Source organism: Tasmannia lanceolata, unplaced genomic scaffold, assembly GCF_043159265.1.
Source record: "Tasmannia lanceolata isolate RefF3 unplaced genomic scaffold, GAP_Taslan_0.1 ptg000018l, whole genome shotgun sequence".
Lineage (NCBI taxonomy): Eukaryota > Viridiplantae > Streptophyta > Magnoliopsida > Canellales > Winteraceae > Tasmannia > Tasmannia lanceolata.
This window is the reverse complement of record NW_027518695.1, coordinates 21,391,617-21,448,371: the sequence shown is the minus strand read 5'-3', so window position 1 is coordinate 21,448,371 and position 56,755 is coordinate 21,391,617. Positions and strand designations below refer to the sequence as shown.

Sequence of the window (56,755 nt, the reverse complement as noted above, 5' to 3'; positions counted from 1 at the left end):
CGGTTGGGAAAGTTATACTTTGTTTATTTAGAAAGTAAGTAACAGTAGGGTTCAGTTTCCTTTTTCTTATAAATAAGAATGTAGAAACGTGAATAGAGTTAGAGGGAGGAAAATTTCTGAAATACAGAAGAGTTAGAGAGAGGAAAATTTGTGAAATAGAGAAGAGACCAAATACACTGAAGCGTCAATAACTTGAGTGCTTGTGAGTGCTTGTGGAAAGGGGAAAAAATGCTAGTGCATGTATTGTTTTGTGGGTTGAATAAAATATTCATAGATCTCTCTCTCTCTCTCCATCTCCTATTTTGTCCTTTGTGAGTGGGTTTTGCTTCTTGTTGTGTTATTTTTGTGAACAAGTGTATCAAAGCTTTAGGTGCTTTGATCCTTAATTTTCTACAAGTGGTATCAGAGCCACCGGTCTCGGATCAGTGTACGGACATTGAATTCATCCGTCAGGTACGGTGAACGGTCGTAGAAGAAGTCACTAGTTAGGGACTAGTGAAAGAAAGCCAAAGGAAGAAGATCAAGCCTCTAGAGATGAGATCTGACACGTCTGCGCTCAGGGATTAGACATAGAAGTAGTAGATCCGGGATCCGACTTCAAGTTTGTCATTCGTCAAAAGCTTTAATCAAAGAGATGGATTTTGCCAATTTCGCCAACAGAATTGAAAAGTTGAATAATTCAAATTATTCATATTGAAAATCTTGCATAAAGTCGTATCTCCAAGGGCAAGATTTATGGGAAATTGTGAACGGTGCAGAAACCACCTCTCCCAGTGGAGGTGTCGAAAATGTAAACGGTGCAGAAACCACTTCTTCGAGTGGAGGTGTCGAAAACTCAGATGCTTTGAGAAAGTGGAAGTTCAAAGCTGGTAAAGCTATGTTCGTGTTGAAGGCAACCATCCAGAGGGATTTTCTCGATTATATTCGAGATGCCATGACGCCAAAAGAAGCATGGGATATCTTTGTCACTTTGTTTTCAAAAACAAATGACGCAAGACTACATATGCTTGAGAACGAGATAGGCTTCGTACCTCAAGGGAATATGATGATTCCCGAGTATTTCATGAAGGTGAAGAAGATCTGTCATGAAATATCGCAACTCGACGAAGTGTCAAGAATTTCGGAGACACGGATGTGGAGGATTATTATCTGAGGATTGAAATCTGAGTATAGTGGTTTTATCACAACAATCCAAGGATGGACAACTCAACAAATTCTAGTGGAATTGGAGAGTCTCTTGGCAAATCAAGAGAATTTAGCCAAGCAAATGGTTGGATCTACGATAAAGGAGAACGGGGAGGTTCTCTTCGCTGCGCAAGAAAGAAAGTCTCAGAATTTTAAGAATCAGAAAAGTAAGCTGAAGAGCAGATCAGATCAAAGAGAAGAAACATATGATCAAGGGGGGCCTCAAGCAGTTGTGGTTCTGAGAAGCCGCCTCGGAACTAAGGACAAAGATGGACATGCTACAATTGTGGTAAGTGGGTCACTTTGTCATGAATTGCTATATACCAAAGAAGAAGAACGAGGTAGGTAACGTTGCAACATCGGAAGGTCCACGAAGGGAAAATAGCGATGAAGAATGGAGTTATTTTCTATCCATCAAAGAAGAACATGATTATTCCTGTCAAGCTGCTCCGACGATTACAGAGGTAGTGGATGTCGCTAGCTTGGTGGACATGAGCAATTGTGACGTGACAGTCGTTCCGTTCGACGACAGCTTTAGCGGAGGTAATGCCGAATCAACAGAACCTCTGAAGAAGGTGATGTTCAGAGATGAAAGCTCGAAAAGTCCAAAGTCTACAGATGTGGCATGTGTAGTGACATCAGTTGAGGAAGTCAGTATTTTCGAACCAACATCTTTTGAAGATGCCCAAGGTGTTCCTGAATGAGAGAAAGCAATGGAAGGGGAGATCCTAGCCCTGAAGAAGAATGAAACATGGGATCTGGTTCCACTTCATGGTGGAGTGTCACCTATTTTGTGTAAGTGGGTGTACAAGGTAAAGACCAAAGCGGATGGGTCGGTTGAAAGGTTCAAGGCGAAACTTGTTGCTCGAGGATTCTCTTAGAAGTACAGGCTTTACTATGATGAGAAGTTCAGTCCTGTAGACAAAATCACAACGGTACGTGTGCTCATCGCCCTTGCTGCTTGTAAAGGGTGGAAGTTATGGCAGATGGACGTGAAGAAAGCATTCTTGCATGGTGAATTGGATCGAGAAATTTTCATGGAGCAACCCAAGGGGTTTGAGAGTACCAAGAATCCGCAATACGTGTGCAAATTGCGGAAGGCTTTATATGGTCTGAAGCAGGCTCCGAGAGCGTGGTATGGTAAGATAGAAGAGTTTCTCATTGCTATTGGTTATTCGATGGCCTTGTCAGATTCTAGGTTATTTGAGAAGTTCACAGACAATAAAATTCTAGTGTTGCTTGTGTATGTTAATGATACAATCGTTATTGGAGACGATTTGGAGGAGATCATAAGAATCCGAGTCAATCTTGGAACACGCTTTCAGATGAAGGAGCTTGTGAGAGCTCAGTCACTTTCTTGGTCTTGAGATGAATCGAACAAAGAAAATGATAAGTCAACGGAAATATGTCAGAGATCTACTCAAACGGTTCGGGATGGCCGAGTGCAATCCAATTGCGACTCCGATGGAGATTATTGCAAAGCTTCGAGTAGAGGAAGGGGAAGAACTTGAAAGTCAGAGTATGTATCACCAGCTAGTGGGCAGTCTTATTTATCTAACTCTCACTAGATCCAATATAGCACAATCAGTCAGTATCGCAAGCCGTTTCATGCAAAAACCGAGAAAACCACATCTTGATGTAGTTCGTCGAATACTGGGGTATGTAAAAGACAGAATGGATTTCGGTATTTTCTATGAAAAAGGTGGTGAATGTGAAGTTGTGGGATTTTGTGATTTCTTATGGGTATTGCTTCTTGCTTTTGATCTTGTTCTACAAGTGGGTATCAAAGCCTTGCTTTGATCCATATTTTTCTACAAGTGGTATCAGAGAACCCGAAAGAACGAGACTGCGGATTTATGGCACACGATATTGGCGCATGTTGGGTACTCAAATGTGAAGGTGATGATGAAAAAGCAATCGGTGAAGGTACTTTCTGATTTAGAGGTTTGGCATGACACGGTGTGTGCAGGGTGTCAATATGGAAAGACACATCAACTTCCATACACCAATTCAACGTTTCAAGCGAAGAAGTCACTCGAGCTAGTGCACTCTGGCGTTTTTGGGAAAGTGAGAATACCATCAATTGGAGGTATGCGTTATTTATTGACATTCATTGTTGATTTCTCGCAGTTTGTGTGGGTTTATTTTTTGAAAGAAAAATCAGAAGTTTTTGAAAAGTTCAAAGAGTTCCAAGAACAGGTAGAGAGTGATATTGGCTGCAAGATCAAGTGCCTGAGAACCGATAACGGTGGCGAGTACACTTCGAACGAATTCTCGATTTACATACGTAATCATGAGATTCGTAGGCAGCTCATGTGTCCTGACCATGGTTTTAAATTTCGACCGAAATTCTCGGATTTTCTGTGTCCTGACCATGGTTTTAAATTTCGACCGAAATTCTCTGATTTTCGGTGGAGACCGACACCGAAATCGCTATTACCCGAAATGGTATTTTATTTCGGCAGAAATTTCGGAATTTCAGCCGAAATTTCATTTTTCCCCAAATTTCACCCAAAAACCCTATTTTTTTTAATTATTTAAATATTTTACCGAAATTTTGATCGGAATTACGCGGTAATTTTGGCCAAAATTTTATATCAAATAAAATACTCTTTTTTCTTGTTTCGCCGGATTTTTGCCGAAATTTCAAAATTTCGGTCGAAATTTCATTTTTGGTGGGGTCCGAAACCGGTATCGAAACCAAAATTTAAAACCATGGTCCTGACACACCTCAACAGAATGGGGTGACCGAGAGAAAGAATCAGCACTTGTCGGAAGTTTCGCGAAATATGATGCATGCGAAGAATGTACCATCTTGGTTTTGAGCCGAGTGTATGAGAACAACCGCTTATATGATGAATCGTCTTCCACAGCCGAAGCTTGGGTTTATCTCACCCTATGAGAATTTGTACGGTACTAGACCCACTGTAAGTCATTTCAAAGTTTTTGGTTCAGTTTGTTATGTGTTTTTACCTGACCATCTATGAAGCAAGTTTGATAAAAAGGCACTTCGGTATGTCTTTACCGGGTACAACTCTGAAAGAAATGGTTGGAGATGTGTGGACCCAAAAACCGGATGTGTGTACGTTTCAAGAAACATGGTGTTTGACGAGGCTTCATTGCGGTGGCCTTCTGATCGAGTTATTCTTCCGGATAGTCCATAGCTAGAGACTAATCTGCAAGAGAAGTTAAAAGCGGACGTTCCAAGTGAAGATGGTGTTGAATCGACGAAACCTCTGGAGGAGGTAGAGCCTAGACAAGAGAGCTTTAAAAGTCCAAAGCAACGAAGTCCATAGAAAACTGGTGTTCGTGAGACAAAAATAACTGAAGAAATGAGACCGTCTTAGCTGGAGGAATCTGATGTTGAAGTGATCAAGCCTAGAAGATCCTTGCGAATATGGAAGCCAAATCCAAAGTTTGTGATGCGGATTATGCTGTAGATCTTTCTACACAGAGATCTACTATAGGGTATGTTTTTAGCTTTGGATCGGGAGTCGTTTCATGGTGTAGTAAACGACAACCGACTGTTTCTTTATCCACAACTGAAGCAGAGTATCGTGCTGCGACAATGGTGTCACAGGAGAGTGTGTGGTTAATGATGTTGATGGAAGACCTACACCAAGATACCGAATATACAGTGGGATTATAGTTGACAATGAGAGTGCGATCAAGCTAGCAGAAAATCCAGTGTTTCATGTTAGAATGAAGCACGTGTAAGTACATCATCACTTCGTCAGAGAAAAGGTGTTTCGTGGAGAAATTTCTCTCATGTCAGCTCGTTCAAATGATCTAGTTGCCGATATATTGACCAAAGGGTTGAACCAAGAAGTTTGTGAAGTTTCAAAATGAACTTGGCGTGACCAGTAGAGAGTCGGTGCTGAGGGGGAGTGTTGAGAGTAATTGTTGACTCCCCCACGGTGCTGGAGGGGCCGGGCCGGCACAATGCGGGCCCACATGGGCGTTGTTAAATCCTAGTCCGATTAGAACTTGTCTAATGCTACAGGCTAAGTTTCTAATATAGGTTGTTTTGGAGTTTCTAAATTATAATGAGTTAGTCTTGGTCTAGGAGAGTGCACGGTTGGGAAAGTTAGTCTTTGTTTATTTAGAAAGTATAGTAACAGTAGGATTCAATTTCCTTTTTCTTATAAATAAGGTTGTAGAAACGTGAATAGTAGGGCTGCAACTCGAGCCGGGTAAAACCCGACCTGCATCGACCCGACCCGAAAATAACCTGGGTCGAGTTCAGGTTTCATGGGTTTCGGGTCGAGCCGGGTTCAGCATTCAAAAGCCCGCATGAATCTCGGGTCGAGCCGGGTTTGAAGGGGCCCGACCTGACCCGACCGAGTTACATAAGTTATAGTATGTACATTTTTTTTCTATTGTTAGTTAAAAGTTAAAGGGATAATTACATTTACACCCCCTCTAGTTTCTGAAACATTCACTTCCACCCCTATAGTTTAAAACGTGACAAATACACCCTTGTAGTTTCAATTTGTTTAAGGTAGGCCCCTTCAGCTGAAGGTTCGTCCATAGATTGAAGGGTTAGGATGATCCGATGGAGCTGATTTTTTGGGCACACCCTAACTATGTCAGGACCCATCAAATGAACGCTTTGGATCATCCAAACAATTTTTTGGTGGTTGTTTGGGATAGAGGATATGGTGGAAATTGGAAGCTTGGTGGCCAGCAATGGAGGGCGGTGGTGGCTGTGAAGATGGTGGCCGTGGAGGAGGAGATGAAGGTAATGGAGGTGGCAGTTGAGATGGGCAAGAGAATATGTTACATGCATAGATGGGTCCCACTTGGATTAAATAAATTAGTTTAGATTTTGCTGCTTTGGTAGTTTGCTTTCTTAGTTGTTTGGTTTGGGTAGGTTTCCTAGTCTAGATTAGGGTTTTTCTTTAAACTAGTTGCAGACCCGTGCGATTGACAAAAGATAGAAAGTTTTAGAAATTAAAAAAAAAAGAGATAGAAAAGAGAAATTTGAGACCTCCTATAATTTGTTTTTTTGGCTTAATAATCAGATTGAAGAAATTGATTCAAATATTTCAACCCATCAGTCAAGAAATTGAATCAGTTAAAGGGAGTGAGGACCCTGGAAAATTGTTGTTGAGTTATTATTAGAGACTATAGTATGATGCAGCTCATGCATGGAGAGAGAGAGGCGTTTGAAATTATAGATGTAGGGAGAAAATCACTTGGTATTAAGGCCTAAAAATATCAACGGTTAAGATTTGTTATATGAACCTGAAGTGAGCATTAATGGATCAAAGGCTAAGATCTTTTGATCCAGATGGGTCCGAGCTCATGCTTGTTGATTGGCATAACAGACCCAATTGTAAGAAATTGAAGACACGTAGGTCATCTTGGGGACTACAAATTGGAGGGTTGTTTCACGGGGTTTGCCCATTTTATTTTAATCGTCTGTTTATCGGCAACAATCCAACGGTTACGATCATTCAGTTGATGTATTTTTGGATTGGCTATTGCCTGTTGAGTGGATCCCTACATGTTTAATGATTTGGATCGTGCCATCTGTACCCTCCTGTAATCGGTAAAATTGTCGTTTCACCATTTCTACCACACACCCTTCTTATGTGGAAAATCTTTTTTTACATGAAAAATGAATTCCACGGTCTAGTAGGGTTGCAATTTCTAGAAAATGTGGACTTTTTCAACTTTGGAAAAAGTTTTCCATGAAAAATGTTGGCTTTTTAGGATGCATGGTCTAAGGCGAAGGTTTCAATTTTCCAAGAAAATGGGAGAAATTTTAGTTTTTGGGTAAAAATTTCCACAAAATATTTTCCACAGAAAATATTTGATATTTACACTTAGAGCTGTCAATGGTAATTACGGCTCGCAAAAAAGCTTCCACTTATTAGAACATGGTTGTGCTGATATCATTTACCAAATTGAATTTTCTACAGTTTAGTAAACTCATTTTTTATGGAATTGTTTTTCCGAAATAATTTTTTGCTCGTTTCAAGGAAAATTCCAAACCGATCTAAGACACTAATGGTGGAAAACTATTTCCAATAAAAAATTCCCCCGCCGCATCCGAACCGCCTCTAAATTTATTTGGAAAGAGTTTGATGGATAAGGGAACTGCTGTATTGATAAGAAGTTTTTTAGAAGAACCGGGATAATTTCTAATGGTAAAGTTGCTTTTTCTAATGGCTTCTTTGAGTGGGTTGAGGTAGAAGAAGAGTATCCTATTCTTTGAGTGGGTTGAGGTAGAAGAACAGTATCCTATTCTTTGAGTCGGCTTAGGTAGAAGAACAGTATCCTAGTGGGTTGAGGAGAATACCCTAATGAGTTTTTTTAAGGGTTAGTTGGAGAGAGAGAGAGAGAGAGAGAGAGAGAGAGAGAGAGAGAATTATTGGGTTTTACTAACGAGTGTTGGAAAATTTGTTGAGGGTACTGTTGATGATAGAAAACAGAAACTTGTTGCTTCAAGGCGTGATATCACTTTCCTTAAGACAAGATTCGCCCCCACTAGTAGTGTGCAAAGGGGATCCGCGAATTGCCTCCAAGATACAATGAAGCCTAGTAGGGAAGCCCTACTAATGTTTGATGACGCGTAGCACTAGCGGAATCAAACCCGAAATGCCCTTCCGAAATTTCAAGCCTTAGAGAAATCTCTAGATTCTGTTTCTGCAGAAAAACAGTATCTAGAACAGTAAACAAAAGAAAAACAGTATGTAGAAATACTTGGGGATTTTAGTAGGAGTGTAGAAGAGAGTGTAAAGTCAGTCAGAATTGCCAATTCGATTTCTATTTGAAATGACTGAAGTTTGCACATTTTTATAGACCATCTGGTGTCTTTTCAGTGTGAAAAACACCTCTACAGGGCACCTTTCCAGAATGTTTGAAATCTGACCGTTAGATCGCACCCATTGATATTGAACGGTCCTGATCGATCCTAGATGTGACTGTTGGCTTGAGTAAAATCCTCTTTCCAACCCAGTCATCGTTAGATCAATCATCTATGGTGTGGATCGCACCCCCTTGGCACATGACCGTTGGGGAAAGGGACACAACCCATTTGATCACACCCTTTGACCGTTGGAGTCATGGGCCCGTTGGGCCGACCGTTAGGCCCGAACCGAAACGGGCCCACCGTTAGGCCCGAACCGAAGCCCAACCCAACTGAACCATTCGGCTTGATGGGCCTGCGAACCATTTGACCCACCCATCCGACCGGTCCATCTTCATCTTGATCCAACGGTGCAGATCAAATCTGGAAAAGTTAAAGGCTCCAATCGCTCCTCGCGACGTTGCGTACGTGCGAAGTGCAAAGTGCGCCTAAAAAAGCGCCAATAAAGCGCCACTATGCGCCCTATAGCCCATTGCCCACGCCGCGCGCGCGCGTGCGCGTGCGCGTGTGCGAACGGTGCGTTGCACCGTCCCGCGGGTCCAACCATGGGTTCAACCCAATGTGCAATCAACAAGAGTTAGAAAAGGTAGTGCTTTATAAGCCCTTCTCTTTCTTTTCTCTCATCCGATGTGGAACTATCTTTTTCAACTACACTTCTACATCCTTTTGTAAAAGCAAATATTTCCAAGAAAACTTTTTCTTTTTCCCAAACGCTTTTGATAAAACATTTTCCAAAACACTAAAACATGTAATATACATGATTTTGAAAATGCAAAATCATTAACAATCCCCCACCATTTTCAAAATCAAAGAAAATTTTCTCATCAGGCTTGGAAATCTTATGCATAGATGAAGGTATCTCTCGATTTGAACCTTCACTTAGTGAGGACATATCAAAGTTAACCAGAATTGCATAGTAGACGTATCTTTGAACTAGCTATTCTATTTGGTTAACCGGATACGTCTCACACACAAGATTTCACCTCTTTGGGCAATTTCTAAAACCGACACATGTACTGGCCTTGTGTCTATATCTTGGTTTCATGAGCGCTCTAGAGACTAGCCAGGTCTCATAGGAAGCGGCACCACTTCCACACTCACATAGGTAGGCTTATCAAGAGTGCCCCTGTAACTAAAACACTCCAACACTATGTTATAAGCCTATTAAGAGTTTAAATACTCAGCCTTCTCCTTTTAAACATTACAGGTACCAAGCACTTTACCTTGGGATGGCAAATAATACAGATTATAGTGCTTGCAGTCACTCCATATGATGTACTTGGACTCATTGAACTCAAGACTTGATGTTTATTCAAGTGTTGAGTTGATGTTCCATCATTGGTGACTATTGGTTAATGGCTTTAACCCCATCCCTAATGATGTTTTACACACCAGATCTCTTGCAAGAGCTTTAGTGAATGGATCGGCCAAGTTTTGGCTCGATCTCACAAAATCAATAGTTACTACTCCATTAGTAAGTAACTCTCTTATAGCACTATGTCTAAGTCCTATATGTCTGGACTTACCATTATAAACATGATTATATGCCCTTGATAGTGTGGCCTGACTATCACAATGGACATAAATCGATGGCATTGGTTTAGACCATAACGGAATTTCCAATAACAAATTCCGAAGCCATTCCGCCTCTTTACAGCATGCTGCCAGAGCTATAAACTCTGCTTCCATAGTTGAAGTTGTTATGCATGTCTGTTTCTTAGAGGCCCAGGAGACTGCTCCCCCACCAAGGGTGAAAATCCACCCACTGGTTGATAAATGGTCTATACGCTCAGTTATCCAACTAGCATCAGAGTATCCTTCTATTACAGTTGGATACCCACTATAACATAAACCATAGTCTATAGTTTTCTTTAAATATTTTAAAACTCTATAGACTGCATTCCAATGAGAAAAACTAGGATTACTGGTAAACCTACTAAGTTTACCTACAGCATATGCTATGTCTGGCCTAGTACAAGTCATAGCATACATAAGACTACCAATTACACTAGCATACCCTAGTTGAGAGATAGTCCTACCAGTATTAAGATACAACTTTATATTTGGGTCAAAAGGTGTTGAAATGGGTGAACATTCAAAATGGTTAAACTTTTTGAGAACTTTCTCAATATAATGTGATTGTGTTAGAATAAGACCATTATTCTGTCTTATGATTCTAATACCCAAAATCACATCAGCTTCACCCATATCTTTCATATCAAAGTTTTGAGAAAGATATGATTTAGTACTTTGAATGCTTTCAATATCGGTACTAAAAATTAACATGTCATCAACATATAAACAAATAACAACACCTTTGCCACCCTTAAATTTACTGTATATACATTTATCTGACTCATGTATCTTATAACCATTTGACACTAAGACTTTATCAAATCTTTCATGCCATTGTTTAGGGGCTTGCTTAAGCCCATACAAAGATTTGATAAGCTTACATACTTTATGCTCTTGGCCTGGCAGAATAAATCCCTCAGGTTGTTCCATATACACTTCTTCATCAAGTTCACCATTTAAGAATGCGGTTTTAACATCCATCTGGTGAATGTGAAGTTTGTATATGGAAGCAAGGGCAATCAACACTCTAATGGTAGAAATCCTAGCAACAGGTGCATATGTGTCAAAGAAATCAATACCGGGTTTTTGAGTAAACCCTTTGGCAACTAACCTTGCCTTAAACTTTTCTATGGTCCCATCTACTTTGATCTTCTTCTTGAAGATCCATTTACATCCTATAGGTTTAGACCCAGGTGGTAGATCAACCAAAATCCAAGTTTTATTACCCATGATAGAATCCATTTCGTCATTAATTGCTTCTTTCCAAAAAGCAGCATCTTGTGACTTTATGGCTTCTCCATAGGTTTGAGGGTCACTTTCTATGCTAAAGTTTAACAAGATAGAACCTTGGAGTTTTTCCCTTGTCCCTTCTACCAGGTAGGTTACAAAGTCAGGGCCAAAACTCCTATCCCTTCTATCTCTTGAGCTTCTTCTTATTTTACTAGGTTGTACACTAGGTTCACCAACTTCTGTTTGTGATTCTAAATGATGATCTACAGAAGTTGTAGGTTCAATTTCTTTAGGAATTGAAGTGAACCTATTTTCATAGAAAAAGGCATCTCTAGATTCAATTATGGTATTGACATCTATAAAATCATTGGGTTCTATAACTAAGAACCTATAGGCCTTACTGTGACTAGCATATCCCAAAAAGATACACTCAATACCCTTTTCACCTAATTTCCTTAACTTAGGTTTAGGGACTTTAACTATAGATCTACAACCCCAAACTTTAAGGTAACTTAAGTTTGGTTTCCTTTTCTTCCACAATTCATAAGGGGTTATATCAGATTTCTTACTTGGTACCCTATTCAAAATGTGACAAGCTGTAAGTAAGGCTTCACCCCAAAAACTTTTATTTAAACCAGAATTAACAAGCATAGCATTAATCATTTCAGTAAGTGTCCTATTCTTCCTTTCTGCTACACCATTTTGTTGTGGTGTATAAGGGGCAGAAGTTTCATGGACTATGCCTACTGATTCACAGAAATGAGGAAAGTGATATTCACCACCTCTATCTGATCTGAGACATTTAATGCTTGTTATACATTGGTTTTCTACTTCAGTTTTATAAATCTTAAATTTTTCTAAAACCTCATCTTTATGACTAAGTAGATAAACATAACAGTACTTAGAATAATCATCAATAAATGTAACAAAGTACTTTTTACCTCCCTTTGTGTGAACACTATGAATGTCACATACATCACTATGAATTAAATCTAACAAGTTAGAAGTTCTATCTACTTTAGGAAATGACTTAGTAATTATCTTGGTTTGCATGCATGTTTTACATCTATCTACTAAGTCATTTTCATATTTAGGAATTAAGGTTAACTTAACCATATCATTCATTTTCCTAGTATTTACATGTCCTAAACGATTATGCCATAAAGATAAAGAAGAATCCAAAACATAAGCAAAGACATTCACTTTATTGATATTAAGTTTGAACATCCCTTCATACATATATCCCTTCCCAACAAAAGTACCCCCCTTAGAAAGAATGAACTTGTCAGATTCAAATACAAGTTTGAAGCCATTCTTGTTGAGAATGCTTCCAGACACTAAGTTCTTTCTAACTTCTGGTACATGGTAGACACCGGTTAGAGTGAGTCGCTTGCCGGATGTGAACTCAAGTTCCACCTTGCCCTTCCCTTTGACTTCTGCTGTCGACGAATTTCCCATGTATAACACGCTTCCATCTTCAACTGTTTCATAAGTTGAAAACAGGTTCCTGTCTTTACAGACATGCATCGTCGCACCAGAGTCAATCCACCAATCATTGCCATCTTCAAGCATATTTGCCTCTGAAATCATGGCGACAAACTTTTCTTTGTCTGTTGGTGCACCCGACTTCTTATCCTTAAGAAGTCGGCACTCACTCTTGTAATGGCCTGGTTTGCCACAGTTGAAACAAGCACCCTTTCTTTTCTTATTCTTATTAGTATTCTTTTCAGGGTGTTTGTTTCTCTTCCAATTGCCTTTTCTTTGTTGGTTCGAATTCTTGACATTTTCCACCAAATGGATCTTAGAGGATACAGTTTCATTTTCTTTCTTGTCTCTGATTCTTGACTCTTCCTCAATCCTGAGGCATTGAGCCAAGTCTTCAATAGACATTTCCTCTTTCTTGTGTTTTAGACTTTTTCTAAAGTCTTTCCAATTTGGTGGAAGTTTGTCAATAATTGATGGGACAATGAAGGAATCATCAAGAAGGATGCCTTGCAAATGAATTTGATTAATTACATGTTGTATTTCATGTAATTGATCAATAACAGACTTATCATCTACCATTTTAAAATTTAAAAATTGACTTACAGTGAATTTCTTGCTACTAGCGTCTTCCGCCAAGTATTTGGCTTCAAGTGCATTCCAGATTTCACTTGCTGATCCCATGCCTTGATATATGTCAAATAGTGTATCTGACATAGCATTTAGGATGTGCCCTTTGCAGATGTAGTCATCCTGTTCCCACTTCATCCTTGCACGAGCCTCCGCCAAAGTTTCATTTTCATTTGCTGACGGCTTTAGAGTTGTGAGAACATGGACCACTTTGAGTGATGTCAAAATGAAGTGCAGCTTCTTCTGCCAGCGCTTGAAATTTCCTTTGTCGAAACGTTCGAGTTTGACAAAGTCTTGGGTCATTTGACGAACTGAATAAAGTGCCATTGAAACAACAGTAGAAAATCTTGTCTTAAGATTGTTGGAAAATTTGTTGAGGGTACTGTTGATGATAGAAAACAGAAACTTGTTGCTTCAAGGCGTGATATCACTTTCCTTAAGACAAGATTCGCCCCCACTAGTAGTGTGCAAAGGGGATCCGCGAATTGCCTCCAAGATACAATGAAGCCTAGTAGGGAAGCCCTACTAATGTTTGATGACGCGTAGCACTAGCGGAATCAAACCCGAAATGCCCTTCCGAAATTTCAAGCCTTAGAGAAATCTCTAGATTCTGTTTCTGCAGAAAAACAGTATCTAGAACAGTAAACAAAAGAAAAACAGTATGTAGAAATACTTGGGGATTTTAGTAGGAGTGTAGAAGAGAGTGTAAAGTCAGTCAGAATTGCCAATTCGATTTCTATTTGAAATGACTGAAGTTTGCACATTTTTATAGACCATCTGGTGTCTTTTCAGTGTGAAAAACACCTCTACAGGGCACCTTTCCAGAATGTTTGAAATCTGACCGTTAGATCGCACCCATTGATATTGAACGGTCCTGATCGATCCTAGATGTGACTGTTGGCTTGAGTAAAATCCTCTTTCCAACCCAGTCATCGTTAGATCAATCATCTATGGTGTGGATCGCACCCCCTTGGCACATGACCGTTGGGGAAAGGGACACAACCCATTTGATCACACCCTTTGACCGTTGGAGTCATGGGCCCGTTGGGCCGACCGTTAGGCCCGAACCGAAACGGGCCCACCGTTAGGCCCGAACCGAAGCCCAACCCAACTGAACCATTCGGCTTGATGGGCCTGCGAACCATTTGACCCACCCATCCGACCGGTCCATCTTCATCTTGATCCAACGGTGCAGATCAAATCTGGAAAAGTTAAAGGCTCCAATCGCTCCTCGCGACGTTGCGTACGTGCGAAGTGCAAAGTGCGCCTAAAAAAGCGCCAATAAAGCGCCACTATGCGCCCTATAGCCCATTGCCCACGCCGCGCGCGCGCGTGCGCGTGCGCGTGTGCGAACGGTGCGTTGCACCGTCCCGCGGGTCCAACCATGGGTTCAACCCAATGTGCAATCAACAAGAGTTAGAAAAGGTAGTGCTTTATAAGCCCTTCTCTTTCTTTTCTCTCATCCGATGTGGAACTATCTTTTTCAACTACACTTCTACATCCTTTTGTAAAAGCAAATATTTCCAAGAAAACTTTTTCTTTTTCCCAAACGCTTTTGATAAAACATTTTCCAAAACACTAAAACATGTAATATACATGATTTTGAAAATGCAAAATCATTAACAACGAGTGCCCTGAGTTGGGATAAGCTTTCACCTTATCTTGTGGCTTCAGCCGGTACCCTACTTGCGTTGCTGTTGGCGTAAACAAACATTACTCTGTCAAAAGGGCTGAATATGGGTTCTCTTTATGCCTCGCAACCAAACCTCGTTATTGCTCATGGCTTGTCAGTTTTAGAGCTATCCCTTTTTAAACCATATTTCGAACATACCTCGTTAATGCCACAAGAAAAGTCCGATCCTTTTCCGAACGACGACTCCATGCAGTCCAAGTACCGAAGCCCATTCGGTACCTACATGTGGCTCTAAGTTCGTATCATCATCTATATTGATAACATCTCTTGAAGGAGAATGCTCTAAATTCAAATCATCATGGTCTAATCTAGTGACAATATCCTCTCCTGAGCTAGATCCAGCCATCTTTTACTGTGATCCAAAACAAGGTGAACTGAAGTTGAACCTATGGACAAAAGCAATACCCAATATAAAATGTAATAGCTTCTGAAAGTAATACATACTATCCAGCTAAGAACTAAAGCATCAGACAACTAGTCTTTCAATAATAGGCAATTGACAGAAATGCATGATAGCCACCAACCAAGTGATATGGAATCTCTGCATGTTTATAGTTTGTTTCATAGTGCTAAAAGCACAGGCTTAGTGTAAAAGAAGACAGAGAACTTGCGAAAGGGAGTCAGTCCTTATCATAGATGATTGCAAAGGCTTTTGTGAGTGTGGTCACATGGAGGAAGCAGAAAAGGGCCGAGGATGTTGACAAATAAAGCACCTTTTGGACATCTTATTTTTCAAAGAAAACATAGCTCTTTTAGAATCGATTTTGACTCCAACACTGACTATTGGACTCAAAATTAAGTGCAAAGTTGATCGTAATAATCAGTTTTGCACCCAAAATCGATTCTCAAAATCTAAAACGAACTGGGCCTAAGTTATTAACCACTACTTGCTTTTACCATGATGCCATCATATTTTAATTTTTTTTGCAGGACATGGCAAACACACTGGACATTATAATCGAGAGTGCTTCCAGAGATCAACCATTGATCCATACGTGTCACTACTAAAGACTAATGGGGTTTCTAGTCTTAATTAGATTTTAAGTAAAATTAGAGTCAGTCCTGCAAGCGTCAATATGGGTACCTACATAACTCCTGTAACCCTCTCTCTCTTCCAGAGAAAATGAAACCCCTAATCGTATGCTTTTATGTTTTCCCCCTTCTTCTGTGGTTCTTTATTTTTTTCGTTTTTACCAGTTTTTTCACTTTTGAAATCTGCACTTCTGTGGTTTTTTATTTTATTTTTTGGATCCTTTTTCCTATAATTTTTGTGTGTTTAATATTTTACCACGGATTCTTGTTTGATCTAGGGTTTTCAAGGTTTTCTTTACCATTAACCATTTGAATTTCTGTTCACAGGAATTTCCATTTTTATATTATTAAGCTTCAAACTATAGCACCAATAACGATCGATTTTTTAATGCCCAAAAGAACTATAGCAGCAATAACAATCGATTCCCCCTCTTTAGAAATCTAACCAATAAACAATGCCTTCTCGAAAGAAGAGAATGCCTTGATTCATCCATGCAGTGCCATTCCAATCTGCATGGGAATTGAAATTAGTCATACTCAACCAGAACTTCCAATTTAGTGCGGAAACGAAAGCCATTCAATGGGTGGAGCTTGAGGATACAAAGAGGCCAGAATCCATTTCCAAACTATTGAATAGGGGCAGCAACAAGGTGATGGCGTCGGAATCCGGGTCTGCGATCGCGCGGTGGGTAAAGAGCCTCCGCGGGGTCTGCAATCACAAACAAAGTGGTCAGGGGGGTCCGGGGTGGGTCCCGGACAACCACTTCGACACCCAAGTCAGATTCTTGACCAATCAATATAAAGAACAACGAGAAGAGGCGAGGGTTTGGTCAGGTTTACCAAGGCCAAGGCACGGGTTCTTTTCTTGGGGTATGGGTGGATGGGTCGGAGGGGACTAACAGGGAGAGTGAGATTAAGCTCCCAACCTCCTCTGTTGTTGCCTTGCCTCTTTCTTTCTTTTCCGGTTGTCTTGAGGGATATTCAAAGATCTGTCTTCTTCTTCCCTTCTCTCCCTTTTAAGGGGTGGCGTGTGGACCTTTTCATCATTATGGAGAGAAAACCTTCCTTTGCAGGATTGGGTCGTTCTCCTGTTTTGACAGCGCGCGTGGTTTCACTGGATAATCCCTTCCATAATTTGTGATGATGAGGCTTGGACGGCGAGAAGGTGACACGTGTCGTAATCGTATGGTCTTGCCGTTTATCAAAACCTTTCTTCATGATGGTTAGGCTCCATTGGTGCATGGACGACACATGGCGAGATTTAGGAGTAGCACCGTATTTATGTCCCATCATAATACCCCCTTACTCCTTTGGTCTATTGAATGGGCCAAGGGAGTAATGTCTGGTCAAACGATGCCATGGTGAGGGCATTTATGGGGGCCCCGGAGTACGAGGGGACGTGCCGTTTTATCCCGCGGTTATCTCCCGGGAAATGGTAGCGTCATTATGTGGCTTCCGGTCGGTCACCCGATAGGGAGGAGACACGTGTCGGGTGGGTTGCCTTGTTTTGAGACACAAGGGTTTCTCCCTCGAGCTTATAAAAGGAAGATCATCCCGGCATTTCGTCATTGCTTTCTTTTTTCTAATCTTAAAGTTGCTTTTAGTGTTGGCGATGAATTCTCCCCCAATCAAACCCATATTCACCGTCCCGGGAGACGAAAAGACTGGAGAAGAACCGCAGAACCGCGATAATTTCTAATCGTAAAGTTGCTTTTTCTAATGGCTTCTTTGAGTGGGTTGAGGTAGAAGAACAGTATCCTATTCTTTGAGTCGGTTGAGGTAGAGGAACAGTATCCTATTCTTTGAGTCTGCTGAGGTAGAAGAACAGTATCCTAGTGGGTTGAGGAGAATACCCTAATGAGTTTTTTTAAGGGTTAGTTGGAGAGAGAGAGAGAGAGAGAGAGAGAGAGAGAGAGAGAGAGAGAGAGAGAGAGAGAGACTACATGTGGCTCTAAGTTCATATCATCATCTATATTGATAACATCTCTTGAAGGAGAATGCTTTAAATTCAAATCATCATTGTCTAATCTAGTGACAATATCCTCTCCATCTTTTAATGTGATCTAAAACAAGGTGAACTGAAGTTGAACCTATGGACAAAAGCAATACCCAATATAAAATGTAATAGCTTCTGAAAGTAATGCATACTATCCAGCTAAGAACTGAAGCATAGGCTTAGTGTAAAAGAAGACAGAGAACTTGCGAAAGGGAGTCAGTCCTTATCATAGATGATTGCAAAGGCTTTTGTGAGTTGATCGTAATAATCAGTTTTGGACCCAAAATCGATTCTCAAAATCTAAAACGAACTGGGCCTAAGCTATTAACCACTACTTGCTTTTACCATGATGCCATCATATTTTAATTTTTTTTGCAGGACATGGCAAACACACTGGACATTATAATCGAGAGTGCTTCCAGAGATCAACCATTGATCCATACGTGTCACTACTAAAGACTAATGGGGTTTCTAGTCTTAATTAGATTTTAAGTAAAATTAGAGTCAGTCCTGCAAGCGTCAATATGGGTACCTACATAACTCCTGTAACCCTCTCTCTCTTCCAGAGAAAATGAAACCCCTAATCGTATGCTTTTATGTTTTCCCCCTTCTTCTATGGTTCTTTATTTTTTTCGTTTTTACCAGTTTTTTCACTTTTGAAATCTGCACTTCTGTGGTTTTTTATTTTATTTTTTGGATCCTTTTTCCTATAATTTTTGTGTGTTTAATATTTTACCATGGATTCTTGTTTGATCTAGGGATTTCAAGGTTTTCTTTACCATTAACCATTTGAATTTCTGTTCACAGGAATTTCCATTTTTATATTATTAAGCTTCAAACTATAGCACCAATAACAATCGATCTTTTAATGCCCAAAAGATCTATAGCAGCAATAACAATCGATTCCCCCTCTTTAGAAATCTAACCAATAAACAATGCCTTCTCGAAAGAAGAGAATGCCTTGATTCATCCATGCAGTGTCATTCCAATCTGCATGGGAATTGAAATTAGTCATACTCAACCAGAACTTCCAATTTAGTGCGGAAACGAAAGTCATTCGATGGGTGGAGCTTGAGGATACAAAGAGGCCAGAATCCATTTCCACACTATTGAATAGGGGCAGCAACAAGGTCCATGGAAACAACAATCTCACCCTTCAACAGTGTATATTGGATTCCATAGGGTCAACAAATTATGATTCCAAACCCCCCATCACAAATCATCTACAATAGAAATCCATGTTCCATCAAATTAAAGACAGAAAGGATGCATACATTTCTATATTTGACAAATTATGATGCCAACCACATCACAAACCTTCCACGATAGAAACCCATGTTCCATCAAATTACAGACAAAGAAGAGGCATATGGTTCTTTCAAACTATTAAAAAACTCCACTGAAGTAACACTGTGGGGCTGGGTGGATACCCACTTCATAGGGAAGTTCTTGATTATTACCTTAGGCCCAGTTTTGATTGGGTGTGGTGGGTGGATTGGGTGCTTATTTATTATTAGTATGGAATGCGAGGACTGCATACAAGGTCTGAATCACAGTAAGGACAAGAAGGAAAGCTGCAGCCAAACGCCACTCACGAACTCTTGTGCTCCACTTCCTCAGGCTATTCTCATTCTCTTTTCTGATCTTGTATTCGTACAACGCATCTCTCACTTGGCCAAGAGGACTATAAGGATCAAAGTATATGTCCCTTGCAATCTCTTGAGTTAGATCGGCAATGGCTTTGTCACTGTCAAGCGTGCTACGTACAAACTCAAGCGAACGGAGCAAGTGAGCATCCTTCTCAGACTTGATTAAACCATACATAAAGGCAACGAAGGAACTCACTTCGTGGCCTGCACGGTGGTGAAGCCGCTCGAAGGCGAGGACATTTAGGTAGAAGGATTTCGCTCCACCTCCGACCGTGAAAACTGGCAGACTAAGGATGCCATTACTGAATGTTATATCTCTCATGCTTTGTGTTTCGCTCCGCTTTAACTTAACTCTGACATCAAACAGGTCTGAGAACGACGGCATGATGGCACTGGATAAATGACTGCGGGTGTTTGCTGGTGGGTCTATGGATGATTGACTGCTGGTGTTTGCTGGTGGGCTAAAAATAATGAGCTTTCGGACTATGTCCAACATGTGTAGGCCGTCCCTTATGTCTGGGTCTGGTTTCATTGCAGGCATAAAGAACCTAACCACAAGAATGTTCAAGATTGTGTAATGCTGCGTAAAATTAAAGAGATAATGTTAGCTCTCTTTCTCGAGTGGAAGATGCTAAAAAGATTTTCTTTCTAATGATTTTGTATTGACGGAACGTAGGTATAGCAGGAGAGGAATGGCCCCAAAGTGAGCTACTATAGTAAAAATAAGGGATTTGCTAAAAAGATTTTCTTTCTAATGGCTTGTTGCATGTGAGAGCAGCCACCTCATGGATGAAGACAAACTCTGCTAAAAAGTGAGCCCCTAATGAAGGGCTTAGTGAACTGCTCCGATCAGTCAAAAGGGAACGACTGAAAAGTCCAATTAAAGTGGGTGGAATTGCAGGCTAATTTTGCAGCCATTTTTAGGAAAAGGGGTTGGAAATAACATTTCTAAACCAGAAATTGGATGGATGATGGGTTTTTGGAAAAGACTCACCTCTTCTCCCTCCATAGTATGCCATTCAACAGCAATTATCTTCTGAAGAACCAGCAGAGGCAACTGGTTTTCAACCATTAAAAGGTCCGATACTATATACGGAAGGATATTGACAGATCCATCAAAGCTAAAAACTGGGTCTTTGATATCATAATCGGAAACGATTATGATATCGTCGAGCAAGGAAAAAGTTACGTCGTTGAAATCTTCGATATCGTTGAGCCAGAAATAAGAGCACAAGAGCTCGAGCAAAAAGAAGCCGTCGAGGAGCATAAGGTCTAAGAACTTGTTTTGATCGCGCCATTCATCATCGAGCTGCTCATAAGAATCCATCACATCTTGCACAACCGCATCCAACATCATCTTATAATCATCGATGGTTTTGTTGAATCGTTCGAGACGGTGATCACGAGCCCTATGTTTATGTGCTTCCATGGATTTCAATTGGGCTTTGCCGTGATGGTAAGGGCCAATAGAGACGACTTGAGGTTCGTATGCAGTTTTGTTGGTATTGAATATGTAAGGGGGGACTTTGTAAATGGAGTGTTTGGTCAAGCCCTCATTCGATTTAAACTCCGTGCGCATGATCATGTTGAGTACACCGATCGGCCGCCCAGGACTCCGACGCCGCCGACGCCGCCGAGGACTGGTCAGCCGCCGAGGACTCCGAGGACCAAGCGGTTCACCCATGGCCAAGTTATTTTGCAGTAGAGAAAGAGGATGCTAGAAGCCGTGCACCTCTGCTCCTGGATTTATACAGCAATTCATGTGCACTCTTTCCTCCAATTTAAACACGAAAAATCAAAAAGGATGTTTCTCCGAACGGCCCGATTTGAACCGAATCAAAAGCACATGGGGGTGATATACCGACGAAAGTAGGGGGATTTCATCTGTTATGGGATATCATTTACCTTTTTTTATTTCTTACGGTAAAGAAGGTCACTTTCGTCTACAGTTGGGGACAGCTGGGCAGCATTATAAGTCTAAAATAAGACATTTACTCTTTTGCTCTTTCAGTGGAAAACACTTTGAAAAAACGGTGGGGAGAAACTATTGAATAGGGGCAGCAACAAGCTACATGGAAGCAATAATCTCACCCTTCAACAGTGTATATTGGATTCCATAGGGTCAACAAATTATGATTCCAAACCCCCCATCACAAACCATCTACAATAGAAATCCATGTTCCATCAAATTAAAGACAGAAAGGATACATACATTTCTATATTTGACAAATTATGATGCCAACCACATCACAAACCTTCCACATGTTCCATCAAATTACAGACAAAGAAAGGAGGCATATGGTTCTTTCAAACTATTAAAAAACTCCATTGAAGTAACACTGTGGGGCTGGGTGGATACCCACTTCATAGGGAAGTTCTTGATTATTACCTTAGGCCCAGTTTTGGATTGGGTGTGGTGGGTGGATTGGTGCTTATTTATTATTAGTATGGTATGCGAGGACTGCATACAAGGTCTGAATCACAGTAAGAACAAGAAGGAATGCTGCAGCCAAACGCCACTCACGAACTCTTGTGCTCCAACTCTTCATTCTATTCTCGTTCCGTTTTATGATCCTGTATACGTACAACGCATCTCTCACTTCGCAAAGAGGACTATTAGTATCAAAGTATATGTCCCTTGCAAGCTCTTGAGTTAGATCGGCAATGGCTTTGTCACTGTCAAGCGTGCTATCTGCAAACCCATGCGAACGGAGCAAGCGAGCATCCTTCTCAGACTTGATTAAACCATACATAAAGGCAACGAAGGAACTCACTTCGTGGCCTGCACAGTTGTGAAGCCGCTCGAAGGCGAGGACATTTAGGTAGAAGGATTTGGCTCCACCTCCGATTTTGAAAACTGGTAGACTAAGGATGCCATTACTGAATGTTATATCTCTGATACTTTGTGTGTTGCTCCGCTTTAACTTAACTCTGACATCAAACAGGTCTGAGAACGACGGCATGACGGCACTGGATAAATGACTGCTGGTGTTTGCTGGTGGGCCAAAAATTAGGGTTGATTGACTCCTGGTGTTTGCTGGTGGGCCAAGAATCATGCACTTTCGGACTATGTCCAACATGTGTAGGCCTTCCCCTATGTCTGGGTCTGGTGTCATTGCAGGTATAAAGAACCCCTCCACAAGAATGTTCAAGAATTTGTAACGCTGCGTAAAGTTAAAGAGATAATGTTAGCTCTCTTTCTAGAGTGGAAGATGCTAAAAAGATTTTCTTTCTAATGATTTTGTATTGAATGAACGTAGGTATACCAGGAGAGGAATGGCTCCAAAGTGAGCTACTATATTAAAAATAAGGGATTTGCTAAAAAGATTTTCTTTCTAATGGCTTGTTGCATGTGAGAGCAGCCACCTCATGGATGAAGACAAACTCTGCTAAATAGTGAGCCCGTGTGGCAGCTCTCACATGTAGACCTGGCAAAAGCGACCCGTGCCCGCGGGTCGACCCGACCCACCCGCAAATTTGCGGGCACGGGTCCGAGTTTTAGTGACCCATCAAAACTAACCCGCGGGTGACCCAACCCGCAAAAACACGGGTCGGGTCGGGTCGGGTCAACCCGCGGGCACCCGCATTTTTACCGTATTTTTTGGAGAATGTTATCAGCACTACTGTTTTTTTATTAGGGCACTCCTCACTTTATAAAAAGTACGGTATGGCCCGCACCATAGGATTATCCAAACCGTCCATTAGATGGGCCATAGCCTAAATAGGTTATGCCCCAAAATTATTTCCATTGGTTGATTCTAACCCTCCGATCTATAGAGGGTTAGGATCAACCCTCTAACATTCAGATTGGAGGGTTAGGATCATCCTATGGAAATGATTTTTGGAGCATAACCTATTTAGGCTATGGCCCATCTAATGGACGGTTTGGATCATCCTATGGTGTGGGCCATACCATACTTTTAATAAAGTGAGAGTGCCCTCATAGGAAAACAGTAGTGTTGATAACATTTCCTTCTTCTTCTTTTTTATAGGAATTTGCTAGCAAACTTCTCCTATGCCACTTCTCGACATATGGCCATCCTTGGTGCAAAGATGCGCACAGATGGCAAAGATTGCTGGCAAAAGCAAAAATAAGATAAAAAGTAATCATTAAAATAAAAAAAAAAGTAAAATAGCTGAAGTTATAAAGTTTTAAATGAAAAATTACCTAGAAATGGTTATAAAGTTTTAAAATTACGAAAAAAAATACCAACAAAATGTAGAAGTTATAACAATTATGGGAAAAAACTGATGCGGTCAAATCATGTCCCCCTATTTGCGGGTGACCCGCGGGTTGACCCGTCACACCCGCACGCCGCGCGGGTCACCTAAAATCTGACCTGCAAAAATGCGGGTCATCTCCTGACCCGACCCGTGTGACCCGTACCCGCATCACCCGCGGGTTGACCCGGCCTGACCCACCCGTTTGCCAGGTCTACTCACATGCAACATGCCATCCGCAAAATACCTTATGCAATGGACGTTACCAAAACCCTAAAAATAAATACTATTTGTGCTAAAGCCTATGCGACGACTAGAATATATCTCCATCGGCCCTTCGATTGTGGTTGTGGAGATTTCTATACCCTGAGGATTTTACACCAAATATATCCCCATCTACAGTGGTTGGGCAAACAAATGAAGGGCTTAGATCGTCTAATTATTGTGAGCTGCTCCGATCAGCCAAAAGGGAACGACTGAAAAGTCCAATTAAAGTGGGTGGAGTTACTTTCAGGCTAATTTTGCAGCCATTTTTAGGGAAAGGGGTTGGAAATAACATTTCTAAACCAGAAATTGGATGGATGATGGGTTTTGGGAAAAGACCCACCTCTTGTCTCCCCATAAAGTGCCATTCAATAGCAATTATCGTCTGAAGAACCAGCAGAGGCAACTGGTTTTCAACCATTAAAAGGTCCGATACTATATACCGAAGGATATTGACAGATCCATCAAAGCTAAAAACTGGGTCTTTGATATCATAATCGTTTCCGATCTGGGCAGATCGAAGCAAGGAAGAAGTTACGTCGTTGAAATGTCTGATATCGTTGAAGCTGAAATAAGAGCACAAGAGCTCGAGCAAAAAGAAGCCGTCGAGGAGCATAAGGTCTAAGAACTTGTTTTGATCGCGCCATTCATCATCGAGCTGCTCATAAGAATCCATCACATCTTGCACAACCGCGTCCAACATCATCTTATAATCATCGATGGTTTTGTTGAATCGTTCGAGACGGTGATCACGAGCCCTATGTTTATGTGCTTCCATGGATTTCAATTGGGCTTTGCCGTGATGGTAAGGACCAATAGAGACGACTTGAGGTTCGTATGCAGTTTTGTTGGTATTGAATATGTAAGGGGGGACTTTGTAAATGGAGTGTTTGGTCAAGAGATCGCCCTCATTCGATTTAAACTCCGTGTACTTGTTGTTGAAGGAGCTGAGCGGGTCGAATAAACCGTTCGTCCGCCAAGGACCAGGCAGGAAAGCCATGGCCAAGTTATTTTGCAGTAGAGAAAGAGGATGCTAGAAGCCGTGCACCTCTACTCCTGGATTTATACAGCAATTCATGTGCACTCTTTCCTCCAATTTAAACACGAAAAATCAAAAAGAATGTTTCTCCGAATATTTGAACCGAATCAAAAGGATATTTCTCCGAAGGGCCCAATTTGAACGACCAATTTGAACCGAATCAAAAAGGATGTTTCTCCGAAGGGCCCAATTTAAGGGGGGGACTTTGTAAATGCTCTGTTTGGTTATGTTTTTTTGAGTAAAATAACAGGGAATGTAATTCTCCTAATCACCCGAGGGTTGTTTGGTAGGGATTTAGCAGAAATTGGAATTTTGACCGCCGGTTATGTCGGGCGCTTGTCGGGTGACGTGGAACCCTCGAAATTCGCCAGACGAATTTCTCCAAATCGAAGGAAAAATGGGAGAATTTCTCAGGGAAATTCACCCTCGAAATTCGCCGGACGAATTTCTCCAAATCGAAGGAAAAATGGGAGAATTTCTCAGGGAAATTCTTTTTCACCGTAATTGTCATAACTTTCTACTTTTGCTTGTAGTTTTTTCCGTAATTGTCATATTTTTTTACATTTTGTTGGTATTTTTTTTGTAATTTTCAACTTTATAACTATTTCTAGGTAATTTTTCATTTAAAACTTTATAACTTCTATTTTACTTTTTTTGTAATGATTACTTCTTTTGCTTATTTTTGCTTTTGCTAGCAACCTTTGCCCATGTGCGCATCTTTGCACAAGGATAGTCACATGCCAAGAAGTGGCATAGGAGAAGTTTGCTAGCAAATTCCTCCAAAAAATCTTAAAAAATACGGTAAAAAAACTCCTGCACATCTCCTACCCCCAACCAAACAACGTCAGGGAGATTTGCTCACAATCTCCCCGTTGAAGGGACTTTCAGTTATCAAATGTGAAGGTGATGATGAAAAAGCAATTGGTGAAGGGACTTTCTGATTTAGAGGTTTGGCATGACACGGTGTGTGCAGGGTGTCAATATGGAAAGGCACATCAACTTCCATACACCGATTCAACGTTTCAAGCAAAGAAGTCACTCGAGCTAGTGCACTCTAGCATTTTTTGGAAAGTGAGAATACCATCAATTGAAGGTATGCGTTATTTATTGACATTCATTGTTGATTTCTCGCGGTTTGTGTGGGTTTATTTTTTGAAAGAAAAATCAGAAGTTTTTGAAAAGTTCAAAGAGTTCCAAGAACAGGTAGAGAGTGATATTGGCTGCAAGATCAAGTGTCTGAGAACCGATAACGGTGGCGAGTACACTTCGAACAAATTCTCGACTTCGAACGGTAAGCATGAGATTCGTAGGCAACTCATGTGTCCTGACCATGGTTTTAAATTTCGACCGAAATTCTCGGTGGAGACCAACACCGAAATCGCTAGTACCCGAAATGGTATTTTATTTCGGCCGAAATTTCGGAATTTCAGTCGAAATTTTGTTTTTCCCCAAATTTCACCCAAAAACCCTATTTTTTAAATTATTTTAATATCTTACCAAAATTTTGATCGGAATTACGCGGTAATTTCGGCCAAAATTTTATATCAAATAAAATACTCTTTTTCTTGTTTCGCCGGATTTCTGCCGAAATTTCAAAATTTCGGTCGAAATTTCATTTTTGGTGGGGTCCGAAACCGATATCGAAACCAAAATTTAAAACCATGGTCCTGACACACCTCAACATAATGGGGTGACCGAGAGAAAGAATCAGCACTTGGCGGAAGTTTCGCGAAATATGATGCATGCGAAGAATGTACCATCTTGGTTTTGAGCCGAGAGTATGAGAACAACCGCTTATATGATGAATCGTCTTCCACGGCCGAAGCTTGGGTTTATCTCACCCTATGATAATTTGTACGGTACTAGACCCACTGTAAGTCATTTCAGAGTTTTTGGTTCAATTTGTTATATGTTTTTGCCTGACCATCTGCGAAGCAAGTTTGATAAAAAGGCACTTCGGTATGTCTTTACCGGGTACAACTCTGAAAGAAATGTTGGAGATGTGTGGACCCAGAAACTGGATGTGTGTACGTTTCAAGAAACATTGTGTTTGACGAGGCTTCATTGTAGTGGCCTTCTGATTGAGTTATTCTTCCGGATAGTCCATAGCTAGAGACTAATCTGCAAGAGAAGTTAAAAGCGGACGTTCCAAGTGAAGATGGTGTCGAATCGACAAAACCTCTGGAGGAGGTAGAGCCTAGACAAGAGAGCTCTAAAAGTCCAAAGCAACGAAGTCCATGGAAAACTGGTGTTCGTGAGACAAAAACAACTGAAGAGATGAGACCGTCTTAGCTGGAGGAATCTGATGTTGAAGTGATCAAGCCTAGAAGATCCTTGCGAATATGGAAGCCAAATCCAAAGTTTGTGATGCGGATTATGCTGTAGATCTTTCTACACGGAGATCTACTATAGGGTATGTTTTTAACTTTGGATCGGGAGTCGTTTCATGGTGTAGTAAACGACAACCGACTGTTTCTTTATCCACAACTGAAGCAGAGTATCGTGCTGCGACAATGGTGTCACAGGAGAGTGTGTGGTTAATGATGTTGATGGAAGACCTACACCAAGATACCGAATATACAGTGGGATTATATTGTGACAATGAGAGTGCGATCAAGCTTGCAGAAAATCCAGTGTTTCATGTTAGAATGAAGCACGTGTAAGTACATCATCACTTCGTCAGAGAAAAGGTGTTTCGTGGAGAAATTTCTCTCATGTCAGCTCGTTCAAATGATCTAGTTGCCTATATATTGACCAAAGGGCTGAACCAAGAAGTTTGTGAAGTTTCAAAATGAACTTGGCATGACCACTAGAGAGTCGGTGCTGAGGGGGAGTGTTGAGAGTAATTGTTGACTCCTCCACGGTGCTGGAGGGGCCGGGCCGGCACAATGAGGGCCAACAAATTATGATCCCAAACCCCCCATCACAAGCCATCTACAATAGAAATCCCTGTTCCATCAAATTAAAGACAGAAAGGATGCATACAGTTCATTATTTGACAAATTATGATCCCAACCACATCACAAACCTTCCATGATAGAAACCCATGTTCCATCAAATTACAGACAAAGAAATGAGGCATATGGTTCTTTCAAAGTATTAAACAACTCCATTGAAGTAACATTGAAGTAACACTGTGGGGCTGGGTGGATACCCACTTCATAAGGAAGTTCTTGATTATTACCTTAGCCCCAGTTTTGGATTGGGTGTGGTCGGTGGATTGGGTGCTTATTTATTATTAGTATGGTATGCGAGGAATGCATACAAGGTCTGAATCACAGAAAGGACAAGAAGGAAAGATGCAGCCAAACGCAACTCACGAAGTCTTGTACTCCCCTTCTTCAGGCTATTCTCGTTCTCTTTTCTGATCTTGTATTCGTTCAACGCATCTCTCACTTGGCCAAGAGGACTATAAGGATCAAAGTATATGTCCCTTGCAAGCTCTTGAGTTAGATCGGCAATGGCTTTGTCACTGCCAAGCGTGCTACGTACAAACTCAAGCGAACGGAGCAAGTGAGCATCCTTCTCAGACTTGATTAAACCATACATAAAGGCAACGGAGGAACTCACTTCGTGGCCTGCTCCGTGTTGAAGCCTCTCGAAGGCGAGGACATTTAGGTAGAAGGATTTGGCTCCACCTTCGACTATGAAAACTGGAAGACGAAGGATGCCATTACTGAATGTAATATCTGTGATGCTTTCTGTTTCGCTCCGCCTTACCTTAACTCCGACATCAAACAGGTCTGAGAATGACGGCATGAAGGAACTGGATAAATGACCGCTGGTTTTTGCTGGTGGGCCAAAAATAATGCGCTTTCGGACTATGTCCAACATGTGTAGGCCTTCCCCTATGTCTGGGACTGGTATCATTTCAGGTATAAAGAACCCCACCACAAGATCGTTCAAGATTTTGTTATGCTGCGCAAAGTTAAAGAGATAATGTTAGCTCTCTTTCTCGAGTGGAAGATGCTAAAAAGATTTTCTTTCTAATGATTTTGTATTGATGGAAGGTATTGATGATGCCGAAATCCCCTCTACACGATCTAGTAGTGATAGAGTTATTCCTGTAAGCAACTTGTACTCACAGAAAGATGTTAGTAGTACCGTAATTATGGTACTTCAATATTTAAGCTAGAAATCGGAATCACAGGTGAATTGAAGGAAAGGAGATGGGATTCAGAAGTATTACCAACGAAGAAGAAGGAGAGATAATTTGACTGAACCTGGTCTTCCCAGGCTGCCTACGTACCCCTTCTATGATGATCAAGTCTAACGTAGTTCCATGATGAAGTAAGGGTCCACTTTTATAGAGGATAAAGTCCCCAATGATTAGAATCTTATTGTTTAAGGAGTCTTTCCTGATTGGTCGACTTCCCCGGGAGATAAGTTTATATCTATAGTTAATAGGTATCTTATCTCCCTTAACGAGCAAGTTATCATTCAATGAACTTCCTATAGGTAGAAAGTTACCGCCTTAGAGTACATTGCCTCTTTGAGGGGCGGTTTTCCAACTATGGACGTTGTTACTTATTCGGATGAGATAAGGTCCGTGACAATTCATACTAAAACCACTAAGTCGGTTTCTATATAGTCGGAAATGTCACGTGTCGTTCATCCATGGTGAGTGCCGATTTTACCCCCAACATATTGCCCCCCACTTCCTCGAGCGTTATTACCTTCAATAGTCTGTTGGTTTATCAAGATGAGACCGAATCTTCTAAATGCGAACTATATTAATTGTCTCATTTCTCAGTGTATATCATAAAGAACCGCCGTTTTCGATATTTTGAAACGGTGGTTTGTAACGTACGGCGCCCTTCATAATGGGCGCCGTACGTTATTTTTGTGGCAAGTAACATTGCGCCATATGTCAAGAGAGCTGAAAAACCCAAAAGACGCATTTTCACCGCCTTTCGAATTCTATTTATAGGGTTTTACCCTTCTCTATCCAACCACCAAATCTGTTTGACAGCGACCCTCATCCCTTTCTTCTCTTTTCTTCTATTTTCTCCTTCAACCTTCTTCACAAACTCCATGGCCCAGAACCAAGATTTAGATCTCTCCACCCCTGGGCTCTTTGCTGCCCAGTTTGAGGTTGTGGATGTCGAGGCCTTGCCAGAAGTGGAGGCGATTCTTGCACTTCCACCGGAGTCACCAGTGGAACCGGTGGCAAAGAGGACCAGGAGGGCCTCTGTGGGAAAGGAGGTGGTAAAAGAAGAAAGGGCGGAAAACGAGACCGCTACACCTCCCTCTTCTCCGCCGCCGATGACCAAAAGGAAGTCGGAGAAGGTTGCTCCCTCCTCTCCTGCCCAGTCAAACGCCCAGTGCGAGATGTCTGATTTGAAGGGGATGCGATTGTTCACTCGCAACTACCGGCGCTCGGCCAGACGTGCCAAAGATCGGAGCATAGGATTCACCGGTCGGTTTATAGAACTGGCGGAGGAGCTGAACGACATGGAGTTAAAGGCGACCCTGCTGGAGGAGGAGAACGCGGTGTTGTGTTCCTGCCTCGAGGCTCTATTGGGGAATGCAGGTCCCTTGAGAGCTCCTTTCAAGGTTAACCCGACCGAGTGATGTCCTTCGGTGCCCCTGGATTCTGGTCTCATTGTCGAGGAGGCGAGAATATTGTTCTTTGCACTTCTCTCAGAATCTGGGGCGGGCTCCTTTTTGTCGGTGATGCGATAGCTCGGGCGGTCTTCCTCATCTTCCTGGATGTTTTTAGTCATCTTTTATTTTTCTGTTTTCTTGTTTTGTTTACTTACGCAACTTTGGCCAAGAAACCCTTTACATGTAATCAGTTTAACAGATCAATGAAAATTTACTTTGCTTATATCCGTTGCTCCGTGTAGTTTTTGTTCCATTCTTTGTAATTTGTTTAAGCCAATCAAGGTGCATACTTACCGAACCATGGGTTTTTCCTGACTGTTGTTCTGCTATCCGTTTAACAAGTGTGTGGAGCGGTACTAACCTATACGTGGGATGGTAACCGTTTGTTACTGATACTCGAAACTCATTTATGGGCTATTATTTTTACTTCTGAATCTGTGGTAGGTACCGCGTCACACATCCGCCTTTTCTTGACTTTTGACGGTTAGCGTCTTGGAAAACGACGCTTTTGCTCATAATGACAACCGCCATTTTTTTCAGTGTAATGATGGGAGATGTGAAGCGTCAGCATTTGGGGGCGCGGCACGTGTCTCCTTTAGAATGGTAACCCTAGCTTTTCCTGCCTAAGGATTTTACCCCATATATATAAAGTGGTTTATCTTCTCCATTTTACCAAAAGCTCTCTTTTTTTTTACCTGACGATTTCGCTTCAAAGGGGGTGTAAAGGAACAACGGGATTTTCCTTACCTTGGGGGGTTCATTTCACACCTTCATCTTACTTCGAAGTCAGTAAGTCCTTCCCCCTCTCTTACTTTTTTTTTTCATTTTTATTCTTAGACATGTCTGGAGCCACAGACTCGCAAAACCCTTCCGGTAGCGTAGGCCATATGGAGAACTCAAAGTCTCCCCATAGGGTTGATTCAACCGGAGATGTTAGAGACGAGGCTAGTGCCAGCGAGCCACCGGCTCCAATAGAGTCTCGCAAGAAGAGGAAGTCTCGTAAAAAGGAGAAGACCCCAAAAGTATCGAAAAGGACAAGGATAGACTCGGAGGCTACCACTAGTGTTTATAGACCTAGTCAAGTCCCTGCTGGCCTGGTGATGAAGAAGTCGATAGGAGAGCAACATGTCTCTCTGGTCAAAGAGGCGGCCGACTTTTTTGAGGTCATGGGAGATGTTGAGGGACTTCATAGGCCGGAGATAGTCGCGACTCAAGTTTGCACCTTGATAGGAAAGAATGTAGACGAAATTCGTAGAGAGTATCTTATTCCCGATGATTATTTCATTCGGATACCTGATTCCACCGAACGAGCTTGTGAAAGTTCGGTAGTGGGTGAAATGACGTTTTATCTAGAGGCCTTTCGGGGAGGTCTACGGTTCCCCTTAATAGAAGTGATCCATCGGTTATTCGGGTTCTACGGGATCGCCCCCTCACAGATTTTTCCGAATAGTTGGAGGAACCTGCTGGCTTACTTGGCCAAAAGTAAAATTTTGAATACCGACGTATCGGTCGATATCTTCCGTCGGTGTTTCAAACTGGTGGACGATGGGGAATGGTTGACCATCACACATCGCCGAAACATAATGATTGGGGCCAAAACCTCTTCTTCAATCAAAGGGTGGAGGAACGAGTTTCTTTTTATTCGGCCACCCAGGAATGCTGGATGGGATTTTCCCTCTGATTGGAGAAAGTCCTTAGCCGACAGATTAAGTGTTCTGCCTAAGCTAGGAGACATGGGGAATGAGATATTCGAGTCCATCTCGTCGGGCTTTAAAATTGACACCCGGGAGTTCAAAGACCAAGAGAAGCTCGTCGAATATGGCTTGTGCCGCAGGATTATTCGCCCCAGAGTTTCCATAAAGGGGGTCGGATCCTCCAAGAGCGGTAATCTTTGTTTCTGCGTCTATTCATTCGGTTATGCCCCTGTTGAAGAATCTAATAATTATTATACTTCTTTGTGCAGGAATGTCTTCTCAACAAACAGCGGGCGTTCCCAAGAGAACAAAATCCTTGAGAGGACTAAGGTTCTTGAAAAAGGTAGAGAGTCCGAGAAGGATAAAGCTCCCGAGAAAGGTGGAGCTTCCTCGCGACAGACTTCGACGATATCAGTGGTGGATCTGGAGAGGGCTCGAAAAGCCAGATATGGGGGGCACCAACCCGGTACCGCCCCTCCTTTGACGACTCTTTTTGGAAAGTCGCAAGAACCGTCTGGAGGAGAGAGGCCTGACCCGGGGAAGAGACTCAAGGAGAGCACTCCCTAGGCACCGATTGATGGAGGTCCTAGCAATCTTCCCCCCTCCTTTACTTTTGACGGGAGTAGGCGAACGCAGCTTCTCTTTCATCATGTAGACCTTCCGGAAGGAGACGCCCAGGTTCGAGGAGACCCCTTTATTCCCTCTTGGAAAGTTGGGGACAAGGACTCGGCTATCCAATCCACGGGTCGAGGTGGAAATGTGTCTGAGCAGCGTGCTCCCGAATGATAAGGAAGAGTTACGGAAATTAAGTTCCGGGGCCTTGAGTCGCTCCTTCCTTTATCACCAGAAGATTGTAAGCATTACTGAGCCTTTTCTTTTCCTTTTTCTCTTTATGCCTCAAGGACTTATACCTTGCTATCCCTTGTTAGATGAATGATCTAAGTGTCATAGCTTCCAATCGCATTATGGACACTTTGGCAAACAGTCTAAAGCTGAGGGACGCGGTTAACGGCCTAGAGGGGAAGAATAGCTCTTTAAGGGAAATAGTTGCAGAACTGGAGAGAAAGGAAAAACAGATGAAGAGATCATTGCCGCGCTCATGAAGGACTTAGAGGACACGCAGAAGAAACTCAAAGGGTCGGAGGAGGCCCTTAGCGATCTAGTTCAAGATCGGTCGGTAGTCGAGGCGGAGGCATTCTCCAAATTTTAGGAGAGTGTGGATTTTGGCTTTGAAGTAGCGTTCTATGCTCTCGACTTTGAGGTAAGGGGGTTCAAAGAATGCAAGAGGCAAGTCCTGCAGATTATGCCTGATTTTTCGATGGAGCGCTTCACTGCCCCTAAGGCCGATACCGTGGCCACTGACTCTCCGCTCGTGACCGAGTTAGATCGTTAAAGTCTTCTTCCGTTAATTTTTAAATCTCCTTTTTGGATGCACTTGAAACGCAAAATTTATTTTTTGGTCAGTAATATTTGCCTCCATGGTTGGGTGTATACTTTGTAGGGCCGTACCTTTGTTGGCACTATTGGCTTGGTAGTTACAAGTACCTATTTTTTATTTATATGAATACGATGCACGGGCTCTATTCCTCACCTCCATAGGGGAATGAGGCTCGTACTTTTGATTTTATGAACCTCCTGCCTTTCCTCTTTGAGGGGCGTGGCTCCAAAGTGTGCTACTATATTAAAAGGTAAGTGATGTTTACTCCCCTTTTGATCATCAGGGACACCCAGCGCCAGTGTACGCGTTGGAAGGCATTTTGCGGATGGATGTTGCATGTGAGAGCAGCCACCTCATGGATGAAGACAAAATCTCGGAAAAGTGAGCCCTTGTGGCTGCCCTCACATGCAATGCCTTCTGCAATGGACGTTAGCAAAACCCTAAAAATAAATACTATTTGTGCTAAAGCCTCTCTGACTAGACAGGCTCTATATTTTTTCAATTGATCCATTTGCCTTTTAATATAAACCAGATTACACATCATGTGTGTCAATTTGAGACAACTATACAAGGAGGCAAAACAAGTGCAACAGTATTTACTTTCTAGGAAAATTATAGGGACGTGGCCTGGGCCCTGCCTAGTTGGATGATCTAAACCATTCATTTGCTGGCCTCTACCATATATAGAAAGTCCGTGCTCCATAAATCTTTTACGATCATGGCCCTTGTGGAGATTTCTATACCTGAATTTTCCTAGCTGTCCATTTTACACCAAATATATCCCCATCTACAGTGGTTGGGCAAACAAATGAACGGCTTAGATCATCTAAATATGTGAGCTGCTGGGGGAACGACTGAAAGTGGGTGGAGTTTCAGCTAGGGTTGCAACTCAGTTCAGGTCGGGTCGAGTTGAGGCCCAAAGAACCCATTTTTCCAACCTGAACCCGACCTGAACCAACCCGAGTTGGAAAAAGTTGACCTGAACCAACCGACCTTTTTTCAGGTTGAACCCGACCCAAGTTGCACCCCTACTTGTAGCCATTTGTAGGAAAAGGGGGTGGAAATAACATTTCTAAACGAGAAATTGGATGGATGATGGATTTTTGGAAAAGACTCACCATTTCTTTCTCCGCAGTGTGCCATTCAACAGCAATTATCATCCGAAGAACCAGAAGAGGTAACTGGTTTTCAACCATTAAAAGGTCGGATACTATATCCGGAAGGATATTGACAGATCCATCAAAGCTAAAAACTGGGTCGTTGCTAGCATAATTGTTGATCTTGCAATAAGAGCTCAAGAGCTCGAACAAAAAGAAGCCGTCGAGGAGCATAAGCTGTAAGAACTTCTCACGATAGCTCCATTCATCGCCGAGCTGCACATAAGAATTCATCAGTTCTCTCACAACGTCATCCAACATCTTCTTGTAAACATCGATGGGTTTCTTGGATCGTTCGAGAAGGTGATCGCGAGCCCTATGTTTATGTTCTTCCATGTATTTCAAGTGGGGCTTTCCGTGATGGTGAGGGCCAATGGAGACGACGTGAGGTTCGTATGCAGTTTTGTTGTTACAGAATATGTCACGGGGGATTTTGTGAATGGAGTTTTCGGTCCAGAGACTGCGCTCATTCGATTGCTTCCTGGGCCTCACCCTAAACATGTCGTAGATGTTGATGATTGGACTTTCCGTCCGTGGCCTGGGACCGGTCGGGAAAGCCATGGCCAAGTTATTTTTTGCAGGAGAGAGGGAGGGAGAGAGAGAGGATGGTAGAAGCCGAGCACCTCTACACCTGGATTTATACAGCAATTCATGTGCACTCTTTCCTCGAATTCTTGTGACGTGGGCAATCGTTAGAAGACTTCAAATAAGAGAGCACGTCATTCCCATGAATCTTTTGCTAACCTGGAATCAACAATTAAGGGAAGTGACAATAACAAAAATAAGACACCGGCAACAGTATAATCTACCCCCAACATCTAAAACCTAAAATCATGAAAAATGAAGACGTAAACAAATAACCCAAATTCTTAGTGAAATGCAGAACACAAAGGAACAACAACAAAGATATAAATATAGAAGAAAATGACAGAAATCAAAATACAAAAGAAAATGAAAGGCTATGTTCATCCGTGTTTGGACTGCTAGAAAAAACATTTCTGATGGAAAAAAATTTCTTGGAAAAATGTTTTTCTTTTCACAATTTGGAGGGAAGTGAATCAAAATTGAAGAGAAAATGAACTGTCAGCTTGAATAAACGTTGGATAATGAAGAGTCACAATCATATAAAGCGGGGAATAGTATAGTAGCAAATGGTGAGGGAGGCGTTTGGAATTATAGATGTAGGGAGAAAATCACTTGGTATTAAGGCCTAAAAATATCAACGGTTAAGATTTGTTATATGAACCTGAAGTGAACATTAATGGATCAAAGGCTAAGATCTTTTGATCCAGATGGGTCCGAGCTCATGCTTGTTGATTGGCATAACGGACCCAATTGTAAGAAATTGAAGACAGGTAGGTCATCTTGGGGACTACAAATTGGAGGGTTGTTTCACGGGGTTTGCCCATTTTATTTTAATCGTCCGTTTATCGGCAACAATCCAACGGTTACGATCATTCAGTTGATGTATTTTTGGATTGGCTATTGCCTGTTGAGTGGATCCCTACATGTTTAATGATTTGGATCATGCCATCTGTACCCTCCTGTAATCGGTAAAATTGTCGTTTCACCATTTCTACCACAGACCCTTCTTATGTGGAAAATCTTTTTTTACATGAAAAATGAATTCCACGGTCTAGTAGGGTTGCAATTTCTAGAAAATGTGGACTTTTTCAACTTTGGAAAAAAATTTCCATGAAAAATGTTGGCTTTTAGGATGCATGGTCTAAGGCGAAGGTTTCAATTTTCCAAGAAAATGGGAGAAATTTTAGTTTTTGGGTAAAAATTTCCACAAAATATTTTCCACAGAAAATATCTGATATTTACACTTAGAGCTGTCAATGGTAATTACGGCTCGCAAAAAAGCTTCCACTTATTAGAACATGGTTGTGCTGATATCATTTACCAAATTGAATTTTCTTCAGTTTAGAAAACTCATTTTTTATGGAATTGTTTTTCCGAATTAATTTTTTGCTGTTTTCAAGCAAAATTCCAAACCGATCTAAGACACTAATTGTGGAAAACTATTTCCAATAAAAAATTCCCCCGCCGCATCCTCTAAATTTATTTGGAAAGAGTTTGATGGATAAGGGAACTGCTGCATTGATAAGAAGTTTTTTAGAAGAACCGGGATAATTTCTAATGGTAAAGTTGCTTTTTCTAATGGCTTCTTTGAGTGGGTTGAGGTAGAAGAAGAGTATCCTATTCTTTGAGTGGGTTGAGGTAGAAGAACAGTATCCTAGTGGGTTGAGGAGAATACCCTAAAGAGTTTTTTTAAGGGTTAGTTGGAGAGAGAGAGTTTTTTTCAGGGTTAGAACTCAATCGATGAGTGTTAATTTCCACCTCTTAACATATAGTTTCTGGCCCACCACCACCATGTAGATGAGATTGGATCCATTGATCTGACAAGCTCACAAGTATGGCCCATTTCCATTGCACCCACAAAATTGGCTGATCTTGGCCTATAGATCCATCAATCCTTAATTATCTTTAAACCAAGAAAAGAACCATTGAATTTTTGTTGCCTTACCTTACAGATGGGATGTCCTTTGGGCGAAGGATTGAGACCATGTGGGTTGTCTCTTGATAGACAACAAGACCAACGGTCTCGATTGCATATGGATGTCCTTATGTATAGGTCTGTAGCACTTGTTGATTGAAATATTTTGCTATGACGATAACTCAAAGCAAAAGCAATATGTAAATCTTGAAAAGAAAGAGACCAATTCTGGTGATCCCTTCACTCTCATTGGGGTTGTTCAGTACAGGTGAACACAAGTCCTTGAAACAAACATTAAATCCAGGAAAGAAATCATTTCAGATTATATAAAAAAAAACTAGCAACAAGTATGAATATGAACCCATTGAAATAAACAAAGATAATGCAGCGTTTCAATAAGTCTGAAACCCCTTGTCTAGCTTTTTTCTTCTAAATGCTCTTCAGTCAACTCATTAGCTCCACATGCCCAAAATTTTGACTCATATATTACCACTGGATGAACTCGCATTTATATTGTAATGTTGAATATTAGATATCAATATCTTACCTAGCAATTATAAATCTTTCACCAAGTGTTCTTATGTGTTTGAATAGTAAATAGGGAAAACTATTTAAAAAATGCAAACTTTTGTTGAAATTGTAAATCAAGGGTAGACTTTTTAAAATCATGAAAGATGTGCTGTATGTCAGGTACGGTAATAGTGATTTTAGGACAAGACTACTCGCCTTGCTTTTCCCTCCACCTTTTAGGCTCTAATCCCATGCACTTTTCACCTACCCTTTTCACCTTTTACCTTCTTCTTCTCCAAGCCTTCCAAACGTGATACACCCATAATTATTATCATGTACGCAAACAAAAATACTGGTAATTATTGCGTACATTTATTTATTTTTTGTTAAGAAAAGTTCATATGCTAAGAAAAAACATTAGGAAAACTGAATAATATCAGAACTCCTTTGTTATGATAATGGTTCTACCAACTTTGCTAAACAGTTTTCATGGGCCCACATTGGAGATGTGGTAGCCTAAAACTCTCACTTATCAAACAATCCTAGCCATCTAATCAAAGGCCTAGGATGGGAACTGTTGCTCAATTATGATTCAGCCGTTGATTTGTGGGGCACAGATGGAACAGCTAGGATTATATGATCCGGGCGAGTTTAGTGCTATGTCAACGCCCTGATGTGGCAACCACAAATACTGGGCCCAGCGACTGGATCTAATATAAAGTCTTAAACAAGTGCATCTCAAGGTGTCATTACTCATTACCCATTAAAAAACAGAGAAATGTAATTTCTAACAGTGAGAATGAGCCATCCCTAATTCATAAATACATCCCTGCAATACGAAAATCGATTCCAAGAATCTGAAATTCAGCGAAATAAAAAAAGGCAATAAGATTGTTGTTAGCATGTACTGAAAAATCTCAAGAAAGAAGCCCACAAAGAACAGAAAGAAAATTGAGAAACAAAAGATAGTGGGGGCCCCCCAATAATTAGAAGATCCAAATGGTTTGTAAATAAATTGGGCCTCAATATTTATCTTCAAAGGATGCTCCTAAATCTCCTCTGATAGAGTAATTTTAAAGAAAAATACAACTGGTAGTTTATTCACAACTATCGGGAATCCGAAGGGAGCATTGGAATTCTGATTCGGACTTCGGAGGGTTTCCTTCGGACTCCCGACTGCGTACCAGTTTCAAACAAAACTACTGGACTCCTTTCGGGAGTCCAGTAGATCCTTCGGACTTCCAAGTCGGACTTCCGAGGGTTCCATTCGGACTTTAAAATGTTAGAACCACTATTAATAAGCTATAAACCACTATTACACTCTTGAAACCACTATTTATTGGTCCGACGTGTAAATAGTGGTTCCAAGTATATATTATAAGTGTTTAAATCACTCGTGATACCCTCATGATCAATTTTACAACCAATGAAATACTATTACAATGTATCCACCACTATTTACACTCTCGGAACCACTACTTTTTCTAATCTTAAAGTTGCTTTTAATGTTGGCGATGAATTCTCCCCCAATCAAACCCATATTCACCATCCCTGGAGATGAAAAGAGTGGAGAAGAACCGCGATAATTTCTAATGGTAAAGTTGCTTTTTCAAATGGCTTCTTTGAGTGGGTTGAGGTAGAAGAACAGTATCCTATTCTTTGAGTCGGCTGAGGTAGAAGAACAGTATCCTAGTGGGTTGAGGAGAATACCCTAATGAGTTTTTTTAATGGTGAGAGAGAGAGAGAGAGAGAGAGAGAGAGAGAGAGAGAGAGAGAGAGAGTTATTGGGTTTTATTAACGAGTGCCCTGAGTTTGGATAAGCTTTCACCTTATCTTGTGGCTTCAGCCGGTACCCTACTTGCGTTGCTGTTGGCGTAAACAAACATTACTCTGTCAAAAGGGCTGAATATGGGTTCTCTTTATGCCTCGCAACCAAACCTCGTTATTGCTCATGGCTTGTCAGTTTTAGAGCTATCCCTTTTTAAACCATATTTCGAACATACAAATAATGCCACAAGAAAAGTCCGATCCTTTTCCGAACGACGACTCCATGCAGTCGAAGTACCGAAGCCCATTCGGTACCTACATGTGGCTCTAAGTTCATATCATCATCTATATTGATAACATCTCTTGAAGGAGAATGCTCTAAATTCAAATCATCATTGTCTAATCTAGTGACAATATCCTCTCCTTAGCTAGATCCAGCCATCTTTTACTGTGATCCAAAACAAGGTGAACTGAAGTTGAACCTATGGACAAAAGCAATACCCAATATAAAATGTAATAGCTTCTGAAAGTAATACATACTATCCAGCTAAGAACTAAAGCATCAGACAACTAGTCTTTCAATAATAGGCAATTGACAGAAATGCATGATAGCCACCAACCAAGTGATATGGAATCTCTGCATGTTTATAGTTTGTTTCATAGTGCTAAAAGCACAGGCTTAGTGTAAAAGAAGACAGAGAACTTGCGAAAGGGAGTCAGTCCTTATCATATATGATTGCAAAGGCTCTTGTGAGTGTGGTCACACGGAGAAATGAGAAAAGGGCCGAGGATGTTGACAAATAAAGCACCTTTTGGACATTTTATTTTCAAAGAAAACATAGCTCTTTTAGAATCGATTTTGACTCCAACACTGACTATTGGACTCAAAATTAAGTGCAAAGTTGAGCCTAATAATCAGTTTTGGACCCAAAATTGATTCTCAAAATCTAAAACGAACTGGGCCTAAGCTATTAACCACTACTTGCTTTTACCATGATGCCATCATATTTTAATTTTTTTTGCAGGACATGGCAAACACACTGGACATTATAATCGAGAGTGCTTCCAGAGATCAACCATTGATCCATACGTGTCACTACTAAAGACTAATGAGGTTTCTAGTCTTAATTAGATTTTAAGTAAAATTAGAGTCAGTCCTGCAAGCGTCAATAGGGTACCTACATAACTCCTGTAACCATCAAACCTCTCTCTCTTCCAGAGAAAATGAAACCCCTAATCGTATGCTTTTATGTTTTCCCCCTTCTTCTATGGTTCTTTATTTTTTTCATTTTTACCAGTTTTTTCACTTTTGAAATCTGCACTTCTGTGGTTTTTTATTTTATTTTTTTGGATCCTTTTTCCTATAATTTTTGTGTGTTTAATATTTTACCATGGATTCTTGTTTGATCTAGGGTTTTCAAGGTTTTCTTTACCATTAACCATTTGAATTTCTGTTCATAGGAATTTCCATTTTTATATTATTAAGCTTCAAACTATAGCACCAATAACAATCGATTTTTTAATGCCCAAAAGAACTATAGCAGCAATAACAATCGATTTCCCTTCTTTAAAAATCTAACCAATAAACAATGCCTTCTCGAAAGAAGAGAATGCCTTGATTCATCCATGCAGTGTCATTCCAATCTGCATGGGAATTGAAATTAGTCATACTCAACTAGAACTTCCAATTTAGTGCGGAAACGAAAGCCATTCAATGGGTGGAGCTTGAGGATACAAAGAGGCCAGAATCCATTTCCAAACTATTGAATAGGGGCAGCAACAAGCTACATGGAAGCAATAATCTCACCCTTCAACAGTGTATATTGGATTCCCTAGGGTCAACAAATTATGATTCGAAACCCCCCATCACAAACCATCTACAATAGTCAATAGAAATCCATGTTCCATCATATTTAAAGACAGAAAGGATGCATACATTTCTATATTTCACAAATTATGATGCCAACCACATCACAAACCTTCCACGATAGAAACCCATGTTCCATCAAATTACAGACAAAGAAAGGAGGCATATGGTTCTTTCAAACTATTAAAAAACTCCATTGAAGTAACACTGTGGGGCTGGGTGGATACCCACTTCATAGGGAAGTTCTTGATTATTACCTTAGGCCCAGTTTTGATTGGGTGTGGTGGGTGGATTGGGTGCTTTTTTATTATTAGTATGGTATGCGAGGACTGCATACAAGGTCTGAATCACAGTAAGAACAAGAAGGAATGCTGCAGCCAAACGCCACTCACGAACTATTGTGCTCCACCTCTTCATTCTATTCTCGTTCCCTATGATCGTGTATTCGTACAACGCATCTCTCACTTCGCAAAGAGGACTATTAGTATCAAAGTATATGTCCCTTGCAAGCTCTTGAGTTAGATCGGCAATGGCTTTGTCACTGTCAAGCGTGCTATATAAAATCCCATGTGAACGGAGCAAGCGAGCATCCTTCTCAGACTTGATTAAACCACACATAAAGGCAACGAAGGAACTCACTTCGTGGCTTGCACAGTTGTGAAGCCGCTCGAAGGCGAGGACATTTAGGTAGAAGGATTTGGCTCCACCTCCGATTTTGAAAACTGGTAGACTAAGGATGCCATTACTGAATGTTATATCTCTGATGCTATGTGTGTTGCTCCACTTTAACTTAACTCTGACATCAGACAGGTCTGAGAACGACGGCATGACGGCACTGGATAAATGACTGCTGGTGTTTGCTGGTGGGCCAAAAATTAGGGATGATTGACTCCTGGTGTTTGCTGGTGGGCCAAGAATCATGCACTTTCGGACTATGTCCAACATGTGTAGGCCTTCCCCTATGTCCGCGTCTGGTTTCATTGCAGGTATAAAGAACCCCTCCACAAGAATGTTCAAGAATTTGTAACGCTGCGTAAAGTTAAAGAGATAATGTTAGCTCAGTGGAAGATGCTAAAAAGATTTTCTTTCTAATGATTTTGTATTTAATGAACGTAGGTATACCAGGAGAGGAATGGCTCCAAAGTGAGCTACTATATTAAAAATAAGGGATTTGCTAAAAATATTTTCTTTCTAATGGCTTGTTGCATGTGAGCACAGCCACCTCATTGATGAAGACAAACTCTTCTAAAAAGTGAGCCCCTAATGAAGGGTTTAGATCATCTAATTATTGTGAGCTGCTCCGATCAGTCAAAAGGGAACGACTGAAAAGTCCAACTAAAGTGGGTGGAGTTTCAGGCTAATTTTGCAGCCATTTTTAGGGAAAGGGGTTGGAAATAACATTTCTAAACCAGAAATTGGATGGATGATGGGTTTTGGGAAAAGACTCACCTCTTGTCTCCCCATAAAGTGCCATTCAATAGAAATTATCGTCTGAAGAACCAGCAGAGGCAACTGGTTTTCAACCATTAAAAGGTCCGATACTATATACGGAAGGATATTGACAGATCCATCAAAGCTAAAAACTGGGTCTTTGATATCATAATCGTTTCCGATCCGGGCAGATCGAAGCAAGGAAAAAGTTACGTCGTTGAAATCTCTGATATCGTGGAACCTGAAATAAGAGCACAAGAGCTCGAGCAAAAAGAAGCCGTCGAGGAGCATAAGGTCTAAGAACTTATTTTGATCGCGCCATTCATCATCGAGCTGCTCATAAGAATCCATCACATCTTGCACAACCGCGTCCAACATCATCTTATAATCATCGATGGTTTTGTTGAATCGTTCGAGACGGTGATCACGAGCCCTATGTTTATGTGCTTCCATGGATTTCAATTGGGCTTTGCCGTGATGGTAAGGACCAATAGAGACGACTTGAGGTTCGTATGCAGTTTTGTTGGTATTGAATATGTAAGGGGGGACTTTGTAAATGGAGTGTTTGGTCAAGCCCTCATTCGATTTAAACTCCGTGTACATGTTGTTGAAGGAGCTGAGCGGGTTGAATAAACCGTTCGTCCGCCAAGGACCAGGCAGGAAAGCCATGGCAGTTATTTTGCAGTAGAGAAAGAGGATGCTAGAAGCCGTGCACCTCTACTCCTGGATTTATACAGCAATTCATGTGCACTCTTTCCTCCAATTTAAACACGAAAAATAAAAAAGGATGTTTCTCTGAAGGGCCCAATTTGAACCGAATCAAAAAGGATGTTTCTCCGAAGGGCCCAATTTGAACAGAATCAAAAAGGATGTTTCTCCGAAGGACCCAATTTAAGGGGGGACTTTGTAAATGCTCTGTTTGGTTATGTTTTTTTGAGTAAAATAACAGGGAATGTAATTCTCCTAATTACCCAAGGGGTGTTTGGTAGGGATTTAGCAGAAATTGGAATTTTGACCACCGGTTATGTCGGGCGCTTGTCGGGTGTCGTGGAACCCTCGAAATTCGCTGGACGAATTTCTCCAAATCGAAGGAAAAATTGGAGAATTTCTCAGGGAAATTCACCGTCGAAATTCGCTGGACGAATTTCTCCAAATCGAAGGAATAATGGGAGAATTTCTCAGGGAAATTATTTTTCACAGTAATTGTCATAACTTTCTACTTTTGCTTGTAGTTTTTTCCGTAATTGTCATATCTTATTACATTTTGTTGGTATTTTGTTTCGTAATTTTTAAACTTTATAACCATTTCTAGGTAATTTTTTATTTAAAATTTTATAACTTCTATTTTACTTTTTTTTTTTTGTAATGATTATTTTTTTTGCTTATTTTTGCTTTTGCTAGTAACCTTTGCCCCTGTGCGCATCTTTGCACAAGGATGGCCACATGCCGAGAAGTGGCATAGGAGAAGTTTGCTAGCAAATTCCTATAAAAAAAAGAAGGAAATGTTATCAACACTACTATTTTCTTTTGAGGGCACTCTCACTTTATTAAAAGTACGGTATGGCCCACACCATAGGATGATCCAAACCGTCCATTAGATGGGCCATAGCCTAAATAGGTTATGCTCCAAAAATCATTTCCATAGGATGATCCTAACCCTCCAATCTGAATGTTAGAGGGTTGATCCAAACCCTCTATAGATCGGAGGGTTAGAATCAACCAATGGAAATAATTTTGGGGCATAACCTATTTAGGCTATGGCCCATCTAAAGGACGGTTTGGATAATCCTATGGTGCGGGCCATACCGTACTTTTTATAAAGTGAGGAGTGCCCTCATAAAAAAATAGTAGTGCTGATAACATTCCCCCAAAAAATCTTAAAAAATACGGTAAAAAAACTCATGCACATCTCCTACCCCCAACCAAACAATGTCAGGGAGACCGTTGACTGATTTCCTTTTGATTTCCCTTTGACTTCTTCTTATCTAAATCCCCCCAACATCTAACAGCATCCAAACAGAGCAATGGGGGTGATATACCAACGAAAGTAGCCACTGTCTTTAAAGGTGCATTTTTAGGGAAATCATATACCCCCCTCTGACAGATAAAATCCCCTTTAATTTATACTAAGCAGTAAACCATTCTCACAGAAACCATTAAAAGGGGGATTTTATCCGTTTAGGGGGGATACCATTTCCCTTTTTTTTTAGTTTTTACGATCAAGAAGGGGAGGAAGAAGATTCTCCACTTTCATCTCCGGTAGGGGCCAGCTTGGCAGATTATAAGACTAAAATAAGATGTTTCCTCTTTTGCTCTTTCGATGGAAAACACTTTGAAAAAGGGGGAGAGATGATATTTGTCACCCATTCGCCCCTTATAACGTGAACAGTGCCCATCGTTAACTCTTTTTCACGTCAAATCACGTTAAAAGGAGGCGACAGTGCGCAACTTCAACCCTTTTTTTTACGTCAAATCACATTAAAAGGGGTCGAATGCGTACTGTAAGGGGATTAAAATATCATCGCCCAAAAAGGAGTTCCCTCTACTGCTGAGAAAAGTACGGAATATGCGTACCAATTTCGAAAAATTACGGATTTTGGGTACTTTTTAAAACTAGCATCAAATACGAGTGATTCTCCAAAATCGGACGTTAAAAAGACCTTGATACTCTTCTGACATTATCAGAGTCCTCGTATGTTGCCCTTCCTGATAGATGAGAACGTCAATCATTATCTTTAAAAAATTTAAAGGATGAGAACGTCGATGTAGGGGGGAGTGAAAATACCATCAAAAAGTGTTAAAGTTGTCCACTTTTCACGTCAAATCACGTACGCCTCTTTTGGCCTACAACGGGGACGTTACTGAACATTTTATTATTTTCCACATCTCTTTTGGCTTAGAACACCGTTGGATTCTTGAGTACGCCGCCGGAATATCAAGTACGCCCCAGGATTTAAGAAACACCCATCCATCGTTCAAATATATCAAGTACGCTGCCGGATTTTCTAGGTTCAAACATGTGTTCAAAACGTATCAAGTACGACGTCGGAATTAGAGACGCCAGTGTTCCAAAAAGTTTTTCAACACGTGTCAAGCATCCATCCGTCTGTAGTTATTTCTGACGGCCAAGATAGAAACGAACCCAAGGTTCTGTCAGTTTAAATACACATTCAAACGAACCAAAAGAAGCCTTGTGAAGCGCGTCAATTTAATGGGCAGTAATGAAAAATGAGATTTTTTGTTGATGTCAAAAGGATATCAGGTCTTTTTTCCACCCGATTTTGAAGAATCACCCTTATTTGATGCTAGTTTTAAAAAGTACTCAAAATCCGTAATTTCTCAAAATTTGCACCCCCATTCCGTATTTTCCCTCTAGTATTTAAAGACAACAGCCAAGTGATGCCTTTTTACTAACACAATGGCACCAATAATTGATCCCTGTTTTTTTGGGAGAGTGATATTATTCTCCCTTCCAATGGCACCAATAATTGATCGGGGTGATATTCCCCCTTCCTGGATAAAATCCCCTTGCTACTCCACAGCAGTACAACTGCTCTCACCACCCCCCCCCCCCCTCCCCCCCACCCCCCACACACCGTGAACGGTTAGTGGGCCCAACAATTAATTTGTTTAAAACTTTGAGCAAGGTAGGCCCCACCCATGTTTTTAAAAAAAACCGTACGGCCCACACCATAGGAAGACCCAAACATCCACTTGATAGGCCACAACGTAAATAGGTTGTATACAAAAATAATCATTTCCACATGATGATCCTAGCCCTCGGATTGAAAGAGAAATTGCATATTATGGAAACCTTATAGATTGGAGGGTGTGGAAGATCGTTCTCGGCCTGTCCCGTCCCCGCGCCGCCTCAACGCGCGTGTGGTTGTGTGTCAAAGGAGGTGTTTGTGAATGTCTGTGTTTCCTGTAAACTTGGGACCGGGATCCGAATTTCAAAGAAAAGATAATCTCAGAGTGGCCATCTAGGTTAAGGCCTAGAACCCGTAATTTACTTTGTTTTTAGGCATGTTCTTTACAAAGATCTGAATAAGGGATATAATTACATTCGGGGAAGGTGTTAGGCACCCCTCATGCTTGGGTCAATCCGATCTCTTGACTTGACTTGGCATTTTTAGAGAACTTTAGCAAAAACTTTAACTTTTTATCATTTATTATGATTAAGCTTAAACCCCTTTTTTTAAAGAATAAAGTAATTGATTTGTAATACCGAAAATAGGGGTGTTTACTACATGATTTGGGTCATCGTGGGATTATTCCTTAATCATGTAGCGACTGCTTCAATACGATAATTGAAATAAAGAAAAGGGGGTTCAGGTTTCCTCCGTTTGTCCAACACCGGTGGAGTACTAGTCTCTCACCTCTGTTTCTTTTGTCTATGGTACGACCAGAGACAGAGTGGTGAGATAAGGAGAGGGAACAGAGTATTACTCTAAGGTCAACATACCCTATATGGGCATGGCGTACAATTATTTACGTTGCGGCCCATCAAATGGACTGCCTGGATCATCCTATGTTGTGGACGTACGCTTCATTTTGAAAATTATAGGGGGGCCTACAATTGGGCCTTAATGTTACCGTACGACCCGCACCATAGGATGATCCAAACCATCCATTTGATGGGTCGCAATGTACATAGGTTGTGCCCCCAAAAATCATTTTACATAGGATGATCGCAACCAGTGGCGGAGACAGGATTTATACATAACGGGGGCATTATACATAGGGGGGGAAGGTTATCATAAGGCTGGGCCTATTAAGGAGTTTGGCCCAACTCAACAGGGGCAGCTGCCCCCCTTATGCTACAAGTAGCTCTGCCCCTGATCGCAACCCTCCAATCTAAAGAGGTTTCCATAATATGTAGTTTCTCTTTAAATCGGAGGGCTAGGACCATCCTATTGAAATGCGATTTTGGGGCGCAACCTATTCACGTTGTTGCCCATTAAATCATACATAAAGGCAATGAACAAACTCACTTCGTGGCCTGCTCAACCCGGGTTGAAAAAAGTCGACCCGAAGTCAACCCGACACAACTTTTTTTGGGTTGAACCAACGAACCTGACCCGAACTCAACCCGGGTTGGGAAAAGTCAACCTGACCCAACCTTTTTTCGGGTTGAACCGGACCGAAGTTGCTCACCTAACTTTGCAGCCATTTTTTAGGAAAAGGGGTTGGAAATAACATTTCTAAACCAGAAATTGGATGGATGATGGGTTTTTGGAAAAGACTCACCTCTTCTCTCTCCATAGTATGCCATTCAACAGCAATTATTTTCTGAAGAACCAGCAGAGGCAACTGGTTTTCAACCATTAAAAGGTCCGATACTATATACGGAAGGATACTGACAGATCCATCAAAGCTAAAAACTGGGTCGTTAATACCATAATCATTTTCGATCCCGACAGATTGAAGCAAGCTAAAAACTGGGTCGTTGACATCATAATAGTTGTTGATCCAGCAATAAGAACGAAGGAGCTCGAGCAAAAAGAAGCCGTCGAGGAGCATAAGGTGTAAGAACTTGTCTTGATGGCGCCATTCATCATCGAGCTGCTCATAAGAATCCATCACATCTTGCACAACGTCGTCTAACATCTTCTTATAATCATCAATGGGTTTCTTGGATACTTCGATATGGTGATGGAGAGCCCTATGTTTATATTCTTCCATGGATTTCAAATGGGGTTTCCCGTGATGGTAAGGACCAATGTAGATGACGTCAGGTTCGTATGCAGTTTTGTTGGTATTGAATATGTAGGGGGGAACTTTGTAAATGGGAGTGTTTGGTGCAGAGAACGCCCACATTCGATTGCATTATGCGCCTCATCGTATCGACGAATAAACTATGGAACGTTAAACTTTCCGTCCTCTGCCGAGGACCGGATTTATACAGCAATTCATGTGCACAATTTAGGCGCTAAAAATCAAAAGGGATGATTCTTTAACGTTATTCGTTAAGTTTCAAAGGCAAAGAAAAACGTTAAGGGGGTGAATTTATCGGCAAGCAGTAAACCATTCTCATAGAAACCGTTAGAAGGGGGATTTCATCTGTTATGGGATATCATTTACCTTTTTTTATTTCTTACGATAAAGAAGGTCACTTTCGTCTACAGTTGGGGACAGCTGGGCAGAGCATTATAAGTCTAGAATAAGACGTTTACTCTTTTGCTCTGTCGATGGAAAACACTTTGACAAACGGAGGGGAGATAATATTTTCACCCCTTACAACGTGAACAGTGGTAACTTTAACACGTCAAATCACGTTTGGGGCGAATGCGTACTGGAGGGGGTCAAAATATCATTGCCCAAAAGGAATCCCCACTAGAACACTAGTATGTAAAGGCCCAAAAGGAATCCCCACTAGAACACTAGTATGTAAAGACTAAAGACAACAGACGAAGCGACCCGTTGATTGGTCATTTTCACCGCATTAACTGTGTTTGATGGAGATTCGAGCTCTCTTCAATACCTTTTTCCTAACACCTCCTCTGATTATGGAACTGGCATCTGAAAGACAAACTTCCCTGGTTTTCGGATGTAAAACGGCTGTGGCTGTAGCTGCAGCACCTGTGGCACCAATAATTGATCCTCTTTGTTTTTGGGAGAGTGATATTTCCCCTTCCTATAGCACCAATAGTTCATCCCCTTTTTCACGTGGAGTGATATCCCCCCTTCCTGGATAAAAACCCCAATGCTCCTCTACAGCAGTACAACTACTCTCTCTTCCCACACACAACATGAATGGTTGGTGTGCCCAACAATTAATTTGTTTAAAACTTTGAGCAAGGTAGGCCCCACCCATGTTTTTCAAAATAAACCTTACTGCCCACACTGTAGGAAGACCCAAACCATCCATTTGATGGGCCACACCGTAAATAGGTTGTATCCCAAAAAATCATTTCCACAGGATGATCCTAGCCCTCCAATTGAAAAAAGAAATTGCAAATTATGGAAACCTTATAGATTGGATGGTGTGGGAGCCCGTTCCCGTCCTGCCACGTCCCTGGGCCGCTGCAGCACGCGCGTGGTTGTGTGTCAAATGGGGTGTTTGTGAATGTCTGCGTTTCCTGTGAACTTGGGATCGGAATTCAGATTTCAAAGAAAAGAGAATCTCAGAGTGGCCATCTAGGTTAGGACCTAGAACCGATAATTTACTCTGCTTTTAGGCATGTTCTTTACAAATATCTGAGTAGGGGATATGATTACATTCGGAGAAGGTGCTAGCCACCCCTCATGCCTGGGTAAACCTGATCTCTTGACTTGGCTTGGCATTTTTAGAGAACTTTAGCAAAAGCTTTAACTTTTTATCTTTTATTGTGATTAAGCTTAGTCCCTTTTTTAAAGAATAAAGTGATTGATTTGTATTACTGGAAACAGGGATGTTTACTACATGATTTGGGTCCTCAAGGTATTATTCCTGAATCATGTAGCGACCGCCTCAATACGATAATTGAAACAAAAAAAAGGGGTTTAGGTTTCCTCCGTTTGTCCAACTCTAGTTGAGTACTAGTCTCTCACCTCTGTTTCTCTTGTCTACGGTAGGACCAGACACAGAGTGGTGAGATAAGGAGAGGGAACAAAGCCTAACTCTAAGCTCAACATACCCTATATGGGCATGGCGTACAACTATTTACGTTGTGGCCCATCAAATGGACGTCTTGGATCATCCTATGCTGTGGACCATACACTTCATTTTGAAAATTATAGGAGGGGCCTACAATTGGGCCTTAATGTTACCGTACGACCCGCACCATAAGATGATCCAAACCATCCATTTGATGGGCCACAATGTAAATAGGTTGTGCCCCAAAAATCATTTACACAGGATGACCGCAACCCTCCAATCAAAAGAGGTTTCCATGATATGCAGTTTCTCTTTAGTGCGTGAGCCCCACTATTTTACACATTATCTTTTGATGGAGTGTAGCACATTATAATGTATGCACATATAGTCCAGTTTTTTTTTTTTTTTTTTCAAGTAATGCAGTACACACAATACACAATAGGATGATCCAAACGGTCCATTTGGTGGTCCAAAACATAAATAAGTTGTGCCCCAAATTTTTTTCCATAGGATGATCCCATGATATGTAGTTTCTCTATTGATCGTATGGCTAGGATCATCCTATGTAAATGAAATTTTGGGCACAACCTATGTTGAGAGTCATCTGTTGGAGGGGCCGGGCCGGCACGATGCGGGCCCACATGGCCGTTGTTAAATCCTAGTCCGATTAGAACTTGTTTAATGCTACAGGCTAAGTTTCTAATATAGGTTGTTTTGGAGTTTCTAATTAGAACTTGTTTAATGCTACAGGCTAAGTTTCTAATATACGTTGTTTTGGAGTTTCTAAATTATAATGAGTTAGTCTTGGTCTAGGAAAGTGCACGGTTGGGAAAGTAATTCTTTGTTTATTTAGAAAGTGCAGTAACAGTAGGGTTCAATTTCCTTTTTCTTATAAATAAGATTGTAGAAACGTGAATAGAGTTACAGAGAGGAAAATTTGTGAAATAGAGAAGAGACCAAATACACTAAAACGTCAATAACTTGAGTGCTTGTGGAAAGGAAAAAAAGCCAGTACATGTATTGTTTTGTGGGTTGAATAAAATATTCATAGATCTTTTCTCTCTCTCTCTCTCTCTCTCTCTCTCTCTCTCTCCTATTTTGTCCTTTGTGTGTGGGTTTTGCTTCTTGCTGTGTTATTTTTGTGAACAAGTGTATCAAAGCTTTGGATGCTTCTCTCTCTCTCTCTCTCTCTCTCTCTCTCTCTCTCTCTCTCTCTCTCTCTTTCCTATTTTGTTCTTTGTGTGTGGGTTTTGCTTCTTGCTGTGTTATTTTTGTGAACAAGTGTATCAAAGCTTTGGATGCTTTGATCCTTGATTTTCTACAAGTGGTATCAGAGCCACCAGTCTGGGATCGGTGTACGGATGCCGAATTCATCCGTCAGGGACGGTGAACGGTCGTAAAAGAAGTCACTAGTCAGGGACTAGTGAAAGAAAGCCAAAGGAAGAAGATCAAGCCTCTAGGGACGAGATTTGATACGTCTGCGCTCAGGGATTAGACATAGAAGTTGTAGATCCGCGATCCGACTTCAAGTTTGTCCTCGTCAAAAGCTTTAATCAAAGAGATGGATTTCGCCAATTTGGCCAACGGAATTGAAAAGTTGAATAATTCAAATTATTCATAATGGAAATCTTGCATAAAGTTGTATCTCCAAGAGCAAGATTTATGGGAAATTGTGAACGGTGCAGAAACCACTTCTCCCAGTAGAGGTGTCAAAAATGTGAACGGTGCAGAAACCACTTCTCCTAGTGGAGGTGTCAAAAACTCATATGCTTTGAGAAAGTGGAAGATCAAAGATGGTAAAGCTATGTTCGTGTTGAAGGCAACCATCCAGAGGGATTTTCTCGATTATATTCGAGATGCCAAGACGCCAAAAGAAGCATGTGATGTCTTTGTCACTTTGTTTTCAAAAACAAATGACGCAAGACTACAGATGCTTGAGAACGAGATAGGCTTCGTATCTCAAGGGAATATGATGATTCCCGAGTATTTCATGAAGGTGAAGAAGACCTGTCATGAAATATCGCAACTCGACGAAGAGTCAAGAATTTCGGAGACACGGATGTGGAGGATTATTATCTGGGGATTGAAACCCGAGTATAGTGGTTTTATCACAACAATCCAAGGATGGACAGCTCAACAAATCCTAGTGAAATTGGAGAGTCTCTTGGCAAATCAAGAGAGTTTAGCCAAGCAAATGGTTGGATCTACGATAAAGGAGAACGGGGAGGTTCTCTTCGTTGGGCAAGAAAGAAAGTCTCAGAATTCTAAGAATCAAAAGAGTAAGCTGAAGGGCAAATCAGATCAAAGAGAAGAAAGTTAATTGTGATCAAGGGGGAGCCTCAAGCAATTGTGGTTCCGAGAAACAGCCTCGGAACAAAGGACAAAAATGGACGTGCTACAATCGTGGTAAGTCGGGCTACTTTGCCATGAATTGCTATGTACCAAAGAAGAAGAACGAGGTAGGTAACGTTGCAACTTCGAAAGGTCCATGAAGGGATAATAACGATGAAGAATGGAGTTATTTTCTATCCATCAAAGAAGAACAGGATGATTGTTGTCAAGCTGCTCCAACGATTACAGAGGTAGTGGATGTCGCTAGCTTGGTGGACATGAGCAATTGTGACGTGACAGTCGTTCCGTTCAACGACAACTTCAGCGGAGGTAATGCTGAATCAACAGAACCTCTGAAGAAGGTGATGTTCAGAGATGAAAGCTTGAAAAGTCCAAAGTCTACAGATGTGGCGTGTATAGCGACATCAGTTGAGGAAGTTTGTATTTCCGAACCAACATCTTTTGAAGAAGCCCAAGGTGTTCCTGAATGAGAGAAAGCAATGGAAGAGGAGATCCTAGCCCTGAAGAAGAATGAAACATGAGATCTGGTTCCACTACATGGTGGAGTGTCACCTATTTCGTGTAAGTGGGTGTACAAGGTAAAGACCAAGCGGATGGGTCGGTTGAAAGGTTCAAGGTGAGACTTGTTGCTCGAGGATTCTCTTAGAAGTACGGGCTTGACTATGATGAGAAGTACAATCTTGTAGACAAAATCACAACGGTACATGTGTGTGGACCCCGATCCGAGAGAGGCGGGGGACGAGCCCCCGAAAGTCTATAGATCATCCACGTGAAGGAGAGCTCTACCAAGGAACTCTAAAAAAAGTGCCGCTCACAGCATGAGTGGCGATGTAAAGTGAGATACCTCTTGATTCGGGGACTAGCCCGGATTCGAGACGTACCTTAAACAAAGAAGAGTCGACATCCAAGGAAGTAGGCCCTGGATCCCATACTATGCTCTGTTGCAATGGATAACCAGAGATATAAAAGGTTCGTGCCTGGTTACAAATTTAGAAGGTCCGAAGAGCACCTCATCCGCCCAAGTGCAAGCACCTGGTCTCTTATGCCATTTATTTATCGATTTTGAAGAGTTTTGGGCAAAAATCATGTGAAAAGGGAACATATATCTCCGAGAAGATGTCTATTTAATCATGCATGTCTCGGAGATGAATAATAAGCACACATAAAAGAAATAAAAGAAATGTCACCTAAGAATAATTAGGTAAGAGTGTCATGCCTAATTTGTGTCTAAATTCTGATGGGCAAACACTTGCATGCTACAGCTAAAGGTATAAGGTATGTACATGAAAGTGAGAAAACACAACAAAACACACAACACAACTTGACTCCACCCACGACTCGACACGACAAACCCTATACTCTAATGTGATACTTGACTCGGACCAAGATGGTCATCCATCCCGGCTGCTCTGCGTATTCCGGCCTCGGGAAGAATCATAGTCGACGTAGTTCGGTGACCTATTCTAAACTACAATGTCTAACCATCTAAGACTGCTATCATAGACTCGATCAACTAGACCCGACTAGTTTTTAAAGTTTTTTGCACGATTGCTTAAGTTCAAGTGAATTGTAACTTTTTAGGACTCCCTATATGCCATAATTAATGCAAATTGGCTAGCCTTAATTTAATGCAGGTGGTTCCTATATCCTATGTGTAACTAGGCTGTGTGTCCTAAGGAAAACCATGAGTTAACTAAGTGTTTCCTAGTCTAGCCATCGGCTCGACTAGGTGTCTAACCAACCACGACTTGAGGCCTCCTAACTCTAGGGACACTCACACGACATGACACACAGAGCATCAACATAACCAGGACAGACTCCTAGCTCTAAGACATCCCAAACTTCTAAGACGGACTCCTAAATCTCAGGGAAGATCTTTTTGAAAATGTGTTGAAGAATTTTTATATTTTTGGAAGGTTTAAAATGTTTATTTTGAAATGTTTGGCTGGACTTGGGTTGTGGATCCCAAGCTGCACTACGTACCCTGTGGAAAGGGGTCAAGCCAATGTAGTTCGGAACAGATGTTCCTAACTACACTCCTAAGACTCGACTTTAGAATGTTCTGAAAGATTTTCTGGTTTTTCAAGTGTTTTTGGTGCTTTCGTTGTTTTCGACTCATGAGGACAGAATCCTATACTTTGCGGGGGAAGGACAGAATCTCGATTCTGCAAGGGTTGGACAACATCCTATACCTTGCAAGATTTGGATAAAATCACATGACTTGATGAGAGGTTGGACAGAATCCTAACCCCTATGATGACAGGACAGACTCCTGAAACTGAAGGACTGGCTCCTATGCTAAAAACTGACATCTAGCTAACTCTAGCTAAGGACAGACTCGAAACCAATAGCTCTGTAAAAGGGGAGAATGATGCCAGTGAAACTAGGCTAGTCTCTTAAAAGAAAAAAAAACAGCTGATGCTTATGAGACATGGCATGTCTCCTATAGAAGAGAGGACAAATAAGGGTGTCGTCGAGACTAGGCAAGTCTCCTAAACTCTGAGAACATTATAACCAATGAGACAAAGCCTGTCTCCAAAATGTTCGACTTTTCTGCTAAGACATAGCTTGTCTCCCTAAAAAGGTGGGCTCTAGATGACTCTTTCATTGCCCTGGCAATGATAAGGCTCCTAATGTCTTAAGGGATAAATATCTAAAAGACTGAACAAGTCTTTTAAATGAAAGAGGGGAGTGCTACTTGGACTGAGCAATTCCCCTAATGATGGGCTTGGGCTAGCGCCTTCATCGCCCTTGCAGTGATGAGCTTCTAATGACTAATCTAGACTTTCTTGAAGATTCTGACCAAATCAAACATGTATTTTTAAGTAAATGAAGAATAGGAAAAATTATGATATGACAAATTCTACGTCAAACTCTATACAAATAGTATTTAGATATTCAAACCTATGATTCAGAATCAACATATGACATAAGCCTACCTTCGAATAGGCATATGAGGGGCTCTAAGAATAATTTTTAAACCAAAACTATGCTTTACCATCTTATTGTACAGTATTCGAAATTATAAAAAAACAAATGATCAAATCTTACTATTTTATTAAAGACTATATAGTACAAAACTCATAATCAAGCACTTTTATTCACAGATTGCATACTTATCCAAGCTTTCAAAATAGACTATCCAAAATAATATCCAACTTTTACATATCTGTGACATAGAAATTCTAACACAAGTACTAGTCATATTGAGACAAATAAAGATTTGGGCTCCCCAAAATAATATCCAACTTTTACATATCTATGACATAGAAATTCCAACACAAGTACTAGTCATATTGAGACAAATAAAGATTTGGGCTCCCCTGACAGTTTCAAGATGGGACAATTGTATAAGAATTGTGTGATCCCACACTACAATTTCTCATGGACATGGCAGGTCCAAAGAAGAATCTGAACATAACTAAGACTTAGCACACAATCCTAAGCCCAAGGACATAGGACCATAGAAATATGATTGCAAAGGAAAATTATGAAGATCAAGCATCAGTATAATCCTCATGACTAAGAAATTGAGGGTGTGGCGAACAACGGGCATTCACGCTATTACATCTCCAAGGTGGCATCATTACCAGTTATAAATAACCTTGGGGGTCAACTATTAAGAAATAAAATGGGGAAGTAATGCCATCTTCAACACAAAATAATGCCCATTTTGGAATACCATGACATACATATATAAAGGAACCACACCATATATGAGCCAAAATCCAAAGACAACTATAGTCCATGAGATGCTCCTCAAATGGATAAGCTGAACTTTTACGACATACGGAGCATGGGCTGAACTACAAAGTGAATAGGGTGATTTTATTGTGCAAAATTTGGACTGCATTTCAAGTGAATGGGCTGATCCAAAACAAGGGTTAACTCATGGGCTAAATCATGAGCTGAATTGTGCAAAACAGGGGCTGACTCATACAAAACAGGGGCTGACTTAGTGCCAAAAAGGTATGAGGGCT

The 56,755-nt window shown here is 41.1% G+C and overlaps 4 protein-coding genes across 4 annotated transcripts; all 4 read right to left on the bottom strand.

Annotated features, from left to right (window-relative positions):
• Positions 1-18,881: 18,881 nt before the first annotated feature.
• On the bottom strand, positions 18,882-21,167 carry LOC143851462 (UPF0481 protein At3g47200-like). Its single transcript, XM_077360910.1, has 2 exons — positions 20,344-21,167; positions 18,882-19,929 (listed from the first exon to the last, which is right to left on the bottom strand). Exons 1-2 carry the CDS (start codon positions 21,031-21,033, stop codon positions 19,204-19,206), a joined length of 1,416 nt encoding a protein of 471 aa, XP_077217025.1. The 5' UTR covers positions 21,034-21,167; the 3' UTR covers positions 18,882-19,203.
• A 614-nt stretch (positions 21,168-21,781) lies between these two features.
• Positions 21,782-24,834, bottom strand: LOC143850181 (UPF0481 protein At3g47200-like). The gene is made up of 2 exons (XM_077359451.1): positions 24,178-24,834; positions 21,782-22,513 (listed from the first exon to the last, which is right to left on the bottom strand). Exons 1-2 carry the CDS (start codon positions 24,832-24,834, stop codon positions 21,782-21,784), a joined length of 1,389 nt encoding a protein of 462 aa, XP_077215566.1.
• Positions 24,835-27,858: 3,024 nt separating this feature from the next.
• Positions 27,859-35,352, bottom strand: LOC143851625 (UPF0481 protein At3g47200-like). The gene is made up of 2 exons (XM_077361107.1): positions 34,731-35,352; positions 27,859-28,791 (listed from the first exon to the last, which is right to left on the bottom strand). Exons 1-2 carry the CDS (start codon positions 35,328-35,330, stop codon positions 28,102-28,104), a joined length of 1,290 nt encoding a protein of 429 aa, XP_077217222.1. The 5' UTR covers positions 35,331-35,352; the 3' UTR covers positions 27,859-28,101.
• A 5,919-nt stretch (positions 35,353-41,271) lies between these two features.
• Positions 41,272-43,646, bottom strand: LOC143850779 (UPF0481 protein At3g47200-like). The gene is made up of 2 exons (XM_077360034.1): positions 42,863-43,646; positions 41,272-42,442 (listed from the first exon to the last, which is right to left on the bottom strand). Exons 1-2 carry the CDS (start codon positions 43,511-43,513, stop codon positions 41,672-41,674), a joined length of 1,422 nt encoding a protein of 473 aa, XP_077216149.1. The 5' UTR covers positions 43,514-43,646; the 3' UTR covers positions 41,272-41,671.
• Positions 43,647-56,755: the final 13,109 nt, after the last annotated feature.

Bases quoted from the DNA above. Each gene is read 5' to 3' on its own strand.
- LOC143850779 (XM_077360034.1), bottom strand. From the start codon at position 43,513: ATGGCTTTCCTGCCTGGTCCTTGGCGGACGAACGGTTTATTCAACCCG. The intron at 42,443-42,862 runs GTGAGTCTTTTC...AACTTTACGCAG, and splicing joins ACTTTATGGGGAGACAAGAG to CGTTACAAATTCTTGAACAT.
- LOC143850181 (XM_077359451.1), bottom strand. From the start codon at position 24,834: ATGGCTTTCCTGCCTGGTCCTTGGCGGACGAACGGTTTATTCGACCCG. The intron at 22,514-24,177 runs GTGGGTCTTTTC...AACTTTACGCAG, and splicing joins ACTTTATGGGGAGACAAGAG to CGTTACAAATTCTTGAACAT.
- LOC143851625 (XM_077361107.1), bottom strand. From the start codon at position 35,330: ATGGCTTTCCCGACCGGTCCCAGGCCACGGACGGAAAGTCCAATCATC. The intron at 28,792-34,730 runs GTGAGTCTTTTC...AACTTTGCGCAG, and splicing joins ACACTGCGGAGAAAGAAATG to CATAACAAAATCTTGAACGA.
- LOC143851462 (XM_077360910.1), bottom strand. From the start codon at position 21,033: ATGGGTGAACCGCTTGGTCCTCGGAGTCCTCGGCGGCTGACCAGTCCT. The intron at 19,930-20,343 runs GTGAGTCTTTTC...AATTTTACGCAG, and splicing joins ATACTATGGAGGGAGAAGAG to CATTACACAATCTTGAACAT.